The sequence below is a fragment of the Stomoxys calcitrans genome, chromosome 5, assembly GCF_963082655.1.
Source record: "Stomoxys calcitrans chromosome 5, idStoCalc2.1, whole genome shotgun sequence".
Taxonomy (NCBI): Eukaryota; Metazoa; Arthropoda; class Insecta; order Diptera; family Muscidae; genus Stomoxys; species Stomoxys calcitrans.
The window spans coordinates 80,402,828-80,470,244 of NC_081556.1; the positions used below are offsets into that span (position 1 = coordinate 80,402,828).

The following is a 67,417-nucleotide window of genomic DNA, read 5'->3' on the forward strand; positions in this document are numbered from 1 at the left end:
GATATAGCTGTCATATAGACCGACATTCCGGTAAAGGGTGTGAAGCTCATTAAAGCATTATTTATTACCCGATTTTGTTGAAATTTTAAATACAAAATTAAACAGTGACTTAAATTTATAATGTCCGTGCCGAATTTGGGTGGATAAGTTATCCAATTTTCATCGGATTGTGGCGAAAGGGGGTATCCAAAGTTCGGCCCGGCCGAACTTAATGCCTTTTTACATGTTTGGACTACTTTTTACTTTGGTTTTTATTTTATCGTTGGTTTTTTTTGTCCAGCTGAAACTAAAAGGGTGTGTTTTTGAAGGATCGGACCTTAGCATATATCACAACAAAAATATAATTAATTTTATCACATTTTCAAATCAGTCAAAAAATATAAAATCGGTTGAGAAATGCCTCCACAAGTAACAAAACAAGGGACAAGGGACAAGAAAATTAAAACAAAACACTACATGCGAAATTTCAGCCAATAGCGACAAAAATTGTGGCTAATAAGCGCTTAAGAAATCAAATCGGGCGATCGGTTTATATGGGAGCTATATCAGGTTACAGACCGATTTAGAAGGTACTTGGCACAATTGTTGAGAGTCATAAAAGAATACCATATGGAAAAGTTTCAGAAAATTTGGATAAAGATTGCAGATTCCGGGGGTTGAAGAAGTCAAATCGGGAGATCGGTTTATATGGGATCTATATCAGGTTAAAAACCGATTTGGACCGTACTTTGCACAGTTTTTGAAAGTCAGAATAAAACACTACAACAAAATTTCAGCCAACTCGGACAAAAATTGCGGCTTGTAAGGGCTCAAGAAGTCAATTCGGGAGATCGGTTTACATGGGAGCTAATCACGTTACAGACCGATTTTGGCCTACTTCACACAGTTGTTGGAAGTCATAAAAACCACCATAGGATGGCGGTGCACTAATCTAGTCATTCCGTTTGTAACATCTCGAAATATTCGATCGTCTCGACGTTCTGAGTCGATCTGGCCAGGTCCGTCCGTCCGTCTGTCGAAATCGTAGTCTTACGCCTAAATTTTGCAAGATACTTAATACTGATGTAGGTTGTTGGGGTTTGCAAATGGGATAAATCGGTTCAAAATTAAGTTATAGATGCCATATAAACCGATCTCTCGATTTGAATTCTTGAGCCCCTGGAAGCCGGCTCAAGAAGTCAAGATCCCACATCGGTTTATATGGCAGCTATATCAGGTTATGGACCGATTTGAACCCTATTTCTGTTAAAAGTCATGAGTCACAGTTGTTAAAAGTCATAACAAAACACCTCATGCCCAATTTTAGCCAAATCGGATAGGAATTGCGCCCTCTAGAGGCTCAAGAAGTCAAAACCCCAAATCGCCAAACCGGATAAGAATTGCGTCCTCTAGTGGCTCAAGAAGTCAAGATCCCAGATCGGTTCATATGGCAGCTATATCAAAACATGAACCGTTACAATCCACACCTACCTACACTTAAAAGAAGTATTTGTGCAAAATTTTGAACGGATAGTTTTACTCCTTCGAAAGTTAGCGTGCTTTCGACAGAAAGGCGGAGGGACGGACAGGGCTAAAACGACTTAAAATATCATGACGATCAAAAATATATATACTTTCTGGGGTCTTAGAGGAATATTTCGAGGAGTTACAAATAAAATGATGAAACTAGTATACCCCCATCCTATGGTGGAGGGTATAAAAAAACATCCAGTTATGAAACGAACGATAATGCATACAATGCTTGGTTGTAAACAGATTGAAATCATACTCTTGTAAATTTCCATACAAAATTGATTGCTTATCTCATCATCTCACACAAAGTAAAGAAATTAATTTTTATACCCTGTGCCAGGGAAGTGGTTTATCACATAATGACGGCGCATAAAGTATACGCTGATTAATCATTAGATTCAAAGTGTCATATTTCGACATACAATTAGACTTCAGTAGCATAGTAAATAATTAAGTTAAGACAAAATGTTTTTTAGTTGTTATTTCAGGGCTCGTATGCTCTTCTTTCTAATTCTCTAAATTGTTTGTGTTGTTATGATTTCTCAATTCTTTGCGACACTCAAATAAATTTTGGGAATAATAAGCTATTTTAAATTTTTTATACCCATTCATGGGGCACTTAATAATCTCGTCCACGTCTTGAAGTCTCAATCAAAAGCCGATTTTAATTCTTCAAAATAAATTAAAAATAAACTGAATATAAAAATAAAATTGACCTTTAAGTTCAACTAAAAAGAGAAACAAATGAATAAACTGATTTAAATAGAGCGAATTTTTAGCAGAATCCATGGTGTCCAACATTCGGCACGGCCACGCTAAGCCCTTATTTACTTGTCTGAGTCTGATTGCTTTATCAGCAATATGCCTAAATTTGTATACCCATCACCGACGGATGGGGGTATATTCATTTTGTCATTGCGTTTGCAACACATCGAAATATCCATTTCCGACCCCATAAAGTATATATATTTTTGATCAGCGTAAAAATCTAAGGCGATCTAGACATGTACCTCCGTCTGTATGTTGAAATCACGCTTCAGTCTTTAACAAGTAAAAGCGTGCTAAGTTCGGCCGGGCCGAATCTTACATACCCTACACCATGGTTCGCATTTGTCGAGTAGTATGCGGGGTGTTTCTTTTAAGACAAACAAAGAATAAAAGAAAATATTTGCTCTGCTATTAGAGCGATATCAAGTTCGGACCACATTTAAACTATATGTTGGAGACCTGTGTAAAATGTCAGCCAATTCGAATAAGAATTGCGCCCTTTGGGGGCTCAAGAAGTAAAATAGAGAGATCGATTTATATGGGAGCTGTATCAGGTTATAGACCGATTTAGACCATAATAAATAGGTACGTTGATGGTCATGAGAGGATGCGTCGTACAAAATTTCAGGCAAATCGGATAATAATTGCGACCTCTAGAGGCTCAAGAAGTCTAGATCCAAGATCGGTTTATATGGCAGCTATAGCAGGTTATAAACCGATTTTAATCTTATTCGGCACAGTTGTTGAAAGTCATAATAAAATACTTCATACAAAATTTCAGCCAAATCGAATAAGAATTGGGCCCTCTAGTAGCTCAAGAAGTCAAGTCTCCAGATCGGTTTATATGACAGCTATATTAGGTTAGCTGGGGGCTCAAGAAGTAAAATAGAGAGATCGATTTATATGGTCGATCGATTCAGACCATAATAAACAAGTATGTTGATGGTCATGAGAGGATCCATCGTACAAAATTTCGACAAATCGGATAATAATTTCGACCTCTAGAGGCTCAAGAAGTTAAGACCATGATCAGTTTATATTTCACCTATAGCAGGTTATGAACCGATTTGAACCTTATTCGGCACAGTTGTTGAAAATCATAATAAAATATTTCATACGAAATTTCAGCCAAATCGAATAAGAATTGCGCCCCCTAGAAACTGAAGAAGTCACGTCCCCAGATCGGACTATATGACAGCTATATCAGGTTATGGACCAATTTGAGCCATACTTGGCACAGTTGTTGTCGGTCATAACGAAACACGTCTTTAAATTTTATTCTAATCGGAGTAGAATTGCGCACTCTAGAGGCTCAAGAAGTCAAGACCCTAGATCGGTTTATATGGCAGCTTATCAGGTTATGGACCGATTTGAACCATACTTGGTACAGTTGTTTAAAGTCATAGGGAAACACGTCGTGCAAAATTTCATTCCAATCGGCTAAGAGTTACGCCCTCCAGAGGCCCAAGAAGGCAAGACACAAGATCGGTTTATATGATAGCTATATCAAAACATGGACCGATATGGTCCATTCACAATCCCAACCGACCTACACTAATAAAAAGTATTTGTGCAAAATTTAGCGTGTTTTCGACAGACAGACGGACGGACAGGGCTAAATCGACATAAAATGTCACGACGATAAAGAATATACAATATATACTTTATGGGGTCTCAGACGAATATTTCGAGTAGTTACAAACAGAATTACGAAATTAGTATATCCCCATCCTATGGTGGAGGGCATAAAAATAGAGATATTGAGCTGAAACTTTGCACACAATCTCTTTTGTCCATAAGCAGGTTAAGTTCGAAGATGGGCTATATCGGACTTTCTTTCGATTTAAGATCTTGGATCGATAAAAAACGCATTTATTGTCCAATATCGACAAAATTTGGAACAGTGAGTTGTGTTAGGCCCTTCGATATCCATCTTAAATTTGGTATAGATTGGTCCAGATTTTATTATGGCTGCCATATAGACCGATCTTTGGAATTAAGGTTTTTGGCCCATAAAAGACACATTTATTGTCCGATGTCGCCGGGATTTTTATCTGATCCTTTTCAACTCACCCTTATATGTTCTTTACTTAAACTTATAAATTTCGTAGTCCTGCGGTCCCCTTGTGGTTTTCCTCTATTGAAGAGCCTTTGCCACTCTTCCTTAGACCAACAAGTTTTGCAGACCACCATAGCGGTCGCTGTTTGCCCCTTGGTTTGCTCCTAAGACATAGAAAATTAAGCAAGTCGTTCAGAGTGTTTGTGAACCGATTGATTATCATATCCTCCACAACATTTCCACCAACATCGGGACATCGTTAGCGGTAACACATTTTTTGTCTGGAAATGAAACTAAGCGGTTAAGTCTTACTATCAGGTGGTTTGAATATTAAGCAAGGAATTTTTTCCAGGTTTATAGAAGAAGTGTATTGAATTTGTTGGTAATCGGTTCAGAGTTAAACGTAGTTCCCTTCTAAGTTGCTCGATATTCACTTATCTCAGTAGTAAGGATATTTATCAAACAAAAGTCCTTTTTCTTAATGGTTTATCGTTTCTCTTATTCCGTATTTGTTATAAATCGGGAATGATTTATATATATATACCTAGGTAGTTTTCCCATACATACTGATAGAGCCACAGAATTCGAATTGTTTTTGACAGATATTCTTGAACTTTGGCGCAGTAGTTTCTTCTATAACCATAATCTAAAATTCTGTTTAAATTTAATTCTATATTATGTAGGGTATCAGGCCGGCTTTAGGCCCTACTTGCTAGTTCTTATTATGTGATTAAATAAAATTCAAACAAATCACGACTCCTCACAAGATTTTTAGAGAACAATGCATTTATTAAAGTATTTGAAGTGTAAAGTTCAGTATTTTCCAAGTTATACGTACTCAATTGCAGACATTAAGCACAGCGTGATCTATGGAGCTTTTGGTGTGAACGAGATTTCGTTCCTTCATATTCATGATCATGGAGGCAACTTTGTGTCTTTGGACCTTTCCCGAACCAGTCTTAGGTAGATAATCCATAAAATAAACACCACCTATTAGTAGATAAATGCTATCCAGGTTTTTCACAGCATACTCGTTGACCATTTCCACAGTGAGTTCTTGTCCTTTCTCATTCGGAGTTCTGACAATGGCACAAGCTGTTAAATTTTCTGAAACCATGTCCGGTATTGGAAAGACACAGACCTCGGCAATACCCTCCAAGCGAAGTAAGACATCTTCTATTGGTTGTGGACAGATCTGAAAGTTGTTCCATTTAAACATCTCCTTTTCGCGGCCAATGACATGTAAGAAGCCCAGTTCATCGAAATAGCCAATATCACCTGAACAAAACCATTCGCCTTTCATGGCATTTGCAGTAGTTTCGGAATTTTGGTAATATCCCTGCCATGTGTAGGGACTATAGACCAAAATCTCACCACATTCATTGGGCCCCAATCGCTGGTCACTTTTATCCACTATACAAACCCTTTTATTGGGCCACAATTTTCCCTCAGAAAATGGTTGAAAATCATAGGGGTAGCCACCATTGATTGATAAGCCACCTGCAATTTCCGATAAGCCGTATATGACTGCCATTCCTGGCCGTTTTGTATTGTCCGATAGAATATCCAATAGTTTCTCCTGTACCAGTTGAGGAATCTTAGCACCTCCACATAGAAGTGTATCAATGGATTGTAAGGATTCTCGCACATGTTTCTTGCTTTGATGGAAGGCCAACTCGGCTACTTGATTGCCACCACAAAGGACATGTGTTATTTGATAGTGCTTTACAAGACTAAGAAGATATTCTGGACAATATGGCTTCTCAGGTACAATGCGAAGACTAGAATGCAGCAGGGCAGATATTAAATTTAAAATTCCAGAGGCCCAATACATGGTGCTAAAACAGAGGACAACCGAGTCACATGTAACTGTGTGGCTAAAAGGAAAAAATAACAGCGATAAATTAATTTTATATATCTCCAATCTGTTATAATAATAATATCCAATCCAATGCGTTATAATAATTTTATGACAGATTGGAAACGTTAAATATGTTTATTTATGACTATTGAGACGACACTTGAGGTCGAGTGCGAGGCACTGCTGCCAGCGGCACAGTCTTGGACTGACGGAACCCTAGTATTGCCGTCTGGGAGATCATATTACACGGATGAATCAAAGCTGGGGCACATAGTGTAGCCTGGGTGTCTACATTGTGAACCCAGGGACTGAGATAATTTTTAGACTGCCTGATCATAGTACGGAGAGATCAGGGCGATCATGAAATGGTGTGCTACTAACGCCAAGACGTCGCGTATGAACATCTTTACAGACAGTAAAATGGCCTTAAGAGCAATAACAACAAGGAGGGTAAGGTCACGAACATTCTTGCAGTGTAAGGAGATTAACGCCATCTCTGAGGAGTGTATTATCCGCATCGTTTGGATGCGGGCCATAACGGAGTAGGGTGGGAATGAAAGGGCAGACGATTTGGCAGTGAAGGCCAGAGAACCGCCGTCAATGAACGTAGTTATCCCGAAGTCTTTCAGATCGACGCAGTCCGATTTAAGGGCATGGGCGACAAACGCGCATGTAACACTGTGGAACAGCGATACAGTCGATAGGACGGCGAAAATCCTTTGGGGTGATTCGGATAGTGAGAGGACGAGGCTTTTACGGAAAGAAAGCAAGAAGGAGGTCAATATAGCTTTTTGGTGTCATAACAGGATTCAAAATCAGTGCGGCAAGTGATAGCATGTGTAGGGCATATTGGGATGACACGTTGGAGCATTTCCTATGACATTGTTCGGCTTTCGCGGCTAACATACACCGGTACTTAGGTCGCGTCACGATACCAGGCATATACCAACATGGGTAGTGGTAGTCATTTTGCAATAGACAGCAAATACTTACTATTTGGGTGGTGTTGTGGGGGTGGGGTGGCCCCATAGATAATTTTCGCGAATATTGATATCACATTCGTGCTTTACTCCCAAAGACTTTTCATTTGAGCCCCATATTGGTATGGTCATAAATTTGTCCCCTTTGGGGATGTTCTTGGGGACAGTCGGCCCCCTTAACAATTGCTCCTATATTTGGATATCAGATTAGAATTCTATACTCAAATAACTTTTATTTAAGCCCCATATTCCCATGGTCAGTAAATAAGTCCTGTTTGGGGGGTGTTTTGGGGAAGTGGTGGACCCCAGAAACGAGGTCCCACATTTGGATATTAGATTCGTATTCTACTCGCAAATACCTTTCATTTGAGTCCCATATTGCCATGGTCGGTAAATATGCCCGATTTAGGGGTGTTTTGGGGGTTGGGGTGGTCCCCCTAACACTTGGTCCGACATTTGGATATCAGATACGTTTTTGCCAATCCTAAATACCTTTCATTTGAGTCCCATATTGTCGTGATTGGTCTAAATATATTTTTGGTAGGTTTTAGGGTGGGGCGTCCCCCCTAGGTACCCCATCCAAGATTTGGATAGGAAATTTTTATTTTTAGTAAACTGTATGAGAGCACACACACAAAAATCGCACCACCCATCTCCGAGATCTGGCGTTACTTAAATTAAGGGTAAGGGGGAGGTTCCCCCCTCCTTCAGATATCAAAAAATGTGGTACCCATCTGTGAAAATTTTAAGAAAATCGGTTCAGCCGTTTCCGATTCTATAAGGATCACACAAATTGATTTTTATATATAAGAAAATATAATTAAAAAGTTTTCTTTTGAAATCCAATTTTGGTGGGACCTGGACCTTCGGAACGCTTTCTTTTCGTTCTATGATGATTTGGATAAAGCTCTCATATATATGCAACGCCCGATTTTTAAGCGCATTCATAAACCGGTCTTCTCAAAATTTTGCTCAACACTTTCTTCTATGACTACCACGATATGCACGGATTTTCGTTGGAAGCGGTTCGGATTTGGATAGAGCTCCTATATATATATATGTTCGTCCGATTTTAACTAATACTGTAATAATTGAGTGAATTTTTAACCGATCCTCACAACATTTTTGCTCTCTTCTGATCACGAGTGAATTTTGTAGAAATAAATTCAGATATAGCTCCCATACTCGTATATATTGGGTGGCCCAAAAAGTAATTGCGGATTTTTCATATAGTCGGCGTTGACAAATTTTTTCACAGCTTGTGACTCTGTAATTGCATTCTTTCTTCTGTCAGTTATCAGCTGTTACTTTTAGCTTGCTTTAGAAAAAAAGTGTAAAAAAGTATATTTGATTAAAGTTCATTCTAAGTTTTATTAAAAATGCATTTACTTTCTTTTAAAAAATCCGCAATTACTTTTTGGGCAACCCTATGTAACTTCCGGTTTTCATTTTCGAAACGCATTTATCAACTGATCTTCTCAAAATTTGGCACAGCAATTTCCATTATAACTTCTACAATATATACGGATCTACATTTCACATGTTAGTAAATCTTAGTTTCAACGACTCTACTTACATTCCCTATAAAGGTCGGCTTTGTCCAACCTTAGCCTTCTTCTTACATGTTTTGACATAATCGTCGCCAAAATACTTACTAGATATTGCTATAAAGCAAGGCTTGATGTGAACACATTACCCCCTTTGGCGTTCCAGTTGTGCCGGATGAACACAGAATTGCTGCTGTATCACTGCCATTCAGCCCAGTGCATGGGAATGCATTGATGTCCAATGATTGTGCTCCATTTTGCACCAGTTCACTAATGTGAGTGACGCCTTGGACTTGGCCAGTCAATACAACAATTCTTGCTTTTAAGTCTAAAGTTTCATTGGCACTTAGGGCACTTTCATAGTTTTCCTCATCACAAAAGATAAATTTGGGTCGGGTATTTTCGTATAAAGATATGACTGTCTCTGCAAAAAATAATCAAATGAGTCAAAAGCAGAGAAGCTATACAATTATCCGAATTTTATCATCCATACTTTGATCAAAGCCAGGAAATAAGGCATGCACCGGAGTTCCACACAGAAACGCGGCCATCATAACAGTGGCTTCATGCACCGAATGCTGGGCATACAAGCCCACGATGTCGCGACAATTGAGACCCATTTTTAGGATATTATGGGCCACATTCATGGAGCACTTCAGAAACTCCAAGGCTGTTAAACTTTCTCCAGTTGTACCCATAATTTGTATGACTTTTCCGGGAGTAGTTATCAATCGCCTTACAATTGCCTCACCCAATGTCATTTCGTCGCTATAGAGATTTTTCAAATTGGGTCCTGACCATACCTTCTCCATTTTATTATAAGTGGTACCCGTTACCGTAAACATTTTTGTCTTAAAGTCACAAGTGTAAGAGAAAAACTGAACGGCATTAGAGATCATATTGCCCCAAAATTGGCTTGCATGTGATTACAGCATAGAAAGTGTGTCGTATTGCATGCACCTAACCTCTAGTGATTTATATTGTCATTCAATACAGTATTCACATTTAGGAAGCAACTTCGCTAATGCTTTTAACTAACACACGACTGCTATTGTGAGTCTATTATCTAATTAGGCACGATCAACTTATGGAACTGTATTTTAGGCTATAATAAGCAAGTATGGACTTAACATGGAGAAAACCGAATCTTTCCTAGCAAATCCATATTTCGTAGTATCGCAAACCCAGTGATAATATTAATAAAGGGGGTGCTCTTCAATCTCACATGGCGCTATGCTTCAGTTTTACTTCTGCTTGCATCATTACAACTTTTCTATTGGACCACAGTGCGCTGAGATTGCAATTTTTATCTTTACGCACACGGCAATAATTCAAGTCAAATGAAAGCAATTTTCGTATTAAACAAACGACATATTTGTAGCGGCATTTTATTGTAGAAGACCTCCAAAGCGTTTACAAGTCTGATTAATGTCAAGAATTGTTGAATGAAAAAAATGACAGTATAATTGTTGCAAATCACTTCCTATGCATTTGAAAGCTTCTGTTTGTGGTGTCGCTATAAATGAATGCAAATGATCTTCTTATGACGTAAATGTTAAAATCAATCTATTTATACACTACAAGTCTACTGGCCTATAGGGTATTACTAGCCGACCCGGGTCCGCTCCGCAGCCCCTTCTTTAACTTTCTAATATCTTTTTAGAGTGGGGACACTTCGCTCTGAATGTGGATATCGAATTCGTGCCATTGTAGCCTATGACGCTGAACGCGTTCGAATCCTGGCGAGAACATCGGACAAAGCGGTGGTTATCCCTTTTTAATGCTGGCGACATTTGCGTGGTACCATGCCATGCATGGTCATTTAAAAAATGTTACCCAAAGAGCTGTGGGTCGCCATATGGACTCGGCTATAAAAAATACCCTTACCACTGAGTTTAAACTTGAATCGAAAAGCACTCATTGATGTGTGAGAAGTTTGCCCCTGCTCGGTTCCTGGTGTTTTTAAAAATTAGGGTAATGAGAAGTGTTTTTTAGGGGAGGGATGGCACCTCTGACATTTCGACTCAAATATGGATATTAAATTAGTGTTGCACTTCCCAATCCCTTCAATTTGATCCTCACATTGCCATGGTCGGTAAATATGCACCGTTTGGAGGGTGTTTTGGAGCTGGGGCGGCCAAAGGCACTTTGCACTGAAAATAGATAACAAATTCGTTCTTTATTCCCAAAAACCATTGATTAGAGCTTTATATTGCCATAGTCGGAAATGAAGTTCAGTTAATGGGGTGCTTTAGGGTGTACCCCAAAATTCTTGGCTTCAAAATTAGATATCAAATTCGTTTTCTACTCTCTAATACCTTTCATGTTAGCCCCATATTGCGTAATGGTGTCAATTAACCCATTTAAGGTATCTTTAGGAGGAACCCAAATTTTAATGTCATATTCGTAATCTACTCAGCGCTGGTTTTCCTCTCCTAATGCTGGCAACATTTGTGAGGTACTATGCCATGTAAAACTTCTCTCCAAAAGAGGTGTCGCACTGCTGCACGCCGTTCGGGCTCGGCTATAAAAAGGAGGCCCCTTATCATTGGGTTTAAACTTGAATCGGACTGCACTCATTGATATGTGAGAAGTTTGCCCCTGTTCTTTAGTGGAATGTTCATGGGCAAAATTTGCATTGCATTTTACTCCCAAATACCTTTCATTTGAGTCCCATATAGTCATGGTCGGCTAATATGACCATTTGGGGATGGGCGACTTCCCATTACTTGGACTTAATTTTTTAATGCCATATTTGTAATCTATGGTCTAATACTTTTCATTTGAGTCCCATATTGACATGAACTTCGAATATATCTGTTTAGAAGAGTTTTGGAGTTTGAGGGGCCCTCTGGGTACTTGAACCCAAATTTTAATACCATATTCGTTTTCTGGTCTGCAATACCTTTAATTTGATACTCTTATTGTGCCCATAGGACCACTTTCAGATATGGGTGGCGTTTTTGGTGTAAGGGGAGGGTCCGCCTCCATCCGATATCTAACAAGTAAAAGCGTTCGGAAGGGCCGAATCTTATATACCCTTCCCCATGGATCGCATTTGTCGAGTTCTTTTCCCGGCATCTCTTCCTAGGCAAAAAAAAAAGGATAAAAGAAAATATTTGCTCTGCTATTAAAGCGATATCAAGATATGGTCCGATTCGGACCACAATTGTATTAAATGTTGGAGACCTGTGTAAAATGTCAGCCAATTCCAATAAGAATTGCGCCCTTTGGGCTCAAGAAGTAAATAGAGAGATCGATTTATATGGGAGCTGTATCAGGCTATAGGCTGATTCAGACCTAATAAACACGCATGTTGATGGTCATGAGAGGATCCGTCGTACAAAAATTCAGCCAAATCTGATAATAATTGCGACCTCTTGAGGTTCCAGAAGTCAAGATGCCAGATCGGTTTACATGGCAGCTATATCAGGTTATAAGCCGATTTGAACCCTATTTGGCACAGTTGTTGAAAGTCATAACAAAACACGTCGTGCAGAATTTCGTTCCAATCGGACAAGAATTGCGCCCTCTAGAGGCTCAAGAAGTCAAGATCCAAGATCGGTTTATATGGCAGCTATATCAGGTTATCATCCGATTTGAACCATACTAGGTACAGTTGTTGGATATCATAACAAAATACTTCGTGCAAAATTTCATTGCAATCGGATAAGAATTGCGCCCTCTAGTGGCTCAAGAAGTCAAGACCCAAGATCGGTTTATATGGCAGCAATATCAGGTTATCATCCGATTTGAACCATACTTGGCACAGTGGTTGGATATCATAACAATACGCGTCGTGCAAAATTTCATTCCAATCGGATAAGAATTGCGCCCTCTAAAGGCTCAAGAAGTCAAGACCCTAGATAATCTTATATGGCAGCTATATCAAAACATGGACCGATATGGCCCATTTACAATCCTAACCGACCTACATTAATAAGAAGTATTTGTGCAAAATTTCAAGCGGCTAGCTTTACTCCTTCGGAAGTTAGCGTGCTTTAGACAGGCAGACGGACGGACCGACGGACATGGCTAGATCGACTGAAAATGTCATGACGATCAGGAATATATATACTTTATGGGGTCTCAGACGGATATTTCGAGTAGTTACAAACAGAATGACGAAATTAGTGTACCCCCATCCTATCGTGGAGGGTTTAAAGATGATATAACCTAAGTTTCCGTCCAGACAGACCTATACAACCTATGAAAATTTTAAGAAAATCGGTTCAAACAAGTCTCATATTGTCAAAATGGGTCTAATAGCGTTTTTGAGGCGTGACGTGACTCTCTATACTTCGATCTGATTTTGTATGCCAGATTCGAAATCTACTCCCGAATACCTTTCATTTGAGCCCCACAGTGACATGAACGTCCAATATGTCTGTTTAGGGGAGTTTTTGGGGTTGGGGCGGCCCGATGGGTACTTAGACTCAAATTTTAATACTGAATTCGTATTCTACTCTCTTTCATTTGATACCTTTATTGTCCCGATCCGTCCACTTTTGATTTTGGGTCGTGTTTTTGGTATAAGAGAGGAAGGTCCGTCCCCCTTCCGGTATCGAGAAATTATATAGCCTATGTTTCCTTCCAGACCAACCTACACAATATGCGAACATTTCTAGAAAATCGGTACTGCCGTTCTTCAGTCTATACGGAACAAACAAACCGAGTCCCATATATCCGTAAATGGCTAACAAACAAACAGACAAAGAAACAAACACAGATTTATTTTATACCCTCCACCATAGGATGGGGGTATACTAATTTCGTCATTCTGTTTGTAACACCTCGAAATATGCATCTGAGACCCCATAAAGTATATATATTCTTGATCTTCATGTCACTTTACTTCGATCTAGCCATCTCTGTCCGTCCGACCGTGTGTCTGTCGAAAGCACGCTAACTTTCGAAGGTGTAAAGCTAGATGCTTGAAATTGGGACAAATACTTCTTATTAGTGTAGGTCGGTTGAGATTGTAAATGGACCAAATTAAACCGATCTTGGGTCTTGACTTCTTGAGCCTCTAGAGGGCACAATTCTCATCCGATTTTGCACATAGTGTTTTGGTATCACTTCCAACAACTGTATTAAGTATGATTCAAATCGGTTCATAATCTGATATAGCTGTCATATAAACCGATCTGGGATCTTGACTTCTTGAGCCAATAGAGCGCGTAATTCTCATCCGATTTGGCTGAAAGTTTGCATGAGATATTCTGTTAACACTTCCAACATCTGTGCTGAGTATGGCGCAAATCGGTACATAATCGGATATAGCTGCCATATAAACCGATCTGGCTTCTCGACTTCTTGGTGAAGGGTATATAAGATTAGGCCCGGCCGAACGCTCTTACTTGTCATATATAAGATTATAACTTTGTGTATTTGTTTCTAACACCCAGAAGGAAAAGAGATAAACCCATTGATAAGTATACCGATCGACTCAGACTTCTTTTTGGCACCGAGGATTGTCTCACGACATATCTGGGGAATTTTGAAGAAATCGGTTCAGAGAAATATAGCTCCCAAACATTTGTATCGCTCAATTTACACTGCTAGAACCTTTGTATGCGAATTTATCAACCGATCCTCTCTAAATTTTGTATTGTACATCACACAGTGAGATGGGGGAAAATTAGTGGAAATAAGTCTGACATTTTTGAATGGATAAAGATATCAACACGAAATTTAAGATGTTTGTAGCGGTGTTCAAATAATCGAACAATTGAAAATTATATAATTTCAAATAAACAAATAAGCCAACGAAATGGCTGAATAGTTCAACATTCACCTGTTCCTGATGCTGGGCCACAGAGAAGTCACAGGAAACTATAGAGCAGACGAGCTTGCGAGACAAGGAACTACCTTACACATTCTAGGGGAACTGAAATATGTGGGTATACCCCTAAAGACATGTAAGATAGGTCTCCAGGAACAGGCCCGAAGGGCAACGAATGACAGTTGTTCACAATATGCTGGTTGGGAACACTCCAAAATTATGTGGCCTAAACTAGACTTGAATATGTCTACTGCTCTGCTGTGTGGGCTATAATAGATGTCTCAATCATTATGTCCGTCAAGACAGGTCACTGCCTGATAGGAAAACATGCTGGCAGACTGAAAATTGCTAGTAACGACTTCTGCAGAAGCTGTGAAGACATCGAGGGCGAAGAGACTATAGAACATCTGTTGTGTGTGTGTCCCGCGCAGTCAGTCAGAAGGCTTTCTTTCCACTTTTGGTTCTCATTTCTTTGAGAACTTTCATTATTTAGAGGATATGAACATTCGCAAGTTGTTGAGCTTTTTAAAGCAATTTGTATGGTTCAGCGGTAGGAACTAGTAGATGCCTACTCAACCTTATCTAAGTAAAAACATAAGTTAACCAAAACAATTGTCTATCAAACCCAATTGGTAGAGAAATTTCATACATCCCCTTTTCCCATTTGTGTTGCAAAAAAGTAAATAAAGTGATAAATTCTTCCACCATTATAAATTCTTCCACCATGATAATGATGATAAATACATAACAGTTTTTTTATACCCACCATCATAGGATGGGGGTATACTAAACTAGTCATTCCATTTGTAACACCTCGAAATATTCGTCTAAGACCCCATAAGGAATATAAATTCTTGATCGTCTCGACGTTCTGAGTCGATCTAGCCCTATCCGTCCGTCTGTCGAAATCACGATAGCGCTCGAACGATATTCGATATGTGATATTCTGTTATTTTGATGGTTTGGCAGAAGTTTGGTATGTAGAATAAATTCATGCCTTTCAACAAAATGTATTTTGTATAAATTCTTAGCAATATCCATGGTGGTGGGTTGCCGAGATTCGGCCCGGCTGAACTTAGCACGCTTTTATTTGTTTTTAATTAATCACTATTTTCCCTCCTACATTTGATGAACAATTTAACTTTTTAATATTTTTATTCAATTAAATCTCATTTTCGCTCCTTCATTTGCATTACTATCTCCAGTACTTTGCTTCTCTGCATTTTGCCAGAACCCGTCTTCGGAATCTTATCCACAAAGTAGACACCACCATTTAAATGGTATACACTGCTCATGCAGTTCTGGACATGGTGGTCAATGTGCTCGGCTGTTAGTGTTGAACCTACGCCATTGGCTAGGCGAACTACCGCACAAGCAGTTAAATTAGAAGCCACAATATCGGGAATCCCAAAAACGCACACTTCTGCAATACCTGGTATCCTGTAGATGACATCCTCAATTAGAGAGGGATAAATTTGAAAATTGTTTGATTTAAAAACTTCTATGTTGCGTGAACATATGTGCAGAAAGCCATCAGCATCAAAGAACCCTACATCGCCAGTATGTAGCCAATTGTCAACCAATGCTTTGCTGGTGGCTTTCTCATTGTTAAGATAGCCGCGCCAAGGATAGGGATTCAATACACAAATCTCTCCATGTTCTAAAGGTCCCACCGGTTGGCTCTCCTTATTGATGATGCGCACCTTCTTATTGCCAACTAATTTACCTTCAGAACCCTGTCGATATTCAGACACATATCCTATGTTGCAGCTGACTAGATCAACTATCTCGGACATGCCATAAGCTATTGCAAAGCCAGGACGTTGGGCATTACAAGAGAGAATACTTCGGGTTTTTTCCTGGACGGCCAAAGGTATTTTTGAACCACCCACCAGCATTGTATCTACTGATTCAAAACATTTCTGCATTTTGGCCACATCCTCGTACATGGATAATTGGGCCATTTGATTGGTTCCAACAAGGAAATGTGTAATTCTATAGCGCTGGGCTAGATCTAAAAAATAATCGCATGTGAACGGCTGACTTGTTATAATTCGCAGGCAGGCATTTATTAGACAAGCCATTAAGCCAAAGACACCAGATGCCCAATACAGGGTGCTGAAGCCGAAAATCACGGAGTCAGCCTTCAGGGTGAGTCTAAAAGGTAAAATAAAGAAGACATGTTTTTGAATTGTATTCGAAATTAGATTTACCTGTACTTACAGAACATGTTCATTGAGTAAAGCTCGATGTGAACATAAAACTCCCTTGGGAGTTCCTGTAGTTCCAGAAGAGCACAAGATCAGGGCTGTGTCATCACCATGTAGCTCATGGCATGGAAATCTGGAAATATTATCCATATGTTAATAAAACTGTTTGTTGATAACATTTTGATGAATAATTAAACTCGAGGTCAATGTTGTTTGTTATACCCTTCACCATAGGATGGGGGGTATACTAATTTCGTCATTCTGTTTGTAACTACTCGAAATATTCGTCTGAGACCCCATAAAGTATATATATTCTTGATCGTCGCGACATTTTATGTCGATCTAGCCATGTCCGTCCGTCTGTCTGTCGAAAGCACGCTAACTTCCGAAGTAGTAAAGCTAGCCGGACCATATCTTGATAACGCTCTGGATATGGAGGGTATATAAGATTTGATATCCACGCTTTTACTTGTTTTTTATTTATTTATAGCCGAACCGGGTCCGCTCCGCTGCGTCTACTTTAGCTCTCAAATATCTTTTTAGGGTGGGGACCTTTCGCCCTAAATGCGGATATCGAATTTGTTCCATTGTAGTCTATGACGCTGAACGCGTTCGAATCCTGTCTAGAACATCGAACAAAGTGGTGGTTTATCCCATCTAAATGTTGGCGACATTTGAGAGGTACATTACCATGCATAGTCATTTAAAAAATGTTCCCTAAAGAGGTGTCGCACTGCGGGACGCCATTCGGACTTAGCTATACAAAAAGGTCCCTTTTCATTGAGTTTAGACTTGAATCGGAAAGCACTCATTGATGTGTGAGAAGTTTGCCCCTGCTAGGTTCCTGGTGATTTTAAAAATTAGGGTAATGATAAACGCGTTTTAGGAGAGGGATGGTACCTCAGACATTTCGACTCAAATATGTGCTGCAAATTCGAGCTGCACTTCCAAATCCCTTTAATTTGAGCCCCATATTGGCATGGCCGGTAAATATGAACCATTTGGAATGTGTCTGGGATGGCCACCGGCACTTTGCACTGAAAGTAGATATCATATTCGTTCTTTATTTCCAACGGAAATGAGTTTCAGTTTAGGGGGTGCTTTAGGGCGTACCCCAAAACGCTTGGCTCCAAAATTGGATATCAAATTCGTTTTTTTACTCTCAAATACCTTTCATTTGTGTCCCATATTGTCATAATGGGTCAAATAACCCATTTGACGTATCTTTAGGAGGAAAAGCGCCACCTAGACTTGAACGCAAATTTTAATTCATATTCGTAATCTACTCCCAAATACCTTTCATTTGAGTCCCATATAGCCATGGTCGGCTAATATGCCCATTTGGGGTTATTTGGGGGTGGTCGACGTCCCATTACTTGGACCTAACGTTTTATGCCATATTTGTAATCTACTGCCTAATACTTTTCATTTGAGTCCCATATTGACATTGGTACTTTGACCCAAATTTTAATACCATATTCGTTTTCTGGTCTCCAATACCTTTCATTTGATACTCTCATTGTGCCCATCGGACCAACTTCGGATATGGGTGGCGTTTTGGGGTAGGGGGGAGGGTCCGCCTTTAACCGATATCTAGAAATTATATTGCCTTTGTTTCCTTCTAGACAAACGTATACAATCTATGAAAATTTTTAGAATACCGGTTCAGCCAAGTATCATATGGTCATAATGGGTTTACTAGCGTTTTTGAGGGGTGGCGTGACCCCCTATACTTCGATCTGATTTTGTATGCCAGATTCGCAATCTACTCCCGAATACCTTTTATTTGAGCCCCATATTGACATGAACGTCCAATATGTCTGTTTGGGGGAATTTTGAGGTTGGGGCGGCCCGATGGGTACATAGACTCAAATTTTAATACCATATTCGTATTCTACACTCCAATACCTTTCATTTGATACCTATATTGTCCCGATCGGTCCACTTTTGATTTTAGGTTGTGTTTTAGGAATGAGGGGGAGGGTCCGTCTAGGGGGACGGTATCGAAAAATTAAATAGCCTACGTTTCCTTTTAGACCAACCTACACAATATGCGAAAATTTCGAGAAAATCAGTTCTACCGTTATTCAGTCTATACGCCACAAACAAACCGAGTCCCATATATCCGTGATAATGGGATATTGGGCAGTTTTTTTTTTACTTCGACATGAATTTGTATGCCAGATCTATCTATCGTCATCTATTCGCCATTCGTCATTTGATACCCATATTGTCCATATCGGTCCACCTTTGGTTTTGGGTGGGTTATCAATAAATTATAAAGCCAACTCCTACTTCCTGCCCATATTCGTAATCTACTCCCGACTACCTTTCATTTGAGTCCCATATTGTCATTATCGTCAAATGAAACTATTTAAAGGGGTTTTGGGGCTGAGGCGGCCCCCCAAGTACTTGGACCCAACTTTTGTTATAAAATTCGTGCTACACATACACCTAAGTCAGTAATCGACTTATTGTGCGCTCTAAATATTAAAAAAGTAATCTCGAAATACAGAATCTTAGTCAGAAATTCCAAGTTATTATCAAAATTAGTTCATTACTAGTGTTGTGACCCCACCTAAGTGACGGTAACTGCTAGCCGCGAAAGCCACACCGATTTTACATAAGTGAGCTCGTAGTCCTATGTGTCCCGTTATAATACCGAAAACTATACTGACCTTCTTCTTACTTCCTTTCAGTAATAGTCTCGTCTTCCCACAATCCGGACCTCCCCATAGGATTTTCGCCGACATACCAACCGGTTCGCTGTTCCAGAGGGTTACATGCGCATTCATCGCCCACGCCATTAAGTCGGACTGTGCCGACCCGAAAGGCTTCGGGTTAACCAAGTTTATTGACAACAGTTCTCTGGCCTCCACTGCCAAATTGTCTGCTTTCTCATTTCCAGTTACTCCGCTATGGCCCGGCACCCAAACGATGAGGTTGTTATTGCCCTTATGGCAATTTTACTGTCCGTAAAGATGTTAACACCCAACGTCCTCGCGTTAGTACCACATCACCTCTCGCATTCCGTGATCGCCTGGATCTCCGCCTGCAGGACCGTATTATGGTCAGGCAGTCTAAAATAGATCTCAGTCCTTGGGTTCTCAATGTAGATCCCCAGGCCAACTCTGTCCTCTAGCTTTGATCCATCCGTGTAACATAATCTTCTAGATGGCAATACCAGAGTTCCGTCTATGCCAACAAAACATGTTCTCTGAACCAGTTGTATGGTCCTTATGTTCCACTTTTTCTCTATAGCAGTCCACCAAACTACTGAAGCGTAAGTAAGTATTGGTCTAATCACGCTCCTGTAGAGCCAGTGGCCTATCCTCGGATACAGGCCCCATTTCGAGCCTTCGGCCGGTCTATTTAGTTCCCAACATCTGTGAGCCTTCCCAGTTCGCTCCTGAATGTGATACTTCTAATTCAGTTTCCTGTCCAAGATCACACCTAAGTATTTGACCTTGTCAGACATCGAAATCGTCTTATTGAAGAAACGTGGTGCGTTAAATTAGCCCACCTTCGTTAAATTAGTCCACCAAACTACTGAGGCGTAAGTAAGTATTGGTCTAATCACGCTCCTGTAGAGCCAGTGGCTTATCCTCGAATTCAGGCCCCATATCGAGCCTACTGCCCGTCTATATAGTGCCCAACATCAGTGAGCCCTCTCAGTACTCTCCTGACACTTCCAATTCAGTTCCCTGTCCAAGATCACACCTAAGTATTTGACCTTGTCAGATATCGAAATCGTCTTATTGAAGAAACGTGGTGCGTTAAATTAGCTCACCTTCGTCTTCCTCATGAACAGGCACATTTCAGTCTTCTCTGGGTTAACATTGAGATCTCTAGGTCCAGCCGAGTCATATGCCACAAGCAAGACCCTTTCGGCCCTGCTGCATAGCTGGTTCGGATCATTGCCCCTTAGAAGTATTATAACATCGTGTGCGTAGCAGACAGGTTCAAATCCCTCCTCAGTCAGCATCCGTAATAGGTCATTTATGGTGGTCACCCATAGAAGTGGCGGCAAAATGCCCCCCTGTGGCGTGCCCTGTGCCACTTTCTCCCTTATATTTACGCCATGGGACACACAATTTATCCACCTTTTCCTTAGCACATGTTTTATCCTGTCTCTAAGGAGCGGGTCCAACAGGTGTTGGTCTAAGAATTGTTAAAAGCCCCCTCGATTTCAATGCTTACTGCCAGGGTGTACGTTTTGGCATCGAAGGATTCCTCTATTTTATGCACAACCTCGTGAGGGCAGTCTCCACCGACCATCCCTTGATATAGGCATGCTGTTTGTATTTGAGCAGTTCGCTGGATGTCCTACCCTTTATCATGGTATCCACAATACGTTCCATGGTTTTGAGTAGAAAAGACGTAAGGCTTTTAGGTCTGTAGGCCCTTGGTGTCGCATAACTTGCCTTACCGGGCTTTTCTATAAATACCACCCTTGCCTCCTGTCAGGCTTTCGGAGTATATCCAGGTCCCAGGTACGCTGCGAAATTATTAGCCAGGAGGGTCGCCAGACAGTCTGCCTCTTTCTGTAGTAACGCCGGAAATATGCCATTAGGTCCAGGTGATTTAAAAGGTTTGAAGCTCCTCATGGACCATAAACGGGTACACATATCACTTTGAAATTTTAAATGGATTGAACTTTGGTGTTTGCGGGCTCCTCTTGGCAGGCCCCCTAAAGATGGTCACCTCAGCACTTCAGAAACATGTTCGGGCTGCAAAATGTGGTCCAATTTCCAAAATACTCTTTTGGTTGATATTGCTCAAAAATCCCTACAAAAAAGTCCGCTTGAGGTCTATAATATTTATTCTGGTCTTGGGGATTTTTGACTTAAATTTTTTCGGAATTTCGGCCTTCGTTTTCAAAATGACAAAATCAAATCGATAAAATCAAAACGAAGTCGCAAAATATAAGGCCGGTGTACCAATTCTCCATATGCCAATCCGATGGACTTCTCTTTTTGGACCATTTTAGGGGTAAACAAGTAAAAGCGTGCTAAGTTCGGCCGCGCCGAATCTTATATACCCTCCACCATGGATCGCATTTGTCGAGTACCATGCGCGGTATCTCATGCTATTGATCGATTCAGACCATACTAGACAGGTATGTTGAAGGCCATAAGAGAAGCCGTTGTATAAAATTTCTTCCAAATTGGATGAGAATTGCGCCATCTAGAGGCTTAAGAAGTCAAGATTGGTTTATATGGCAGCTATATCAGATTATGTACCGATTTGCGCCATACTTATCACAGTCATTGGAAGTCATAACAAAACACCTCATGCAAAATTTCTGCCAAATCGGATGAGGATTGCGCGCTCTATTGGGTCAAGAAGTCAAGATCCAAGATCGGTTTATATGACCGCTATACCAGATTATGAACCGATTTGAATCACAATTAGCACAGTTGTTGGAAGAGATACCAAAACACCACGTGCAAAATTTCAGTCAAATCGGATAAGAATTGCGCCCACTAGAGGCTCAAGAAATCAAGACCCAAGATCGGTTTATATGGCTATATCAAAACATGCACCGATTTGGAGTATTTACAATCACAACCGACCTACATTAATAAAAAGTGCTTGTGCAAAATTTCAAGCAGCTAGCTTTACGCCTTCCAAAGTTAGCGTGCTGTCAACAGACAGACGGACGTGCGGACGGACAGACGGACGGACATGACCAGATCGACTTAAAACAACATTACGATCAAGAATATATATACTTTATGGGGTCTGAGATGCATATTTTGAGATGTTACAAACAGAATAACGAAATTAGTATACCCCCATCCTATGGTGGAGGGTATTAAAATATGCCAGTTTGGATGTGCTGAGCAAAGCAATTGTACGGAAGGGGTCAAAATACCGTCTGATTACATTCGTGCTATTTGCAATTATTTATACCCTACACCACTACTGTGGTACATGGTATTATAACTTAGTGCATTTGTTTGAAACACCCAAAAGGAATAGATATAGACCCATTGATAAATGTACCGGTTGACTCAGAATCACCTTCGATTTCGCTATGTCCGTCTGTCTGTCCATCTGTCCATGTTAATTTGTGTACAAACTACAGGTCGCAATTTTCATCCGATCGTCTTCAAAATTGGTATGGGCATGTTCTTTGACTATTGAAATTGGAAAAAAAATCGGTTCAGATCTGGATATAGCTCCCATATGTATGTTCGTCAGATTTTGGGTAATTTGTTGTCATTTGTCAACCGTAGTTATTACATTTAAACACATTTGCTTTGCCCGAAATTTGATACAGGTGTTTTAATAACCCATCTGAATACGTCCGTCGAGGTCTATCAAAATTGGTTCAGAATTAGATATTGCCCCCCTTTTGCATTTATAGGACAGTTGTAGGGTATTATAAAGTAGTCACCGCCTGACTTTTGCCTTTCATTACTGGTTTTTTGACCGACTTAGAGGAAACGTCAAGGCAATTGATAGTCACATTGGAAAAGGAAGAATGGTTGTTGAAATTGAAATAATGTCCACACATTTCTGGCACTTGAATCAATAAAAAATATTTTCGCACAAAATAGATGTAGTCGTTTGAATTAGTAACTCTTCTTCAGATGTTAAAATAGAGCTATGAATCTTAAACTCCAATTACAATATAACTCAACGTTGAATAGACTCTGTCACACAACTGGTCCAAACCACTTCAACTTACCTATAACAATCGCCTTTGTCTACATTCTCAAACTCTAACAAATCCCTTATATGGGATACACCATCAGGAACAACTCCATTGCCATTGAGAACAAAAATCTGAGCATTTAAATTTAATTGGGAATTGACCTCTTGAGCGATTTTGCAATTTTCCAGCTCACAAAATATAATTTTGGGCTTTGTGAGATTATAAATCAAGGCCAGAGTATCTGCAAACACTTTCAACATAATTTTGACACAAATTAAGAAAACTCATTATACCAACCTCTGTCAAATCCTGGAAAAAGCGAATTCACTGGGGTACCGCATAGCAAGCAGGCCAACATAAGTGTCGCAACATGTGTCCAATTATTGGCATATAAGCTAATAACGTCATTCGGTTTAAGACCTAGATTTAAAAGATTTCTCGCCAATGCCTTAGCATAATGCAAAAGTTGATTGCATCTTAGCTTCTCCCCAGTAGCATCGTCAATCTGTATGATTTTCTGGGGATTTTTAGCCAATGCATCACAGATAACTTCCCCTAAAGTTATGTTCGGACTGTATAAATCCTTGCATTGAGGCCCAGACCACACTTTTTGCTTAGCATCGTAGTAAGAAGCAGTCAGCGGATACATCTGTTTCTATATAAATTCCAACAACAACTGAAGTAGAACATAGCAAGCAATGTGCGAAACCGTGTCGATGCGATTTAGCCTTGTATGATTGTTGATTTTTATGCACTTATACGTATACAGAAATGAACATTTAAGATGATAAAGAAGCTATGCATTCAATGAGTAAGTCAGGTTCGTCGACAACTTTTTGTTGACAAGTCTTAATGCAATAAAATAAAATGATTTCGCATAAAAAAATAGCAGCAGTTATGTGCAGCAGATTCATTTTTCGCGAATGTGTTTATTATTGGAAAAAAAAACGCATGCAATTGAAACAAGAAGCAAAATCGGGAGATCGGTTTAAATGGGAGCTGTATCAAGCTATTGATCGATTTAGACCATATTAGACACGTATGTTGAAGGTTATGAGAAAAGCCGTTGTAAAACATTTCTTCCAAATCATATAAGAATTGCGCCCTCTAGAGGGTCAAGAAGTCAAGATCCCAAATCGGTTTATATGGCAGCTATATCAGGTTATGTATCGATTTGCGCCATACTTAGCACAGTTATTGGAAGTCATAACGGAACACCTCATACAAAATTTCAGCCAAATCGAATGATAATTGCGCGCTCTATTGGCTCAAGAAGTCAAGATCTAAGATCGGTTTATATGACAGCTATACCAGATTATGAACCGATTTTAATCATACTTGACACAGTTATTAGAAAAGATGCCAAAACATTTCGTGTAACGTTTCAGTGAAATTGAACAAAAATTGCGCCCTCTAGAGGCTCAAGTAGTCAAGACTCAAGATCGGTTTATATGGCAGCTATATCAACCCATGGACCGATACTTAGCGCAGTTGTTGGAAGTGATACCAAAACACCAGGTGCAAAATTTCAGTCAAATCGGACGAGAATCGAGAATCGGGAGATCGGTTTATATGGGAGCTGTATCAAGCTATTGATCGACTCAGACCATGTTACATACGTATGTTAAAGGTCATGAGAGAAGCCGCTGTACAAAATATCTTTCAAATCATATGAGAATTGCGCCCTAGAGGCTAGAGGCTCAAGAAGTCAAGACCCAAGATCGGTTTGTATGGCAGCTATATCAAAACATGCACCGATTTGACCCATTTACAATCCCAACCGACCTACACTAATAAAAAGTATTGGTGGACAGACGGACGGTCATGGCTAGTTCGACTTAAAATGACATGACAATCAAGAATATATATACTATATGGGGTCTTAGACGTATATTTCGAGGTGTTACAAACAGAATGCCGAAATTCTCGATTTAGGGTTTTAGGGTCATAAAAGACGCATTTATTGTAGGATTTCGCCGAAATTTGGGACATTGGGTTGTGTTAGGCTCTTTGACATTTTCTGCAACTTGGCCCAAATCGGTCCAGATTTGGATATGGCTGCCATATAGACCGATGTCTTGATTTAAAGTCTTGGGCCCATAAAAGGCGCATTTATAATCCGATTTCACTGAAATTTGACACAGTGACTTATGTTAGGCTTGTCGACATCCGTATCGCTATAAGAAAGATCAATATTTTGGTGTACACAATTGAACAATGACTTGTACTTATTAGTATTTGGTCCAAATCGCAACATATTTCGATATAGCTGCTATGAGGCATAAGGTATGCATTTTTCACCGGGTTTTGACGAAGGGTGGTTTACATATATACCCGAGGTTGTGGGTGTCCTAAGTTCTGTCCTGCCAAACTTAACGCCTTTTTATTTGTTTAGTTATACCCTACACCACTACTGTGGTACAGGGTATTATAACTTAGTGCATTTGTTTGTAACACCCAAAAGGAAGAGATATAGACCCATTGATAAGCATACTGATCGAATCACTTTCTATGTCTGTCCGTCTGTCCATGTTAATTTGTGTACAAACTACAGGTCGCAATTTTCATCCGATCGTCTTCAAATTTGGTATGGACATGTTTTTCAGCGTAGAGACGAAGCCTATTGAAATTGGAAAAATCGGTTCAGATAGGATATAGCTTCCATATATAGGTTCGTCCGATTTGCAGTAATAATACAATAAAATGGTCACTTGTTAACCGATTCTCTAGAAATTTGGCAGGAATGATTTTCTTTTGACTCTCGATACTACTGGTGAATTTTAAAGAAATCGGTTCAGATCTGGATATAACTCCCATAAATATGTTCGTCCGATTTCCAGTAATACAGCAATGAAATGGTCATTTATAGAGCGATTCTCTTGAAATTTGGTAGAAAGGATATCGCTGGTGAATTTTATTGAAATCGGTTCAGATTTAGATATGCCTCCCATATATATGTCCGTTCGATTTGCAGTAATACAGCAATAAAATGGTCATTTGTTAACCGATTCTCTCGAAATTCGGCAGGAAGGATTTTCTTATGAATCTCGATGTTACTGGTGAATTTCATGGAATTCGGTTCAGATATCGATATAGCTCCCATATAGCCCGACTTTAGCCATTCCTTACTGGTTTTTAATTGTAATGGTAACTTTAAAGTCGAAAACTTGAATGCGAGTATTTGTGGCGCTTTCCTCTCTATAGTTAATTACACTCCATGCCGGAGGAAATGTTTAACCATTAGTATTGTAATTCCAGTGTTTCCTAGCGAGGTAATTCCCATACATTTTCTGTCTTCCGATAGTCGATAATCGGTGATGAAGATCAGAATGTTACACAGACTAGAGGTTTTCGTTACAAGCTCCATTAAGCTCCGTAGTCAAAATTTAAATGTATTCAGGATCACTTAAGCTTATCGATGTATTTCATGGACTCAACCCATCTACATGAGTTCCAGTCCTTGTGGTCCCTTATGGCCTTCGCCTTGTTGAAAAGCTTTCCAAAACAAGTTATTCGGTTGGGTATCAAAATCGTTTTACTTCACAGATTTGTGTGAGTTAGATAAATTTTTTAACTTTTATTATTATTAACTCATAAAAACAAATTACAATAGATCACGCAAATTCATGCAATCTCTACGATAGGCTTAACATACAAATTATACATAACAATACTTATTCCGGAAGGTTGGATTTCATTTGAGGTCTTTTAGTTTCTGTACCAGCTCCAAGACCTTGGCTCTTTGTACTTTACCTGAACCTGTTTTTGGTATGACATCCACAAAATAAACGCCACCACTAAGGTGATACATGCTACCCATATGAGCCTTGACATGCTGCTCAATGTCTTTGACCGTCAAATGCAAGCCAATGTCATTGCCAGTGCGCACTACCACACAGGCTATTAAATTTGCCGCCACAAAGTCGGGAATTCCAAAAACACAAGTCTCTGCCACACCCGGTATGCGACAAATGACTTCCTCAATAAGCTGCGGATATATTTGGAAATTCTTAGACTTGAAGACGTCATTGTCACGAGCGCAAACATGCAAAAATCCCTCGGTGTCAAAGAAACCCACATCGCCGGTATGCAGCCAATCGCCTTGCACTGCTTTGCGAGTGGCCTGCTCATTGTTGAAGTATCCCGCCCACCTATAAGGCATGGCTATACAAATTTCACCATGTTCATTGGGACCCAGTGGATGGCCCTGCTTATCGATAATTTGAACTTTTTTGTTGGCTACCAATTTTCCTTCAGATCCAATTAAGCGCTTTGATGGGAAGCCACCATTCGAGGTTAGCATGCCCGCTAACTCTGTCATGCCATAGGAGACAGTGAAGCCCTGTGTTCTGGTATTACTGGATAAAATTTCATTCATTTTCTCTTGCACAGCCAGCTGAACTTTTGAACCTCCTACCAGCAAAGTGTCAACGGATTCCAGGCACTGTTGTATTCTACTGACATCCTCATACAGGCTCAACTCTGACATATTGGCGGATGCTGCTATCATATGAGTTATTTTGTAACGACGCACCAGGTCTAGAAAATAATCACACGAATAGGGTTGGCTGGTAACAATACGAAGACATGCGTTCGTTAGAGAAGCCACCAGGGTCCATAGGCCTGAGGCCCAATACAACGTACTGAAGCTGCAAACCACTGAGTCTGATTTAAGGGTCGGACTGAAAAATTTTTAACAAAATAGATTGCAAAGTGTACCAGCAGTTAACACCAATACTTACAAAACCATTTGATTAAGTAAAGCGCGACTGGAACAACAAACACCTTTAGGAGTGCCAGTGGTACCCGAAGAGCATAAAATCATTGCCGTATCATCTCCATTCAGGTCCTGACAAGGATATCTGGAAAAAAAATATGTTAATGGGTATAAGACTGAAACTTTCATTCAGCTTTTTATACCCTCCACCATAGGATGGTGGTATACTAATTTCGTCATTCTGTTTGTAACACCTCGAAATATGCGTCTGAGACCCCATAAAGTATATATATTCTAAATCGACATGACATTCTAAGTCGATCTAGCCATGTCCGTCCGTCCGTCTGTCTGTCGAAAGCACGCTAACCTTCGAAGGAGTAAAGCTAGCCGCTTGAAATTTTGCACAAATATTTTTTATTAGTAGAGGTCGTTAGGATTTTAAGTCGGCCAGATCGGTCCATGTTTATATATAGCTGCCATATAAACTGATCTTGGGTCTTGACTTCTTGAGCCTCTAGAGGGCGCAATTCTTATCTGATTTGACTGAGAGATGTTTTGTTATGACTGACCAATAACTGTACCAAGTATGGCGCAGATCGGTACATAACCTGATATAGCTGCCATATAAACCGACCTTCCGATTATACTTCTAGGGCCCCAAGAGAGCGTGGATCTAATCCTATTTGGCTTAAATTTTGAACAAATACTTTTTCTAGGACCCTATACATATGGTCAGAATCGGTCCATAACTTGATTTAACTGCCATACAAACCGATCTTGGATCTTAACTTCTTCAACCGCTAGAGGGCGCAATTACTATTCGATTTGGGTGAAATTTTGCACGAGGTGTTTTGTTATGACTTCCAATAACTGTGCTAAATATGACGCAAATCGGTACATAACCTGATATAGCTGCCATATAAACCGATCTGGGATCTTGACTACTTGAGCATCTAGAGGGCGCAATACTCATCCGATTTGGCTAAAATTTTGTACAACGGTTTCTCTCGTGAACTTCAATATACGTGTCTAATATGTGACTTTTATTTACTAGACCATTCAGTGTGACTTTTATTTATTAGTCCATTCAATGACCGTGCCGAATTTGGGTACAAACGTTATCCAATTTTCACCGGATTGTAACGAAAGAGGGTTTGCAAATATACCCGAGGTGGCGGGTATCCAAAGATCGGCCTGGCCGAACTTAATGCCTTTTTACTTGTATTTGGTTTATTGTGGTTTTACTCCATAAAATAAATGTTTTTTTTAAATGAAAATATTGAGTGCTTGGGTTTTCTTAAATTTTGGCCCGCTCCTCACCTTGCCTGTGGGTTTTTTTCGAAATTTTTTTAGAAAATTTAATAGATGTATTTATACATCTATTGGAGGTCATAGAAAAAGTCATCGTGCAAGATTTCAGCCAAACCGGATAAGAATTGCGACCTTTAGAAGGTCAAGAAATAGTTTTGTAAAACCGGTTAATAAGGGAGCTTTATCAGGTTTTAAGAAGTATAATCCAGAGGCTCAAGATGTATAATCTAGAGATCGGCTTTTATAGGAGCTATATTTGAACATGTATCGGTTTGTCCCATTTACAATAACAACCGACCTTCATTTATAAGAAGTACTTGTGCAAAATTTCAAGGTCCTAGCCTGGCTCCTTCGAAAGTTGTTGTCTGTTCGAGCAGACAGACGGACGGACAGTCAGAAGTGCATGGCTAGGTCGACTTAAAAAATCGTGACGATCAAAAATATATATACTTTATGGGGTCTTAGACTAATATTTCGATGTGTTACAAACTGAACGACGAAATTAGAATAACTCCATCCTATGGTGAAGGGTATAAAAATAAAGACTCAAAAGAGCAAAAAATTTGATGCGCTTGCACGAGCATTGTTAATTTCCGAACATCGCATTCTCTGATGAAAAAAAATTCACTAATTGTGCAATACGTTAGCTCCCATAATGATCGTCTCTGGTGGAAATTTAAGCCACAGCCCACGCAGTAGTAATGCGAGCACTCCACCAACTCGGCAACCGTGGCGATCGATGCTCATCATACTGGTTGCTTAAATGCAATCTCTATCACTATATACAATTATTACTTACTTAAAATCGATGCTTTCCTCCCACGTCTCCAGTGATATTAGATCTCTAATGTGACCAAGATCCTTTTCACAGCTTTCTCCATTTAGTAGAAACAGGGGCGCCTTTAAATTCAACTCCTCATTAACCTTTAGAGCTATTCCATAATTGTCAGTCTCGCAAAATATTATTTTTGGCCTCGTTAGTTTGTAAATTAAAGCAACACTTTCTGCAGGGTATAAAAGAAAACTTTTTTTATACCAACAACAAAAAAAAAAAAAAAACGATCTTCACAACTTACCCTTGTCGAAGCCCGGATATAGAGCATTCACCGGAGTGCCACAGAGGAAGGAGGCTAACATCAAAGTGGTCACGTGTGTCCAATTGTTGGCATACAACCCGATTACATCACCAGACTTCAAACCAAGTTTTAGGAGACTTCTACTTAAAGCCTCGGCATAATTGAGCAGTTGTTCACAAGTCAGTCTCTCCCCTGTAACATCTTGTATATGAATAATTTTCTGAGGATTCTTCTTCAACACCTCGTAAATGACTTCGCCCAAGGTCACCTCGGCATTGTATATATCCTTGCGTTGGGGCCCACGCCATATCTTTTGCTCGGCATCGTAGTAACTTTCCGTCAATGGATGCAATACCATTTTGTTGAAACCTTCACCTACAAATGAAACAGTAGCCGAGAAGCAGCCGTTGAAGAGTGTTTGAATATTTATTTATTGACTGTTTTTTTTTTGTTTTGCCAATCACATTCCGCTTTTATGCCCTCCACCATAGGATGGGGGATTACTAATTTCGTCATTCCGTTTGTAACACATCGAAATATTGTTCTGATATCCAAAAAGGTATATGTATTCTTGATCGTCTTGATATTCTGAGTTGACCTGACCGTCCGTCTGTCGAAAGCACGCTAACTTTCATAGGAACAAGGATGGGGGCTTGAAATTTTGCACGAATACTTTCTATATATGTAGATCGGTCTTGATTGTAAATGGGCTATATCGATCCAACTTTTGATATAGCTGCAATAGTAACAGATCCTGGATCTTGACCTCTTGATCCTTTAGAGATCGCCATTCTTATCTGATTTGTCTGAAATTTTGCATGAGGTGTTTTGTTATGACCTTCAACAACTATGTTAAGTATGATAGAAATCGATTCATAACCTGATGAAACTCCCATACAAACAGATTTCGGAATTTGGCTTCTTGAGCCACTAGAAGGAGCAAATACTAACCGATTCGGCTTATTTTTCGCATGAAGCGTTTTGCTTTGATTTCCAACAGTTATGCCAAGTATAAGTATATATCTAAATCGGTTCTTAATCTGATATAGCTCCTAGAGGGCGCAGATCTTATCCTTTTTAGCTTAAATTTCGTACAACGACTTCTTCTAGGACCTTTTACATATGGCCAGGATCGGTCCATAACTTGATTTAACTCCCATATAAACTGATCTTGGATCTTGACTGCTTGAGTAGCAAGAGGCGGCAATTTTGGCCGATTTGGCTGAAATTTAGCTTGAAGTGCTTTGTTTTGACTTCCAACAATTACGCCAAGTATAGTGTAAATCGATTCATAACCTCTTATAGTTCTTATATATACCGATATCCCGATTTTATCTCTTGAGTCCCCATAGGAAGCAATTCGATTCAATTTGGGTGAAATTTCGATTTGGGTGAAATTTCGTACAATGACATCTACTATGACCTCCAACATATGTGCCAAGTATGGTCTGAATCTGTCTATAAGCTGATTTAGCTCCCATGTAAACCAATCTCCCGATTTTACTCCTTAAGCCCATATAGGGCGCAATTCTTATCCGCTTTGGCACAAATTTTTCACAATGATATCTACTATGGTCTCCAACATCCAAGCCAAATATGGCCCGAATCGGTCCATAATCTGATATAGCTGTAATAACAAAGCAATTCTTGCCAATTGTCTTACGTTTGCCTATAAAGAGATACCAGACAAATAACTTGGCAAATGCAATGGTGTAGGATGGTGTAAGATTCGGTCCTGCCGCACTTATCACGCTTTTATTAGTTTTATTTAAGTTGCATGCGTCCAAGTTACATCAGATAGTCATGTTATATAGCTAATGCCGAACAGGTGCGTCGCACAATGGGGACAGATTTGCCATAATGGTTTAGATTAAACAAGTTCTGTGAATGACATTTTCAAATAAAAAAACATCAGTCATAGAAAAACACCATCTTCAAAATTTCAGGCAAATAGAGTAATAATTGCGCCCTCCAGAGGCTCAAAAGGTCAAACTGAGAGATCGGTTAATATGGCAGATATATTAGGTTATATACCGATTTCGACCGTACTTGGAACAGTTGTTGGATGTCATACCAAAACGATATATGCAAAATTTCAACCATGTTTTATAAGAATTGCACCTTCTAGAAACCCAAGAAGTCTAATTAGGAGATCGGTTTATATGGCAGCTATATCAGGAAAGTCAGGCTATATTGAAAATCAAAACAAAACACTTCATGCAAAATTTCGGCTAAATCGGATAAGAATTGCGCCCACCAGAAGCTCAAGAAGTCAAAACCTAAAATCGGTTTATATGGCAGCTATATCAAGTTAATCCAAACTAAGCACAGTTGTTGGAAGTCATAACGAAACACGTCATGCAAAATTTCATTCAAATCCGACAGGAATTGCGCAATCTAGAGGCCCAAGAAGTCTAATCGGGAAATTTGTTTATATGGCGGCTTTATCAGGTTATGGACTGATTTAGACTATACGTGGCACAGTTGTTGGGAGTCTTACCAGTCTTGCAAAATTTCACCCAAATCGGATAAGAATTGCTCACTCTAGAAGTCAAGACCCAAGGTTGGTTTAATATCAACCGATTTAGACCATACCTAGCGCAGTTGTCGAAAGTAACATCAAAACACCACGTGCAAAATTTCAGCTAAATCGAAAAAGAATTGCGTCCTCTAGAAGCTCAAGAAGTCAAGACCCATATGGCAGCTATTTCAAAACATGGACCGATTTGGCCCATTTACAATACAATCCCAACTATCCTACACTAATAAGAAGTATTTGTGCAAAATATCAAGCGCTTAGCTTTACTCCTTCGAGAGCTAGCGTGCTTTCTACAAACGTACTGACGGACAGACGGACATGGCTAGATCGACCTAAAATGTCATGAGCCCCTAGATGTCTTAATTTTCGTCCGATTTGACAGAAATTGTGCACGGTATGTTTTGTTATCATTTCCAACATCTGCGGTAAGTATGGTCAGAATTGCTGTATGACATCATTTAGCTCCTATATAAACCGATCTACGGATTTTACTTCTCGAACCTATTGGAAGTAGCTTTTGTTATTCGATTTGAATGAAATTTTGCAAGTTGTGTTCTATTACGACTTCCAACAATCATATAAGCTGCGGCCCAAATCGGTCTATAACTTGATACAGATTTCATATGAACAGATCTCCCGATTTGCTATTTTGAGCCCATTCAAGACGCAATTGCTATCCGATTTGGCTGAAATCTTTCATGTAAAGGAAGCCACTGTAGAACATAGGCTAGAATGTTTGTCTATGACGCTGAACGACTGGATTCAAATCCTGAAGAGAACATCAAAGATAAAATTCAGCGGATATTATCCCCTCTAATGATGGGAACGTTAATGAGGTACTATGCCATGTAAAAACTTCTCCGCAAAGAGGTTTCGCACTGCTGCAAGCCGTTCGAACTCGGCTACAAAAAGGAGGCCCCTTATCATTGAACTAAAACTTGAATAGGACAGCACTCATTGATATGTAAGAGGTTTGCCCCCGTTCTTTAATGAAATGTTCATGATGGTCTCGCCACGATTCGAACCCAAGCATTCAGCATCGAAGGCGGACATATTAACCTCTGTGCTACGGTGGCCTTTACTATTTTTGCTGTTTATTTGAATAAAACAACTGTTTTCAGAAATCATCTGTTCAGTGTTACAGATTACTGATGGAAAAAAACCTCCAGCAGAAATTTGCATGCTCCCTATTACCAAACTCTCAAAATTTTGCTCACTTTTACGCACTTTCCCGCTCTCTTCTGCTGGCAAATAAAGTACGGGAATGACTTTCACAAAAATCTCTTACAAATTTGCACATATTTTTGAGTACGCTAACGCTCTTACTATCTCCAATGTGTTAGGCACTACGAAAATGACTCTCTCAGATATTCAATTAAATTCTTTACCATCAATGTCTACGCCTTTTGTAGAATGACATGCATATCGAAACAATCTTCCGTGCAATAGATTAGATAACCATCTAAGCAAAACAATTTAAAAAATAAAGTTAATAATTTCCCTGATATTTGTCTATGGCTATCGCTATAAATGTGTTTTGAATTACAAAACGAAATTTTTTATCAATTCAGTAAAATAAAAATAAAACAAGTTAAAGTGTACTTAGTTCGGCCGGGCCGAATCTTATACACCCTACACCATGGATCGCATGTCAAGTTCTTTGCCCGATATCTTTTTATAGGCAAACAAACGATAATAGAAAACAAATACTACTATGCTATTGGAGCTTTGCCAAGTTATGAACCGGTTTGGGGCCATTTCACTCAAATAGGATACTAATTGGGCCTTGTTGGGGACCAAGAAGTATAATCTGGAGATCAGTTTACATGGGAGCTGCATATGAATCGATAAAGGCCATACTTATTACAGTTGTTGGAATTAAAACAAACAACATCATGCAAAATTTCAGCTAAATCGGGTTATAATTGCGCCCTCTAGCGGCCCAAAAAGTCAAAATCCTAGATCGGTTTATGGAAACGTAAATTTGCCTATGAACATTCCATTAAGGAACAGGAACAAACCTTCCACATATAAATAATTCAAGTTTTAAGCTCAATGAAGAGCGTGCCGCAGTGCGACACCTCTGTGGGGAGAAGTTTTTGCATGGCATAATACCTCACAAATGTCACCAGCATTAGGAGGGGATAACCCCCCATACCCACCACCGATACCCACCATTTTGTCATTCCATTTGCAACACATCGAAATATCCATTTCCGACCCTATAGAGTAAGTATATTCTTGATCAGCGTAAAAATCTTAGACGATCTAGACATGTCCGTCCGTCTGTCTGTTGAAATCACGCTACAGTCTTTAAAAATAGAGATATTGAATTGAAATTTTGCACAGATTTTTTTTTTGTCTATAAGCAGGTTAAGTTCGAAGACGGGCTATATCGGACTATATCTTAGTATAGCCCCCATATAGACCGATCCGCCGATTAGGGTCTTAGGCCCATAAAAGCCACATTTATCATCCGATTTCGCTGAAATTTGAGACAGTGAGTTGTGTTCTGCTCTTCGACATCCTTCGGTTATTTGGTCCAGATCGGTTCAGATTTGGATATAGCTGCCATATAGACCGATCGTCCTATTTAGCGTCTAAGGCCCATAAAAGCCACATTTATTATCCGATTTCGCTGAAATTTGAGACAGTGAGTTGTGTTAGGTCCTTTGACATCCTTCGGTTATTTGGTCCAGATCGTTTCAGATTTGGATATAGCTGCCATATAGACCGATCCTCCGATTTAGGGTCTTAGGCCAATAGGATATAAATATGACTGGAAAGTGTAGGATAACCACAGCTTCACTGATCATATTCTTAATGACTATATTTCAAAATAGAGGAGACAGTACACCTGCCTGAGGCGTTCCTCTGCCGCCACATCTTTTTATATCCACAGATCCCAAACCTGCCGTAATTCATCTTTTAGTATGTAAGTTATTAACAAGCATTCTTAGGTAGAGTTGATGACTAGAAACTCCAACTCATTCATGATTGACGTCGGTTTTACAATATTGAAAGCACCTTCAACGTATAGAAGTGCTACCATTGTATATTCATTGACAGCGAGAGAACCCTCTATGTAGCTGACTAAATTGTGAAGGGCTGTTTTAGTGGATTTGCCTTTACTATATATATGCTCCGGAGGCCACCGTAGCGCAGAGGTTAACATGTCCGCCTATGACGCTGAACGCCTGGGTTCGAATTCTGACGAGACCATCAGAAAAAAGTTTTCAGCGGTGGTTTCCCCTCCTAATGCTCGCAACATTTTTGAGGTACTATGCCATGTAAAACTTCTCCTAAGAGGTGTCGCACTATGGCACGCCGTTCGGACTCGTCTATTAAAAGGAGGCCCCTTATCATTGAGCTTAAACTTGGATCGGACTGCACTCATTGATATATGAGAAATTTGCCCCTGTTCCTTAGTAGAATGTTCATGGGCAAAATTTGCAATTTGCACTATATATGCTGCTGATATGTTTCTATCAACCTCTCAAGAGTCTTCATCATAAAGGATGACAGACTAATATTACGAAAATCTCTCGTGTTCGTGTGGTAGGGATTTCCTGCCTTCGAAATGAAAATTACCTTCGTGTCCCTCTGTCCCACAGGTATATATGACTTCTGATACAAGCAGCGTATATCTCCCAAAGCAAGGGAAACAGTCTATCAGACACAGCTTGTAATTAAACCGGTGATACATCATCAGGGCCTATCGAATCGAAACTTCTTATCGCCCAAAGGATTTTCGGCTCAGGCACAATTTCCCCAATAACCTCCGACGAATGCATACCAGTGACAACCTCTTCTGGCGCCTCGTTGTCCGTTGGGGAATTTCCCAGGAAATGTGTACCAACGAGTAGTTCTAGTGATTCCTCACAAGACATTGTCCATACATTCTCTAACTTCTGAATATACGCCACCGTAATAGATCTCGAGGACAGAATCCTCCTTAGCCTAGAAGCCTCAGATGTATTCTCCACGGAGCTGCAGAATTCTACCCAGGATTTGCTCTGACCCTTTCTCAGCTCGCCCTAATATTTTCTTAGCTCAGCCTTATAGAAGTCCCAATCGTGTGGTGCGCTTGGGGCTTTCGCCCTGTTGAGTTTTCTGCAGCCCTTCCATGGACCAATCAGCTCTGATGTCCACCAAAGCGGTGGCTGTTTGCCCCTTGGCTTGGCACTAGGACATGGTGACACAAGCGGGTTATTGAGGGCCTTCGTAATCCGCTTCACCATAAGGTCTATCTCCTCCGCAGTTTCCACTTCCTTTGTATCCCAGTCGGCATTTCTTCTGTTTAGCCTAGGGACCACATCAATATTTTCTCCAAGGCTGAAACTTATATAACGATGATCAAAGAAGCTATGGTTCTGCGACACTTCTTAGTCGCATATCCTTTCCGCTTATATCTTCCAATACAAAGGTGACATCTAGTTACTTCTGCCTGTAACTGGTAATTACAAATCGCCAGATTGCAACTTAAAATATATTTGATAAAATATCACCCCTTTCGCACTTTCCTATGTCTGGTGATGGGCATTAGCATCACTTCCTTCAATGAGGCTCTTTTTCCGTGCGGAAGCTGTTTCGACTAGCAACTTAAGGCTTGACGGCGACATATCTGAATCGTGTCTTATATGGGGAAGCCAGCCAGTAATGAGACTTGTTTATTTCAAGGCATACTACTACTAAAATTTCAGTGCTTAGCGACGGAAGAAGAAAAACATTTAGACTACTCTTTGCATGAATACAGGCTCTGTGTCTCCCATTTCCCGTACCCCTGATTGGCTTTAATCCATTAAATCATAGTCCAAGAACCATTTCCCAACACACCCATGACTCCTGGATAAGAACCACGGCAAATTCTCTTGCCATCAGGAGGACCTTTAGTGTCGCCGAAGCGGCCTTACAATGGTAGAGATTTATCTGCAGAAACCGAACCAAAGTCAGGATTCATAATTTCCACCACTGTTGCGTTAGCCTAATCTTCTGAGTACGCCAGGAGTTCAAACTCCACAAGATTTATTTGATCTTGTCATGATGAGTTGCCTTGCATATCCAGGGATAGTTGAGAATGCAGCGGAATCACTCAAGACACTAGACACTTGCGGTGTGGACGGTTTCTCCTTAGATTCATCAATAGCCCCTACTTTCAAAGTACCTTTTGTGTTCCGTCCTTCCTTAGCGGCGAACACCTTGAGCCCAATTCAACTGGAAGAACCACCCAAACAGGGCATTTCGCCGCCTTCCCCTCCTGTTTCGAGTGTGACAGGAGGACTTCCAGTCTCCCGCAATCCGCCAGAATTTAAAGATGTGATTGGTAGTTCCCCTGACAAGTGTTCAGTAACAACTGCTGGGTCATCTTCTGGTTCCCCAATCCCACCGCTTCTATACACCTTCAGCCTCAACTTGTTGAATCCGTAAGATTAAACTTCTTCAGACTTGTTGAGGTCTGCGAGACAGCCGGTGTTTAGTATGAATACTGCACTTCGCCGGTCGTCATCAGCCTCATCCAATCATATTCCCTTTGGTCTCCCAAGTATGGCTACAGGATCAGAGGAATCCCTGGTATTCAATCGTGTGCCATTAGTCGGAGGTCACCGCAGCGCAGAGGTTAACATGTCCGCCTATGACGCTGAACGCCTGGGTTCGAATCCTGGTGAGACCATCAGAAAAAATTTTCAGTGGTGGTTTTCCCCTCCTAATGCTGGCAACGTTTGTGAGGTACTATACCATGTTAAACTTCTCTCCAAAGAGGTGTCGCACTGCGGCACGCCGTTCGGACTCGGCTATAAAAGGGAGGCCCCTTATCATTGAACTTAAACTTGAATCGGACTGCACTCATTGATATGTGAGAAGTTTGCCCCTGTTCCTTAGTGAAATGTTCCTTGGCAAAATGTGAATTTTTTGCCATTATTTGAGAAGGAATATCTTCCTTCTTCACTTAATCCAATGCTGGGCCTGGTCAGATCTCACCAATCTTTTTTAGGGCACAACGATATATCTCAGTTGAGCGTTGGTCCCCGAAAGCAAAGCGAATCTCCGATCCCAATTAAAGGAGCCTTTCTCCTATTCGGTGAAAGTTTTAGGATCACTCGCACCAATTCTCTCAATAAACCTGAGACGGATGCTCCTTTTATTATTCCAACCTCTCAACGAGCGTATTATTTTGACAGGAAAGGCCGAAGGCCTAAGCTAATTAAGCATGCGAAGATAAAATAGGTTTGGTCTTGCCCTTAAGACTCCAGCCAGGTGCCTTCGTCAAATGCCCTGCTGACCAGTCGTATGTCGGCTAGTAGAGCCTGGAGCAGCCACCCAATCACTCAGATTGGGATCGGCTTGATAACGCCACCGCAGCTGTTGGGCGTTTGGAGTTCATTTGAAGCCATCTACCGGACTTTAGATCATTCTAAGCCTGCTAGAAACAAATGCAGATCATTCAGCGACTAATGGAAAACACAATCGTATCTATCCTTGAGTGACTTAAAACTGTTTTCCGAAAATAGCTTCCCACTATGAGTTACAGAAAATAATAAAACTTCGGCCCCCCTCAAACAAGAAACAAATACACCACGGATCGAATTTGTCAAATTGTTTGGATGAGTTCTTCAATATATACATGAGCTACATCAAGTTACTACATCAAGGACCGATATGGACCGTACTTGTCATGGCTGTTAGACATCATAGAAAAATACCATCTCAAAAATTTCAGGCAAATCAAGTAGAAGATCTCAAATTGGGAGATCGGTTTATACGGCAACTTTATCAAGGTATCAACCGATTTTAACCATACTTGGCACAGTGTTGGAAATCATACAAAAACGACATATGTAAATTTCAACCAAATTCGATATGAATTGCGCCCTATATAGGCTCAAGATATCAAGACCAAAGATAGGTTTATATTGCAGCTATATAAAAACATGGACCGATTTGGCCCATTTACAATCCCAACTGATCTACACTTATAATGCGTCTAGCCTTAGTACTTCGAAAGTTAGCGAGCTTTCGACAAACAGGCTGACGGACGGACGGCCATGGCTAGATCGACTTAAAATGTTATGGCGATCAAGAATATATATACTTTATGGGGTTTTAGACGCATATTTCGATGTGGTATGACGAAATAACTATACCTCCATCCTATGGTGGAGGGTATACAAATGGACGTCCGTCCGTCAAGAGAAATCACGATTGATTTGCAATGAATTGAACATTCTGGTTGATGAATTTCACAAGTACCATATTTGAATGTACTTCCAGGTCAGAGTCGATCTTTCGATTTGGCTTATTTTAAAATTTCTCTTATCTGAGAAATATGGACTATTGACTGTACTAATACGGAAATGTCATCTTCTCCTTGTAATTTTAGTGGAAATATTTGGTCGTACATGATGTACCACGAAAGAGGGCTAAGTACAGATGCTTGTGACACTTCCGAGGTAACATTTTGCAGAACATCATCCTTGTCAGTGTCCCGACATAGTATTAATTTTGAAAAATAGTTTTTTTACTACTGATTTGAGGGACTCGGAAACTTTTATATTTCTTAGTAAAGAAACAATCAACTATTTCAACTCGCAAAATGATCGTACGTCAGGTTAATGTTATTGATCTTCGTATAACTCGAAGGTACCAATTGTAACCAATTTTAAAATTAAAATGACCATTTATCTGAAAATAATACCTTACATTTTCTCAATCATATTACTAATTATTGTCTCCTCATGGAATTACACTAGCCAACATAATGTTGTGTTACTCAGTAACATTCCAAAACCAGTAAGGAAGGCAAAAGTCGGGCGGTGCCGTATAATACCCTACACCTACCTTATAAGTACAATGTGGGAGCTATATCCAATTTTGAAGGACCTCGGCGGATGTTTTCAGATGGGCTATTAAACAACCCGTATCAAATTTAGAGCAAATACAATATGTTCAAACTGTAATAACTGAGGATAACAAATGAGCACTTTATTGTAATATTTCCCAAAATCGGACGAACATACATATGGGAGCTATATCTAAATTTGAACCGATTTGGAGCAAACTTCTCAGATATTGTTGTAGCTGATGAGGAAAGCGTTGTACAAAGTTTTGGCAAGATTGGTCAACAAATGCGCTTGCAGTGGCTCTAAAAGTGAAAATCGGGCGATATACGTAAATGGCATCTATATCTAAATCTGAACCGATTTCTATGAAATTCATCAGGAATGTCGAGAGTCAAGTGAAAATCATTCGTCCCAAATTTTAAAGGATTCGGTTAACAAATGACCATTTTATTGCATTATTACTGAAAATCGGACGAACATATACATGGGAGCTATACCTAAATCTGAACCGATTTCGAGCGACCTTCTTAAATGTTGTGGTAGTCGTCGGGGAAAGCGCTGTAAAAATTTTTTGGAAGATTGGTCAATAAATGCGACTGTAGTGAACATAGACATGAAAATTGGGCGATATATAAATATTTTCGAGAGGAGAGTCTCAGTGAGGAATCATGTGGCACTGGCTCTTAATTAAATACAGAGTGCCAATGATACTCGAGAAGACAAGGCGAGTTATTGGCGCCTTCAAATAACCAATGGCCAACATCAGCGTCTGTTCCCAGGTTAGGGGCGCCTGGAGGCGAGCGTCGGATCTTGGAGCAAGCGGCTCGCCACAACGAGGGACACATGTTCTATCCCACAAAACCCATGCGGTTGGGACGCTGGGCCAGTAACCCGCCACCGGAAAACTATGAGAAACAATGGAATAGTAAAAACGGACACCCCTAACGTTGATGACCCACGCAAAAGAAGAAAGGATCATGATTTGCACATCTGCACCTGGAATGTCCGCACTCTTTATAGAGAAGGTGCATTATATGCGCTGGCGGATGTATTAGAGAAGTACAAGGCAGATATTACCGCCTTATAGGAAGTGCGATGGACTGGGAATGGCGTCACTACAACATCAAACGGTGAAGAACTATAACACGAGGCATGAATTTGGCTGTGGATTTATTGTTAGTCGGAGACTGAAACATCTTGTCTCAAGCTTTATTCCGGTGGATGAGAGGCTAGCCACAATCCGCATAAAAGCCAAATTCTTCAACATCAGCCTTATTTGTGCCCATACCCCGACGGAAGACAAAGACGAGCAGACCAAGGATATTTTCTATGAGCGCTTAGAGAGAGAATATGACCGCTGCCACGCCCATGATATTAAAATCGTTCTGAGCGATTTTAATGCGAAAATAGGGAAGAAAGACATTTTTGGTCTAACAGTCGGAAAGTTTAGCCTCCACGAGATAACGTCCAGTAATGGGTTGAGGCTGATAGATTTCGCCGCGGCAAAAAATATGGTAGTTAGTAGCACCAGATTTCAATATAAAAATATTCACAAAGCCACATGGCTGTCACTCGATCAAAACACAAGAAACCAAATTGATCACGTTATGATATAAGGAAGGCATTCATCCAGCGTGTTAGATGTACGATCGATCCGTGAAGCGAATATAGATTCGGATCATTACTTTGTTGCAGCAAAGGTTCGCACCCATTTGAACATGGTGAGGAAAGTACGATCTGACACTGCACGGAAGCTAGACATTGAAAAGCTACAAACACAACAAATGGCAGCGGCATACTCCACTCGACTGACCCAATTGCTTAAAGAAAGCACTCCTTGTTCCGATGATATAATGACGCAGTGGCAAACTATTGCCCATTCCATGGAAAATGTCGCGAAATCCGTACTTGGGTATCGGAAGCCTCCCACAAGAATCCCATGGTACGACCAAGAGTGTCGAGACGCTACTGAAGCCAAGAATGCGGCATATAGAGCAACCCTGCAATCAGTAGCAACGCACCAGATGAAGGAGAGGTATCGGAAGAAAACGAGAGAGGAGAAACGTCTATTCCGCAGAAAGAAAAAGGCAATGGAAAGACATGAGTGTGAGCGAATTGAGATGTACAGGAGGCAGAATGAAGTCCGCAAATTTTACCAAAGAATTTAACATCAAACCGATGGCTTCGGTGCAGGCACATCCTCCTGCAGAGACAAAGATGGAAATCTTGTTACTGACACTGATAACATGCTGAGGATATGGAAAGAACATTTTACCCAACTGCTAGTGTCCGACGTTGGTGGCGAAGAGGATATCGCAGAACCAATCCCTGATGATGGTATAGAATGTTTACCTCCTAGTCAGAATGAGATCCATGTAGCAGTGACCCGACTAAAGAACAACAAGGCAGCAGGAGCCGACGGGTTACCCGCTGAACTATTTAAGACCGGAGGCGATACGCTGATAACGCGTATGCATCAGCTTATTTGCGCAATCTGGCTAGAAGAACGCATACCCGATGATTGGAACCTCAGCATACTATGTCCTGTACACAAGAAAGGAGACAAGACGGAATGTGCAAACTACAGAGGAATAAGTCTCCTCCCCATCGCATACAAGATTCTCTCGAGCGCAATGTGTGCAAGATTAAAACCTAAAGTCACTGATATAATTGGGCCCTATCAATGCGGCTTTAGACCTGGTAAATCCACCCTAGACCAGATATTCACACTGCGCCAAATCCTGGAAAAGACCTGAGAAGGATAAATTAACACCCACCATCTATTTGTTGACTACAAACCCGTCTTTGATACTCCTTTACGTTCAAAGGTATTTCAAGCCATGTCTGAGTTTGGAATCCCTGCAAAAGACTCTGCAGAATGACACTTGCTGATACGCGTTCCTCAGAAAGAATAGGAAAGAATCTTTCCGAACCATTTAATACCAAACGAGGTTTCAGAAAAGGAGATCTCTTTAATATCCTGCTGGAGAAGATTATACGATATGCAACTGTGAATAGATATGGCACACTTATCACAAGAGAAAACGTGCAACTCGCCTACGCCGAAGACATTGATATCATAGGTCGGTCACCGGAAGTAGTAACTGCAGCCTTTGAAAGAACCGAAAGAGAGCCAGTGAAAATGGGTCTGGCAGTAAATGGAGGTAAGACGAAATGGATGGTTTCAACTCCCTAAAAGCCTTGCACAACCGACCATACGAAGAAAATGGAGAAAGTTGGGAACCACAACTTTGATAAAGTCAGTAACTTTATTTACCTAGGCACCGCCGTAACCGTAACGAATGACACCAGTTTTGAGATAAAGCGAAGAAAAATACTGGCAAACAGGTGCTTCTTTGGACTAAGTAAGCAGTTTAAAAACAAGGCCACCTCTCGACAGACGAAGATTACACTATACAAGACACTGATACTACCCGTGCAGATGAGGCAGTGCTTGCAGTATTTGAGAGAAGGATTCTTCGTAAAATATATGGACCAGTTTGCGTTAATGGAGAATATAGGCGAAGTATGAACCACGAGCTGTATGAATTGTATGACGACGATAGCGATAGATAGTTACACGCATCAAAATACAACGACTGCTTTGGCTAGGTCATGTTGTCAAAATGGATGAAGAAGCTCCAGCAAAGAAGTCTTTTGAAAGCAAACACGTAAACCGGGAAGACCAAAAGCCCGTTGGAAAGATCAAGAGGTGGGAGACACCTCGAAACTTGGTGTCAGAGATTTTAGAATGTGCGCAGAAGATCGAGGAGCTTAGAACACTATTCTACGTTCTGCTAGTGGAACAAATATTCTGTCATAGCCAATTAAAGTAAGTATATGGCAGCTATATCTAAATCTGCACCGATTTTTATGGAATTCACCAGTAATGTCGAAAGTCATAGCAAAATTCTTCCTGCCAAATTTCTAGAAAATCGGTTAACAAATGACCATTTTATTGCAGTTTGTACACAAATTAACATGGACAGACGGACAGACTGACAGACAGACACACAGACAGACGGACATGCCTAAATCGAATCAGAAAGTGATTCTCAGTCGATCGGTATGCTTATCGATGGGTCTATCTCTCTACCTTCTGGGTGTTACAAAAAAATTCACTAATTTATAATACCTTGTACCTCAGTAGTGGTGTAGGGTGTAAAAATTTTCAACGATGGTTATCCGCTCCTAATGCTGATGACCTTTGTGAGGTACTATGGCATGTAAAAAACTTCTCCTCAAAGAGAATTCGCACTACGGCACGCCTTTCGGACTCGACTATAAACAGGAGGCTCCTTATCAATGAGCTTAAATCTGGAAACGGAAATCACTCATTGATACGTGATAGGTTTGACCCTCTTCCTTAATGGAATGTTAATGGTCAAGCAATTTGCAATAGAAAAACTCGTATTATGTTCTTGGGGCCTGGCCAGGCACTTGTCTTCGTTAGGGTGATTTTGCCTTGGTATCTATTTAGGGGTTAAAAGGTCTGATTTCTATATAAAACCCACGAATATAGAAATCAGACCGATCGCCTGATCAAATAATTATGCACTCTCCATACCATTTTTTGGGCTGGGCAAGTAAGATATATTTTCAAAATTTTCCGTAGCATAGTGATCAACAAAATTACAGCTTTTCAATCAATTACCGCTTGCTTGCGTTTACATTTCGTTTTGCTTTCTAATTGCTACGTTAGTTTTCAGCGGATAATACAACCGACAAAATGGTAGACAAGTAAGTTTCGCAATTTTGTTAGAATAAAAAGTGCAGTAAAATATTTAAGTACCAACTCTTAGACAAACCCTAAATCCTTTAATTTCGCTGTCATTGGGTAAAATCCGTGGGGCGCAAAGGACATCTGTGTATGGCATATCTTACTTAAGTTTCGAGGGTATACCATATGGCCAGCCGCCTGTGGGCAAACTTATATTCAAGTCACCACAACCTGCCCTGCCCTGGAAGGGAATCAAAAATTGTTCAGAAAACCCACCAATACCATTACAAAAAAATTTCGAAACCAGTGAAGTCATGGGCTCGGAGGACTGTCTGAATCTGAATGTGTATATGAACCAGGCCAGTTAAGAGCAAATGCAGTAAGAATTGAAAATATTTTAAAGTATCAGTGAAACTCTATTGCAGTTAGCACCTGCTAAGCGATTGCCAGTTTTGGTGTGGATTTTTGGCGGGGGCTTTTATATGGGTCAGGCCAACAGAAAATACTACAGTCCTGATTATTTTCTGGATCGTGATGTCATTGTGGTTACAATTAACTACCGTGTTTGCAGTTTAGGTAAGTGAAACTATGGGAAATTGGCTTTCATGGCGGTTGGAAACTAATACGAGTATGGCTAAATTTGGACAAATTTATGTATCGGTAACAGATAATAAAACTTTGATTCTTGTCAAGAGGGGATTTTATTGTGTATAATACTAATACGGCAACCTGTGGCTTTTAGGTTTTCTTAGCGTTAAGGACCCAAAAATGCAAATTCCTGGCAATGCAGGCCTCAAGGATCAAGTTTTAGCTCTGAAATGGATTAAGCACAACATTGCCTATTTTAATGGTGATCCGCAAAACGTGACACTTTTTGGTATAAGCTCAGGCGCTGCTTGTGTCCACTACCACCTGATTATGGATCTCTCCAAAGGGCTTTTCCATAAGGCCATCTGCATGGGTGAATCCGCACTGAGTCCATGGGCTTGTGCTCCTAGCAGGAATAACGCTTTTAATCTCGCCAAACTTCATGGTTATGCAGGTGTCAACAATGATCGCCAGGTAGTGGAATTTTTGAATTCTCTCGAAGCAGAAAAGCTAGTCAATCACGATCTAATGAGCGAAGAAGAACTTGGATATGGTATAGCTGGGTCATTTGGGATTTGCGTAGAACCATACGCAAATGATGACAGTGCTGTTCCAAAGGACCCAATAGAAATGATAGCAAACGGTTGGGGCAATAGCATTCCCCTAATCATTGGAGGTACAGCTGATGAAGGTTTAATTGCCAGATATTTTTTAACAGAGGGAGCTCTTGACTCTCCACCAGTTGGACAATTGCCTTTGGCATTTCACGAGAAGTATGATAAAGAGGCCTTACGAGCAATGAGGAACAAACTATTGGATATTCATGTGGAAAAGGGCATGCTTATGGGGAAATTACACAAGAGCTCCATTGATGTAAGTAAAATCAAGCATTCAATTATTACATCACTATTCACATTCCATGCCACTAGGGGCATACACCTCAGCCAGTAATCGGCTTGTTGTGCGTTTAACTACTAAAAAAAGAAAATGAAAGTCAGGAAATATGTGCTACTAACATCCCTAATCCCTAATTGTCTTTAATACCAAGCACCTAAGTCAGTTAATGTCTGGTATTTTGTCCCCACTAAAGTGACAATGTTTGATAGCCACGAATGCCGGGCAATGACATAGAAAATGATTGGGATAGAATCACAAAAAACTAGAAAATATATGCCACTTGAGAACGGATAGAGATAACTCTTTGAAATTTCAAATGGTTGAGGCTATTGAGATCATGTGCAAACATTCAAGAGCCTGTGTGGTCAGGGCGCCTTTTGGCAGGCCCCTACACTTTATTATCTGGGCATTTCGAAAAATTGTCCGGGCTGCCAAATTTTCATTTGGGATCCGATCTTCAAAATTCTTTTCTTGCTTTTATTGGAAAAACCTGCTCAAATACCTTAACCTTTTCTTTTTCTATTGTAAGAGGACATATTGTAGATGGTCCTCAAGTAAAGTTTGAACCAGATATGTCAACATAAACGGGTGCAATATACCATTCAAAATAGGCAATTTTTTATTAAAAAATTGTAAAAACCGCTCAAGTTCTCAAAATCCTACGCTGAGATCCCCCATTAATGTTAATGTTTTATTTTACTTCATATGTCCCCAAAACATGTTTGCATGTTTTGACTCCAACCAAAAAAAGGCGATTTTGAAATTATCTCTACACAAAATAAGTATTTTGGGATTTTTGTTCAAAAAATGCGGCAGATTTTTTTTTTTTTTTTAAAGACTCTTTTATCAGCAGAATTCAAAAGGAATTTTGAAAATCGAAAGGGCGATAACACTCCAGCTTTAACCTTTTAAAATATCAAAGAATTATCTCTATCTCCTCTCAATTGACATATTTCTTATTAGTTTTTTTTTTATTTCTATCCCACTGTGCAATGTCTCATTATCTTCCCAACATGCACTACACATGCTATAACTTTCCGCACCGATTTTGCATAGGTGAGTTTATAGTCCTTTGTGTTCCGTTATGATATCGAAAGCTATATTGACCTCCTTCTAACTTCACTACAGTAATAACCATGTGTTCTCAGGATCCGGATATCCCCAAATGATTTACGTCGTATTACATGGGTCCCTCGCCCACGTCCCTAACTTGGACTAAGTTGTCCAGAAAGGCTACGGTCAAACCAAGTTTATTGACAACAGTCCTACGACCTTTACTTCCAAATCATCCGCCTACAGGATCGAATTATCGTAATTATCGGATCTCCGCCTACAGGATCGAAATATCGCAATGCAGTCTGTAACAGATCTTAGTCCCTAGATTCTAAACGTATATCCCCAGGCCCGTTCTGTCCTCTAGCTTTGATCCGTCCATGTAGCATGAACATCCAGATGGAAATACCAAAATTCCGTTAATCCAAGACTGCGCCGCTGACAGCAGTGCTTCGCGCTTGTTCTCAAGTGTCGCCTCAGATATTCGATCGGAAACCTCTTGTAATCATCTACACGATTATACCGCGAGGGTGTAACGTGCTTCTATCCTCTATCCATTCTCCCATCGCTTAAGTCTCATTGCCACAGTAACTGCCTCACACTTAATTTGTATGTCTATGGGTCCGATATCTAGAATAGTCTCCAGTAAACAAGCGGGCGTGATCCTCATAGAAAAAACATTTTCTTTGGGCCTGTTGTATTACCCTTATGTTGCACTTTTTTTTAAATAGCAGTCCACCAAAATGCTGAGGCTTAAGTAAGTATTGGTCTAATCACGTATAGAGCCAGAAGACTACCCTAGGATTTAGGCCCCATTTCGAGTCCACAGCCCGACTACATAGTGACCAACGTCTGTGAGCCTTCTCGGTATGCTCCTTAATATGACACTTCGGATACATTTTCCAGTCCAAGATCTTGCAAATGCAAATTTTGCCCATGAACATTCCACTAAGGAACAGGGGCAAACTTCTCACATATCAATGAGTGCAGTCCGATTCAAGTTTAAGCTCAATGATAAGGGGCCTCTTTTTTATAGCCGAGTCCGAATGGCGTGCCGCAGGGCGACACCTCTTTGGATAGAAGTTTTACATGGTATAGTACCTCACAAATGTTGCCAGCATTAGGAGGGGAAAACCGCCGCTGAAAATTTTTTCTGATGGTCTCGCCAGGATTCGAACCCAGGCGTTCAGCATCATAGGCGGACATGCTAATCTCTGCGCTACGGTGGCCTCCTCTTACTTTTCTTTAATTGGCACAGAACATTCTTCCTATTAGCTGAACTTAGAATAGCTTTCCAAGTGCCTCAATCTTCTATGCTCCTTCTATATTCTGGAGATGTCTTTCACCGCTTGATCTGTCCATTGGCCTTTTGGTTGTCCCGATTTACAATCCAAGATCACTTCTAAGTAATTGACCTTGTCAGACATCGAAATTGTTCTGTTGAGAAAACGTGGTTCCTCAAATTTGACCATTTTTGTCTCTCTCGTGAACAGGCAGATTTCAGTCTTTTCTGAGTAAACATTGAAACTCCTATTTCTAGCCCTGTCGCATGATTTCTCTTAGAACTTTTCGGCTTTCTGCAAAGCTGTTTCGGATCCTAACCGTTTAGAAGCATAATAACAACGGGTTCAAATCTCTCCTCAGGTAGCATACGTTTTAGATTATTTATTGTGGTCACCCATGTGGTCACTTGTATTTATTTCATGGACACAACATTTTATCCACCTGTTTCTTAGCATATGGTTCATCCCGTGACTTAAGACCCGGAGCATTGTACAATACACATTCCAATAAACGGACGATTTATTACAACGTGCCCTATTATAAGGTCTGAGAAACCAATGTTGCGAATCTCCCCGGTCATCCAGTGTTTTTCTTGAGCTGATTTCCTTCCTCGAAGAGGACAACTATCTTCGAAATACCCCACTATTTCAGTCGTTACACTGTTGACATTGTCGTCTATGCCTGGACATATTGGTTCAGATTTAGATATAGCTCCCATTTGCACATAGTGTTTTGTTATGACTTCATACAACTATGCTTCGTACGGTCCAAATCGGTCTATAACCTGATATAACTCCCATATAAACCGATCTCCCGATTTGACTTCTTGAGTACTTACAAGGCCCATGTTTTGTCCGTTATGACTTCTAACAACTGTGCTAAGTACGGTCCGAATCGGTCTATAACCTGATATAGCTCCCATATAAACCGATCACCCGATTTGACTTCTTGATACATTACAAGGCGCAATTTCTGTCCGATTTGGCTGAAGATTTGCATGCGGTTTTCTGTTACGACTTTCAACAACTGTACTAAATACGGTTTTGAACCCAGAGGTTTGGCGTCATAGGCGGACATGCTAACCTCTACATCTCGGTGGCCTACATAATGGGGTTTAGCTGGCATATATTCCGATCTTCTGATTTAAGTTCCTCAGCCCATAAACGGCGCATTTAATTACCCGATTTTGCTAACATTAGGTGTAGGCATCAGTGCTCAATATGGTCTAAATCGGTCTTTGTTTGGAAACAGCTGCCATATATACCAATCTCCCGATTTATTGCCTTGGGACAAAAAAGTTACATTTATTACCCGATTGATTGTCCAAGCATAGAAGAGATTGACGAAAATGTCAGCAGGATTACGACTGCACTGCACGAGAAAGGAAATCAGTCCAAGAAAAACCTTGTATGATCGGGGAGATTCGCAATATTGATAAAGAGGTCCGCAGACTTTTTTTCAACAGAGCACATCGTAAAAAAGCGAAAGTTTATTGGGATGTGTATTACACACGGACAAGGAATACAAAACTATTACCAGAGCGGCAAAACGTGCCTCCTAGAAGCTTTTCTGCGAGCATGGCGATAGCGTTAATGACACCGCCAAGATAAAAATGTTTCTCTCAAAAACCCATGTCCAAACTGAAACTTTAGTAGACGACATGGGAGTGAGAGCAGAGACAACGGAGAACATGTTGAGGCTTTTGATGAAAACCCATTTTGAATAGTATACGACGGGACTCAGGGAGACACCGGAATCTTGGAATAATGACGTTGATCGAAGGTTTATAATAACGGAATTTATGGTGAAGGAATCCTGGAGGAGCTTCAAACTATTTAAGTCTCCCGGACCTGATGGAATATTTCCGGCGTTACTATCAGACTATCTGGCGCCTTGCATATACTCCGAAAGCCTGGCAGGAGGCAAGGGTGGTGTTTATACCCAAGCACGCCAAGGCAGGTTATGCGACACCAAAGGCCTACAGACCCATAAGCCTTACGTCCTTTCTACTCAAAACCATGGAAAGTATTTTGGTCACCATGATAAAGAGTAAGACATCCAGCGAACTGCTCAAATACAAACAGCATGCCTATGTCAAGGGAAGGTCTGTGGAGACTGCCTTGCACGAGGTTGTGCATAAAATAGATGCCTAAACGTACACCCTGACGGTATGCATTGACATCGAGGGGGCTTGTAACAATGTGCGGACCGACACATTGATCCAATCCTTAAATCAGTACCAGGTGGACCCGGTACTAAGAGACTGGATAAACCATATGCTAAGGAACAGGTGGATAAATGTTGTATTCCATGGCATAAATATAAGGGAGAAAGAGGCACAGGGCACACCTATGGGTGACCACCATAAATGACCGATAACGGATGCTGACTGAGGAGGGATTTGTACCAGTCTGCTACGCAGACGATGTTATAATACTTCTAAGGGGTAAAGATTCGAACGAGCTATGCAGAAGGGCCGAAAGGGTCTTGCATATGACATATGACTGGGCTACACCCAGAGGTCCCAATGTAAACCCAGATATGACTGAAATATGCCTGTTCACGAGGAAGGCGAAGGTGGGCCAATTTAACGCACCACGTTTCCTCAATAAGACGATTTCGATATCAGGCAAGGTCAAATAATTAGGTGTGATCTTGGACAGGAAACTGAATTGGAGATGTCACATTCAGGAGCGTACTGAGGAGGCTCGCAGATGTTGGACACTATGTAGACGACCTGTTGGCTCGAAATGGTGTCTGAATCCGATGATAGTCCACTGGCTCTACAGGAGCGTGATTAGACCAATACTTACTTACGCCTCAGTAGTTTGGTGGACTACTATGGAGAAAAAGTGCAACATAAGGACCATACAACAGGTTCAGAGGACGTGTTGTCTTGGGATATGCGGAGCGATGAGGACCCGGCCACTAGGGCACTGGAGACTATTCTAGATATCCGTCCCATTGACATACAGATTAAGTGTGAGGCAGCCACTGCGGCTATGAGACTTAAGGCGATGGAAGAATGGATTGAGGATGAGAGCAGTTTATATCATCGCGGTATAATAGAGGCGACGATAGGAAACCTGGAAGGAAGGGAAGAGGTTTCCGATCGTATACCTGAGATGAACCTTAAAGTCGAGTGCGAGGCACTGCTGCCATCGGCACAGTCTTGGATTGACGGAACCCTAATATTGCCATCTGGAAGATCATGTTACACGGATTGATCAAAGTTAGTGGAGAGAGTGAGCCAGGGGGTATACATTGAGAACCCAGGGACTGACATCTGTTTTAGACTGCCTGATTATAATTCGGTCCTGTAGGCGGAGATCAGGGCAATCACGGAATGCGTGAAGTGATGTGGTGCTTACGCGAGGACGTCGAGTGTGAACATCTTTACCGACAGTAAAATTGCCATAAGGGCAATAACAACCAGGACGGTAAGGTCACGAACAGACTTGCAGTGTAAGAAGGAGATTAACGCCTTCTCTGAGGATGGCAAAATCCGCATCGTTTGGGTGCCGGGCCATAACGGAGTAAGGGGAAATGAAAGGGCAGACGAATTGGCGGTGAAGGCCAGAGGAGTGCCGTCAATAAGCTTGGTTCACCCGAAGCCTTTCGGGACGACGCAGTCCCAGTTAAGGGAGTGGGCGACGAATGCGCATGCAACATTGTGGAACAGCGAAACGGTCGGTAGAACGGCGAAAAACTTATGGGGGATCCAGATCGTGAGAAGACGGGGCTATTACTGAAAGGAAGCAAGAAGGACGTCAGTATAGCTATTGGTATCATAACGGGACACATAGGACTACGAGGTGACTTATGTAAAATCGGTGCGGCAAGTGATAGCATGTGTAGGGCATGCGGGTAAGATGATATTTTAGTATTAGGATCATTGCTTTTTCTAGTCTTTGCAATATTGAGAGTTGCCGTGATTGTCTCCTTGTCGGTGTTGAGTCACCTGCCACTGCACGTCCTGGTGTCGCAGAATGAAAATTTCTGCCTATCCTCGTCTTCCCAATCTTGAAAAAGACAGCTTTGCTCACATAGTGCGCCATGCCTTTAGTCTTAGCCAAACACGTCACGGAGACTTGATCAATGCCAACCACAAAGAGAGTTCCTTCCTCCTTCTCCACCCTGTGGAAGACCTTCCACTTCTCTCCGACCAAACCTTGGGTTTTGCTTGTCCAAGAATCCCAACATGCATTTTGTAGCAAATTTACTGCCCCATCTCTTGATGAAGACCGTAGACTTTGTGAACTTGGGGGATATCCACCTTTCTCACAAGGTCGAGCTTTGCACCCTCCCAGGGAGCGTAAATACCTCTGACGAGTTGTTTGACTGTATCAATACATTCCGCCGATGCAAAACGCAGCGTAAAGATGTCCCCTCTAAACTCGCAGCTCATCATTTGTATGGGTGGACCCTTTACAGAGTTCTACACATGTTCAAAAATCCGATCGTTAACTAGATTCTCCTCTTGGGACCGATGATCTGGTGGAATTCTACCGGATACACAGTCGATTTTAATGACTGCATAAGTCAGCTCATCTCTGTTGTGCTATCTTGCCACTCTGGCGTAAGAGGGCGGCTCCTTACCATTCCCAGCGACCATCTTCCCCTTCCGTGATGGCTGTGACCTTTTGGAAGTCACAGTCCTCCATGAAAAACTCAGGGACCGTGTGCGCTTTCTTCGTTCCGGTTCCAACTTTGTTCACCTCCGCAGGACACAGTCTGGAGTCTCCATTGCGGGATGGCTGGCTTGGTTTTCCCAGAGTATTTGAAAGCGGGGAGCTCTTTTTCTTCTTCAGTATTTTAGCAGTGTTATGCTTTTCGGGAGATCTGATTCTTTTACCAGCTTCCGTAGAAGTGCCTGGAATGCCAGTTCTATCCCTTCCAGCATCCTGCACTTTCGCCCGATTACGCTGCCGGTATAAACTCCTCTGTCTCCTTCGTCGTGCACCGGATCGCTTTCTCGGCCTGCTTGTGAGCTTAGCTAAGCCATCGCTCACTTCTGCTGTCATCCCCATGCCCTCATCTCTCGATTCAGCTGCGATGACTGTTTCATTGACACAGTCGCTGCCTGAATCCGAGTCAGAAACTCCACCTTTACTTAAAGGCCGGGAACGAACTGTGCATCGCTCTGTTTTATCCGTTTCTTCCTCATTTATTAGACTGACGACTAGTTGTGCGTTTGAAACATTACTCTCGACTACAGATGCCAAGGCACCCACACCTATAGGAGGGGAGGACAACATGCTGCGGTCTGACGCCACCACCGCAAATGTTGAGTCTTTGGAGTCCATTTCTAGTCTACTTCAAAAGGCTTAAAATTTTTTCGTAATAGGTAGTACCTATTCCAAGATACGAATATATTTATATTTATTTTTTCTTTGAGGAGTAAAATAAAAACACGTCCGCTTCAATCAACGGCTACAATAATAAGGATTTTGTAAGTAGCACGGAATTCCTTGCTTTAAACTTTTTTTAGAGGTTACTTTATAGTTTTTAGAGCGCACAACAAGCCGATTACTGGCTTAGGTGCATGTCCATAGTGGCATGGGGCGGTTTAATATCTGCACCCTCTTTTCAACCTAACCTGTTACCCAATTCTGCTTAAATTTTTCACCTTATAAAGTGTGAGACCTCCAACCTCCTTCCCTAGTATGTTCCTGATCGGACTGTATTTGGATATTGCTGCTACATAGACCAATCTCCTATTATAAGATATTGAACACTGAAAAATTTTAGACCCCTCGACGACCGCGCCGCCTTTCGTCCGGGTCGGACCATATTTCAATACCCAAAACCAGACCCAGCCGAACTTTTCTACTTATTAAGTTTTCATTGGTCTAGCTCTCAATCTAAAATGTTTCTTTAATCTTAGTCTGAATAATATTTTCTTCTCATTCCTATGCTTTACTATCAAACTTCGCAAATATTTCACTCTCTTATTCTCCATTTTTTTTTTCTCCCTAGTACTACAGCATATTCTTGGTTTGGCATGGCATACATCGCTCAATACTAGCCCGTCTATTCTATGGTTCGGGACCAACATACGTTTATCATTTCGATTTTGACTCCTCATCCTTTTCTCATCTTCGAAAACGTTTTTGTGGCACTGATCTCGACTGTGGAGTAGCTCACGCTGAGGAAGTTTCATATATTTGGTTTGGAGATTTTTCCTGGAAACTTGAGCCCACATCCAGGGAATTCAAAATGATTGACACAATGATTGGAATATGTACGAACTTTGCCAAGTATTCAAATCCTGGCATTGATGAATGGCAACCTGTGGATAGATTTGAACCAACCTTATGTTTCAATATTAGCAATAACTCCCAAGTAAAGATATCACCAAAGACCGAAATGCTTTCAGTTTGGGATTCTTTATACATATGATGCAGATAGATTAATCTAAAGTCTATTAAAGTAAATGCTCGCTACTGTTTTTTGTTAAAAATCGATGTTTTAGTCGTTTACCAATAAATGTCAATATAAATTTAAATTTTCTTATCGTTATTGTTAAATGATATATTCTTAAATACGCATATCGCTTATTGATAAAAAGGAACTTGAATTTGCAGCGAATCTTCTGATAGGAGCCACATTGAGTAGTTGTAAGGAGAACGGCCCTTTGTTGTTCCCTATTTGGTGGAACTTGAGGAATTAAAGAGGCCTTGACAGATAGCGAGGAGGTTCTCTAATAGGACTAATAAAACCAAGGTAAGGTAAAGTTAACTTTAAGTGACAGTCCGCCATCAGACTCACTACGTCCATTGTGATACCACAGGAACAGAAGAAGGAAGATGCCTTCTAGTTCCTACCGTTGAACCATCCCAATCGCTTTAAAAAACCCAACAACTTGCCAATGTTCACATTCGCTAAATCAGACAGGTTCTCAAAGAGAGGAGAACCTAAAGTGGAACTCCATCTGGCTGCTTGTGCTGAACACACACAGAAGGTTTTGTATAGTCTCTTCTTCTTCGATGTCCTCACAGCTGCTGCAAAAGTCGTTCATGGTAATCGTCAGTCTGTCAGCATGTTTTCCGATTAGACAGTGATCTATCATATAGGAGACAATGACTGAGAAGTTTGTTCTTGCCAGTGAGAGCAGAGCGATAGACCTCTACAAGTCTGGATTAGGCCACATCGTTTTGGCTCGCTCTTTGTGACCATCTATCATTCGTTGTCCTTCGGGCCTGGTCCCGAAAACTAAGCTTACATGTCACTAGAGGAATAACCACAGATTCCAGTTTCTCTGGAATGTGTAAGGTAGTTCATAGTCTCGTGAGCTCGTCCGCTTTACAATTCCCTCTCTGATATCTTTGTGGCCTGGCACACGTTCTCCAGCGTTTTAATGGCTGTCTAGCTGTCTGAGAAGATATTTATGCCAATCGGCGTTATGACATTATATCTTAGCCATTCCACCACTTCTTAATTGCTAGGATGATACACACTGCTGTGGTCGGGTCTCCTTTTCGATATGATCTGTTTTAGATCTTTATAGTACACCCCAAAGTCCACCTGGTCGTTTAGTTTGGAACCATCCGTATAGAAGTCTATGTAATTTCTATTACCAGGGATATCGTAGTTCCAATCGGTTTAATCAGGAATTTTAGTACAGTACTTTTTATCAAAAAGCGGTGGCTGTAATCCACACTGTCTGGAACATCGGATATTGCATCATGACCATGGATAAAGGCAGTGGTCGCAGCAGTTTGTCCTGCCACAATGTCCAGAGGCATTAGATGTAGCATTATATTCAGTGCATCAGATGGTGTCGTCCTCAGAGCGGCTGTGATGCACAAACAAGCCATCCTTTGGATCCGGTTATGTATTGAGCAGTAGGTGGGCATTTGAAGCGCCGACCACCAAACCACAACCCTATATAGCATTATAGGTCTGACAACTGCAGTATATTCCCAATGCATGACGTGCGGTCTAAACCCCCAACTTTTGCCAATAGTTCTCTTGCAGGTGTATAGGGCAAGGAATAAAACCAAAGTGCGACCGGACTGGGACCTTTACAATTACTAGAGTAAGGTGAACAACAGGTCCTCGTGGCAAGGTTTTTGCGAGTCGATAGAGGAAGTTAAAAAGTCCTTCATATTCCCTAGATTGCTCTCCAAGGATCTGAAAACCCTTGAAAACATTCTATGAGATGACGGAACATGGACGAAGTCTTGCTCTAAGACTCTCGTGCTACAGGAAACTACCCCCCTCCTGGGTGCTTGCAAGTGGTCGGTGGATCGATGAACCCGGATGGTATCGATATCCCTCTCATACAATACCATGTTGACATAGTGTCTGTGGTTGAAGACATGATAATGGAGGGTGAGATAGTCTGGGCAGTGAATTCGTTTGAACGCTACAAGTCAACAGGAATGCAAGATGTACTGCCTACTATGTTGTAAACGTACTGCCTACTATGTTGCAAACGTTTGCCATACGATTTATTGAAGTAATTGTCAGAAACTGCGTTTTGTCGTACCTAGTAACGTACGGACTGGGTAGCAAAAGGTTAGGGTGGTGTAGGGTGGCGGGGAAACGGACCAATTCTCTGCCAAAGGATTACAAGCCCATCATAGCGATGGAGAGACTAATTGACACATATATTAGGGGCCGTCTCGACCCAAGACAACAATATGCGGCTTTCAATGTGCATACAGTGCGGCGACCTTCTTGAAAATAAGAGGTGTTTTTGTAACATAAATTAGCAGGGTGATTTTCTTGTTTGAACCGTTGAGTGGAGCGGACGTTTTGCAAGAATTTACCTGTAATTCGTAAAATTTAAGTTACTCAATGATAGCTGCTACGTAGGTATCCATTAGGCGGTTGATGATCTGCGTCTGTTTCCAGTGCAGCGGCAGATCTAGAGCCCGGGAGTAGGCTTAGAATAGACTCCAAAGACCCAACAACTGCGGTGGTGGTATTAGCATGTTGTCTGCTACTGAAACCTCGACTGGTGAAGCGGCTGCTCCAGGCTCCACTAGCCGACAGAAGACTGGGGCTTTTGACGAAGACACGTGGATCGAGTCTTAACGACAATGCCGAACCTATTCTTTCTTCGCATGCCTATAATTTGCCATCCGACTTCCCCGGCCAACCAACACGCTCTTCAAGAGGTTGAAATAATAGAAGACGCATCGCTCTCAGGTTTATTGAGAGGCTTGGGGCGATTGATCCTAAGACTCTCACTAATAGGGAGAGAGACTCCCTAAATTGGGCTCGGAACTTGCTACACAGGCTACCCCAAAAACTACACGTCTAGATTCGGAAACTGCAACGCAGTCAGCCAAAAGGCTGCGGTCACCCGGAGGCCATCTCATGTCTAAAGGAACTAGGGCGAACAATAGTAAGATGGGTCACGGACCTTTGCTAATGTCGCTAGAGACAATTTAGTTATGGCAGTTGTCGACAAGGGAGGAATGTAATCCCAATCTTTCAACCACCGACTGGAAGATTGGTAGATTGGATGAGGCTAATAGTGACCGGAGACATGCAATATTCGTACTCAACTCCGGCTGTCTCGCAGACCTCAACAAGTCTTAAGGGGTTGTATCCTACGGATTCAACAAATCGAAACTGAAGGTCTATTGAAGCGGAGGGATTGTGGAATCAGGAGACGACTCAGCAGTTGTTGCTGAACACTTGCCTGAGGAACTATCGACCACATGGCTAAAGTCTGGCGGATTGCGTGAGACAGAAAATCCACCTGCCGCAATCGAGACAGGAGGGGATGGCATCGAAACGGGACCCAACGGGAAGCGTACGTACGCCTATCATGACAAGATCTAATGAATCTTGTGAGGATGAACTCCTGGTCAGAAAACTAAATCAGAAGACTAGGCTAACACAACAGTGGAATCATGACTATGGCCCAGTTTCCACAGATAAATCTCCACCATTGTAAGTCCGCTTCGGGGGCACTAAAGGTCCTCCTGATGGCAGGGGGATTTGACGTGGTTCTTATCCAGGAACCATGGGAGTGTGGGGGAATGGTTCGTGGACTAAGAATTCCGGGATTTAAACTACTCTTGCAAACTGTAGTCAAAATGTTTTTCTTCTTCCGTCGCTAAGCACTGAAGACTTAGTAGTAGCCAGCCTTGAAATAAACGAGTCTCAATACTGGCTGGAATCCCTATATATGGCTTCAAACCTTAAGTCGCTGGTTGAAGCCGCTTCTTTAGGTATGAAGAGCCTCATTGTAGGAAGTGATGCTAATGCACATCACCAAATATGGAAAAGTTCGGAAGTCAACGAAAGGGGTGAGCTGTATATCGAATATATTTTAAGTTGCAATCTGGCGATTTGTAATAAAGGGGATAAACCGACCTTTATTACCAGGAACTGGCAGGAGGTACTAGATATTACCTTTGTATCGTGAGATATAAGTGGAAGAATATGCGACTAGGATGTGTTGGATGACCACAGCTTCTTTGATCATCGCTATATTAGTTTCACCCTTGGAGAAAATACTGCAGAAGTGGTCCCTCGGCTAAACAGAAGAAAGCCGGATTATGTGAAATTTCGTCACAAATTCTGCACGTCTATCTCTTCTAGACCATAAATGGAAGTAGAAACTACGGAGGATATAAATGTAGTGGTCAAGCGGATCACGAAGGCCCTGAATGACTCGCTTGTGCTAGCATGTCCTAGTGTGAAACCAAGGGGCAAACAGCGACCGCCATGGTGGACCCAAGAGCTGATTGGTCTAAAGACGGACTACAGAAATCTCTTCAACAGAGCAAGAGGACCACACGAGAGCACCACACGATTGGGACATCTAAAGGGCTGAGCTAAGAAAATATAAGGGCGAGCTGAGAAAGGCTTAGAACAAATTCTGGGTAGAATTCTTCCAGTGAGACCTCGAGACCTATTACGGTGGGGTATATCCAAAAATCAGAGAATGTATGGACAATGTCTAGTGAGGAAACACTAGATCTACTTGTTGATACACATTTCCCGGAAAATTCACCAACGGACAACGTGGCACCAGAAGAGGTTGTCACTGGCATGCATTCTTCGGAGGCTATTGGGGAAATTGTGTCTGAGCCGAAAATCCTTTTGGCGATAAGAAGTTTCGACTCCCTCAAGTCGCCAGCCCCTGATGATGCATCACCGGTTGAATTACAAACTGTGTCTGATAGACTGGTTCCCTGGCTTAAGGAGATATACTCTGCTTGTATTAGAATGTCATATATACCTGTGGGATGGAGGGACGCGAAGGTCATTTTCATTCCGAAAACAGGAAAACACTACCCCACGAAGGCGAAAGATTTTCGTCCTACTAGACTGTCATCCTTTATGGTGAAGACCCTTGAGAGGTTGATAGAAATGTATCTTAAGATCCCTGGAGATCGTCAGCTGCATGCATATACTGGGTTGCCTAAAAAGTAATCGCGGATTTTTTAATAGAAAGTAAATGCATTTTTAATAAAACTTAGAATGAACTTTAATCAAATATATAATTGCCATTTTGTTCGATAACCTTTTGCCATCTTCCTGGCAAATTTAGTATTCCACGCTCATAGAACTTCTGGCCTTTATCTGCAAAAAACTGAACCAAGTGCGATTTTATAGCCTCATCATTGCCGAAAGTTTTACCATTTAAGGAGTTCTGCAAAGATCGAAATAAATGGTAGTCTGATGGTACAAGGTCAGGGCTATATGGTGGATGCATCAAAAGTTCCCAGCCAAGCTCACTAAGTTTTTGGCGAGTGACCAAAGATGTGTGGGGTCTAGCGTTGTCCTGGTGGAATATGACACCTTTACGATTGACCAATTCTGGTCGCTTCTCCTTGATGGCTGTATTCAATTTGTTCAATTGTTGACAGTAAACATCCGAATTAATCGTTTGGTTCCTTGGAAGCAGCTCAAAATATACCACACCCTTCCAATCCCACCAAACAGACAGCATAACCTCCTTTTGGTGGATATCAGCCTTTGAAGTGGTTTGAGCTGGTTCACCATGCTTGGACCATGATCGTTTTCGACTAACGTTTTTGTAAACAATCCATTTTTCATCTCCAGTTATGATTCGTTTTAAAAACGGATCGAATTCATTGCGTTTAAGGTGCATAAGGTGCACAAGCGTTGATTCGGCTTGTTAAATGAATTTCTTTCAATACATGTGGTACCCATATTAAAATTGACGCCAAACAAACAAATGTAAACAAAATTTCGCGCACTTTTTTTTTAAAGCAAGCTAAAATTAACAGCTGATAACTGACAGAAGAAAGAATGCAATTACAGAGTCACAAGCCGTTACTTTTTGGGCAACCCAATAGAAAAGGAAAATTCACTGAAACAGCCCTTCACGACCTAGTCGGCCACATAGTGCGTTCTCTTGCTGTCAAGGAATATGCAATGGTAGCATTTCTTGACATTGAAGGTGCTTTCAATAATGTAAAACCGACGTCAATATTGAAGGAGTTGGAGTTTCTTCTGGAGCATAAGAGAGTTTATTAATAACTTACCTACTTAAAGATGCATTACGGCAGGCTTGGGATCTGTTGATCTAAAAAGATGGGTCAGCAGAGGAGAACCTCCAAGAGGTGTACGGTATCCTCTATTTTGGAATACAGCCGCTATCAATATATTTATGTCTCTGGAATAAAAGCGCTTAAAAGTGGTCGCGTATGCTGATGACGTGGCAATTGCGGTTAGGGGAAAGTTTCCCAGCACTCTAAGAGATATACTTCTGGGAGCTCCTCGTGCAACAGCAAAGTAGGCTACCTATAGTGGTCTAGGTATAAATCCGTGCAAGACAGAAGTAGTTCTTTTCAGCAGCAGATACAAGTTGCCTACAGGTCCCACTATGTCTCCTTGGGTGGAGAGAATGTTCCATTAACAGAAAGCTCAAAATACCTCGGTGTTTTTCTGGACAGAACATTTAACTTCAAATCCAACATTTTGGAAAGGGCAAGAAAGGCAACTTCTGCCCTATACACCTGCAAGAGGGCCATTGGCAAAAATTGGGGGTTTAGACCGCGTGTCATGCATTGGGTATATACTGCAGTTGTCATACCTACAGTGCTATATGGTGTAATGGTTTGGTGGACGGCGCTTTAAAAATCCACCTGCGGCTCAATACTTAAGCGGATCCAAAGGATGGCTTGTTTGTGCATCACAGCCGCACTCAGGACGACGTCATCTGATGCACTGAATTTAATGCTACATCTTATCCCTCTGGACATTGTGGCTACCCAAATTGCAAGGACAACTGCCGTGAGGCTAAGGGCGCTTTCTCTTTGGTCATGTGGCGGCTACGGCCACTGTGCTATCCTTGATACAATATCCGATGTTCAGGGCAGTGTGGATTACACCCTACCTCAACTAATTTTTGATAAATAGTACTGTACTTAATAGAACCGATTGGAAATACAATATCGCTTGTAACAGAAGTTACATAGGATGGTTCCAAACTAGACGACCAGGTGGGCGTTGGGATGCACTCTAAAGATCTAGAACTGGTCATATCGAAAAGGTTACCCGTCCACTGCAGTGTGTATCAAGCGGAGATCCTTGCAAATAAATAAGTAGTGGAATGGCTAAGATATAATGCCATTACGACAATTAACATAAATATCTTCTCAGACAGCCAGCAAGCAATTAAATCCCTGGGGAACGTATTTCTGAACACAAAAACCGCCCTCGCCTGTCGCAGATCTCCCAACAAGATGGCTGAACAATTCAAAATTCACCTGTTCTGGGTGCCGGGCCACAGAGATATGTCCTCAGGGAACTGTAAAGCGGACGATCTTGCGAGACTAGGAACGTCCCTACACATTCCAGGGATACTGGAATCTGTGGGTATGCCTCTAGCGACATGTAAGCTAAGTTTTCAGGACCAGGTCCGAAGGACAACGAATGATAGATGGTCACAAAGAGGGACATATGAGCATTCCTATGCGGCCTAATCTAGACTTGAGAAAGTCTACTGCTTTGCTGTCATTGGCTTGAACAGACGTCTCAGTCATTGTGTCCGTCATGACAGGTCACTGTCCAATCGGAAAACATGCTGACAGACTGAAGGTTGCCAGCAAACACGGCAGACATTCAATCAGTACAGAATGGATATGCAGAAAGACGGTACATGAAATTTCTGAGTTGAGCCGGTCGCTGCTGGCTTATCGTTACCCCATTGTCATAATATTTTGCTCATTGATCTAGGCTGAGTGTGTAGCCCACCGCTACAGGTGAGTTCATCCGAAGGCCAGTCCGGGCCATTGCAACACCCTAGTAAGAAAGAGAAGAAAAGGAAAAGGAAGAAATTCAGAAAAATTATGATGATGAAATTCGCTGGCCTCAAGAGGCCCTTCTTCCTGAACCCATTTCCATAATCTCGCTGATCGTAGAAAGAAATTTGCCTAAATCAATTGGTCGACATCGTCCACATATGCGATCAGTTTCACGCCTACATTGAAATCCAAAAAGACTTCTTTTATCACCAGATTCCAGAGAGCCGTCGAAAACACCCCTCCTTGAGGCGATCCCCTTATCACCCGCTTTCTGATCACACTTGTTTCCAAGTACACATTAATAACACCACAGCGTAGCATATTATCAGCACACAGGGCGTTGACTATCCTCGTCTGTTGGAGAGACATCTCGACCTCCCGTACCACTCCATATAGGGCCGTCTCCACCGACCACTAGAGTGGTATGCATGTTAAGCCCCAACTGAAATTCTCCGGTGTCAGTTCTTCACTCGCCTTCAGTTCTACCAGTCTTTTAAGTTAAAACGATAACAGACTGATCAGCCTACAATCCTTCATAATGCACTGGTTTATTTTCCCCGCCTCGTAGATAAATTTCATTCTGACCTCCCTTCATGCCCTTGGCAGGTAGAACAATGAGAGGATCGCCCTGAAAATCCATTCCATCCACGGCAGAGTGACTCCAAGGGACTCTTGCAGCAACGCTGGGATGATCCCGTCTGGTCCAGCTGATTTCGACGGGTGGAAACAGGAAGCCACCGTAGCACAGACTTTAACATGTTCTCCTATGACGCTGAACGCCTGGGTTCGAATCCTCGCGGTGGTTATCCCCTCCTAATGCAGGCGACATTTATGATGTATTGTTCCATTTGGTATGGCAGCCATGTAAAAACTTCTTAACAAAGAGGTGTCATACTACGGCACGCCGTTCTGGATTCTGCTATAAAATGGAATCCACTTATCATTGAGGTTATATTTGAATCGGACAGCAGTTATAGATATGTGAGAAGTTTGCCCCTGTTCCATGGGCAAATTGGCACTTTTTTGGAAGGTGCGAATCGCCCACACTATCTTCTCCTCATAACAATGTTACCGATAAGATGTTCCATTGATTTTAGCCCTTGCAGATATTACGAACGTCATCCTCTTCCTGGCTGTGTGTATTCAACCTGAAAACTTATCCTGTAGTGATCTGAAAAGGAGCACTCGGTGAAGTCTATCCGGTCTGAGACTTCGACCGAGTCACTCTTCATTACAAGCGTTATGTTTAAAACCTTGATCCGATTGTGGAACATTGGGGGTTTTCCCTGTTTATTATTGGGGCTTACAAGTGGAGGGTATGCTTTGCTAGAACACTTAGTTTCTGGGGCAATCTTACATACATATGTGCCTATCGTAGCACTGTAGGATAGAACCGAAAAAAAATCTAGTAAAATATATGCCGTTTGAGAATGATTAGAGATACCTCTTTTACATATGGAATGGTTAAAACTAAGGTGTTAGCGAGATCGTGTGCAAAATTTCAAAGCCCTTGGTTGTTTAGGCGCCTTTTTGGTTCGATTTCCAATTTTAATTTAATGAATAGTGCTCAAAAGCCCTTACAAGAAATCCTTTACAAAAAAGTAAGGGAAAAATGGCACTTTTCTGAAAATTAAAATCAAACAAATTTTAATAAAAAACAACGCATATTTTAAAAAATCTTTTTTTGATTTTTGCTGGCAATATTGCCTTTAAACACACCAAAAATAAATTCAGCCCGAAATTATTGACAGATATACCCATAATACCCATTTCGGGCAAAGATAGTTTCTGAATCGGCATTTTTTGGTGTTTTTGCTGTGAAGGCTACAAATACCGTTAGGTGAAAAAAAATGTCCATGGGTTCAGGAGACATATGGAGTAAAAACCAGAAAGGAAAGGCTAAAGTCGGGCGGAGCCGATACCCTACACCTACCCTACAATTAAAAATTCGGGCAACATATACTTGTATATGAGAACTATATATAAATCTGCACTGGTGCTTTATCCAAATCGGAACCGATTTTGAGGAATCTTGCAAATATGTTAGGATCAGTAACAAAACAGTCGGTGCCAAAATTTGTGCAGCTAGGTTGAAAATTATAAATACGACCTGCACTTTGACTACAAAAAAAAAAACATGGATTTACACAGGAACAGACGGACATTGAATCTGAAGTGATTCTGAGTCGATCGGTATACTTATCAATGGGTCTAGCTCTTCTCCTTCCTAGCGTTGCAAACAAATGCACAAACTCAAAATACCCTGTACCACAGCGATGGCGTAGAGTATAAAAACATAAACCCAAACAGGGATTTAGGCTATGGAGGGATTTTTCCAATTTTTATTCCCTCCACCATAGGATGGGGGTATACTAATTTCGTCATTCTGTTTGTAACTCCTCGAAATATTCATCTAAGAACCCATAAATTATATATATTCTTGATCGTCATGACATTTTAAGTCGATCTTGCCATGTACTTCCGTCTGTCCGTCCGTCAGTCTTTCGAAAGCACGGTAACTTTCGAACGAGTAAAGCAAGCCGCTTGAATTTTTGAACAAATACTTCTTAGGTTGGGTTGGGATTGTAAATGGGCCATATCGGTCCATATTTTGATATACCTGCCATATAAATCGTTCTTGGGTCTTGACTCTTTGAACCTCCAGAGGGCGCAATTCATATCCTAATGAAATGAAATTTTGCACGGTATTGTTATGATATCCAACAACTGTGCCAAGTATGGTTTAAATCTGCCCATAACCTGATATAGCTGCCATATAAACAGATCTGGGGACTTGACTTTTTAAGCTTCTAAGGGGCGCAATTCCTATCCGATTTGAATGAAATTTTGCACGACGTGTTTTGTTATGATATTCAACAACTGTGCCAAGTATGGTTCAAATCGATCCATAACCTAATATAGCTGACATATAAACAGATCTGGTGACTTGACTTCTTAAGCTTCAAGAGGGAGCAATTCCTATACGATTTTGCATGACGTATTTTATTTTTACTTTCAACAACTGTGTCCAATAAGGTTCAAATCGTTTCATAACCTGATATAGCTGCCATATAAACAGATCTGGGATCTTGACTTCTTGAGTCTCTAGAGGTCGCAATTATTATCCGATTGGCTGAAATTTTGTACGACTAATCCTCTCATGATCATCAACATACGTGTCTCTTATGGACTGAATCGGTCTATAGCCTGATACAACTCCCATATAAATCGATTTCTCTATTTTACTTCTGGAGCCCCAAAAGGGCGCAATTCTTCTTCGAATTGGCTGACATTTTACACAGGTCTCCAACATATAATTTAATTGTGGTCCAAACCGGACCATATCTTGATATCTCCCTAATAGCAGATCAAATCTTTTCTTATATCCTTTTTTGTCTAAGAAGAGATGCCGGGAAAAGAACTCGACAAATGCGATCCATGGTGGAGGATATAAAAGATTCGGCCCGGCCGAACTTGGCACGGTTTTACTTGTTAGATCTCAGGCGGACTTTTCTGTAGGGATTTTTAAGTACTATGCAGCAAAAAAAAATTGGAAATCTGACCACAAACGAAGATTTAGTAGTCCAAAGACAACCAAACAAACTAACACCTCAGCTCTAACTATTCCAAATTTCAAAGAGCTCTCTCTATCCGTTCTCACACGTCATATTTTTTACAAGTTTTTCCTTTAAATTAAATGTATAGCTTGCTCTACCTAATTTTTGATCCAAATAATAAAACAACATTTTCCAACATTTAAAT

General features: G+C 41.0%; 4 protein-coding genes across 4 annotated transcripts; 1 reads left to right on the top strand and 3 right to left on the bottom strand.

Moving 5' to 3' along the window:
* Window positions 1-5,089: 5,089 nt before the first annotated feature.
* LOC106094740 (uncharacterized) lies at window positions 5,090-9,628 on the bottom strand. The gene is made up of 3 exons (XM_059370350.1): window positions 9,221-9,628; window positions 8,836-9,151; window positions 5,090-6,216 (listed from the first exon to the last, which is right to left on the bottom strand). The coding sequence occupies exons 1-3, from the start codon at window positions 9,624-9,626 to the stop codon at window positions 5,178-5,180; spliced, it is 1,761 nt and encodes a 586-aa protein (XP_059226333.1). The 5' UTR covers window positions 9,627-9,628; the 3' UTR covers window positions 5,090-5,177.
* Window positions 9,629-15,552: 5,924 nt separating this feature from the next.
* Window positions 15,553-24,044, bottom strand: LOC106080690 (uncharacterized). The gene is made up of 4 exons (XM_013242155.2): window positions 23,684-24,044; window positions 23,420-23,627; window positions 16,736-16,855; window positions 15,553-16,669 (listed from the first exon to the last, which is right to left on the bottom strand). Exons 1-4 carry the CDS (start codon window positions 24,033-24,035, stop codon window positions 15,682-15,684), a joined length of 1,668 nt encoding a protein of 555 aa, XP_013097609.2. The 5' UTR covers window positions 24,036-24,044; the 3' UTR covers window positions 15,553-15,681.
* A 2,889-nt stretch (window positions 24,045-26,933) lies between these two features.
* Window positions 26,934-30,890, bottom strand: LOC106080688 (uncharacterized). Its single transcript, XM_013242152.2, has 4 exons — window positions 30,491-30,890; window positions 30,214-30,418; window positions 28,129-28,248; window positions 26,934-28,068 (listed from the first exon to the last, which is right to left on the bottom strand). The coding sequence occupies exons 1-4, from the start codon at window positions 30,846-30,848 to the stop codon at window positions 27,081-27,083; spliced, it is 1,671 nt and encodes a 556-aa protein (XP_013097606.2). The 5' UTR covers window positions 30,849-30,890; the 3' UTR covers window positions 26,934-27,080.
* A 14,661-nt stretch (window positions 30,891-45,551) lies between these two features.
* Window positions 45,552-55,917, top strand: LOC106080692 (esterase B1-like). Its single transcript, XM_013242157.2, has 5 exons — window positions 45,552-45,607; window positions 45,670-45,946; window positions 46,013-46,163; window positions 46,330-47,048; window positions 55,389-55,917. The coding sequence occupies exons 1-5, from the start codon at window positions 45,597-45,599 to the stop codon at window positions 55,809-55,811; spliced, it is 1,581 nt and encodes a 526-aa protein (XP_013097611.2). The 5' UTR covers window positions 45,552-45,596; the 3' UTR covers window positions 55,812-55,917.
* The last annotated feature ends 11,500 nt before the right edge of the window (window positions 55,918-67,417 follow it).

Coding starts and splice junctions, on each gene's coding strand:
- LOC106080692 (XM_013242157.2), top strand. Junction 46,164..46,329: donor CTACCGTGTTTGCAGTTTAG/GTAAGTGAAACT, acceptor TGTGGCTTTTAG/GTTTTCTTAGCGTTAAGGAC. Junction 47,049..55,388: donor TACACAAGAGCTCCATTGAT/GTAAGTAAAATC, acceptor TTTTCTCCCTAG/TACTACAGCATATTCTTGGT.
- LOC106080690 (XM_013242155.2), bottom strand. CDS start 24,035: ATGTATCCGCTGACTGCTTCTTACTACGATGCTAAGCAAAAAGTGTGG. Junction 23,628..23,683: donor TTTTCCAGGATTTGACAGAG/GTTGGTATAATG, acceptor AAGTGTTTGCAG/ATACTCTGGCCTTGATTTAT. Junction 16,856..23,419: donor GACAAAGGCGATTGTTATAG/GTAAGTTGAAGT, acceptor TAATATTTCCAG/ATTTCCATGCCATGAGCTAC.
- LOC106094740 (XM_059370350.1), bottom strand. CDS start 9,626: ATGATCTCTAATGCCGTTCAGTTTTTCTCTTACACTTGTGACTTTAAG. Junction 9,152..9,220: donor ATTTCCTGGCTTTGATCAAA/GTATGGATGATA, acceptor TATTTTTTGCAG/AGACAGTCATATCTTTATAC. Junction 6,217..8,835: donor TTGCTTTATAGCAATATCTA/GTAAGTATTTTG, acceptor TTTTCCTTTTAG/CCACACAGTTACATGTGACT.
- LOC106080688 (XM_013242152.2), bottom strand. CDS start 30,848: ATGGTATTGCATCCATTGACGGAAAGTTACTACGATGCCGAGCAAAAG. Junction 30,419..30,490: donor ATATCCGGGCTTCGACAAGG/GTAAGTTGTGAA, acceptor TATACCCTGCAG/AAAGTGTTGCTTTAATTTAC. Junction 28,069..28,128: donor TTACTTAATCAAATGGTTTT/GTAAGTATTGGT, acceptor AAAATTTTTCAG/TCCGACCCTTAAATCAGACT.